The sequence below is a fragment of the Gobius niger genome (genome assembly GCF_951799975.1).
Source record: "Gobius niger genome assembly, chromosome: 6".
NCBI classification, from domain to species: Eukaryota; Metazoa; Chordata; class Actinopteri; order Gobiiformes; family Gobiidae; genus Gobius; species Gobius niger.
In genome coordinates this window covers 31,496,467-31,568,555 of record NC_136857.1, presented here as the reverse complement: position 1 = coordinate 31,568,555, position 72,089 = coordinate 31,496,467, and positions in this window count along the sequence as shown.

Sequence of the window (72,089 nt, the reverse complement as noted above, 5' to 3'; positions counted from 1 at the left end):
ACATATTTGTACTAACCACAAACAACAAAATATTTTCAGCCATTTATTCATTTCATAAAAAAATGAGATTTCTGAACTTTTCACATTTGAATTTTTTACAACATCCCTCTAAAACCAAACATGCATGGAACTTTCAAATGTGCTGAAGTTCTGTTTTAGTTGTAACTTTCCCAAGTTTGATTCTGATTTAGTGTTTTTGTTTTCTTTTGACACAATTTGCTGAAATGGATAATACATGTGTCTGAATTGAATCGAAGTATTGAAACAATATTGCATATCTGTATCGCATATCGAAAGCTTTTTCAATATAGAGGGGCAACAAAAAGGTTGACGCCCTTTTTGGTGTTACTATTAAGATGAATGGGGAAACAGCGACTGAGATCTTCTCATTTATGTCTGAAAAGAACATTTTATGTTTTATATATTTGTCTAATTTAAAAAAGTAGGCAAATGAAGATATTTTATGCTGTAGAAGATTCACAGTTAATGATTTTAAAGTGGGCTAAAGTCAGCAGGAAGTGAGCATGTTCAAACTTTATAATATAAAGTGTTTAGCCGTTCATATAAAAAAACAAAAAACAAGCAATATTGAAATATAAGAAGCTGCAAAATCACTCACTGATATGGGCATTTGAATTTGATCCAATTTGATTAAATTAAGTGATTATGACGGCCTAAACACTTTATATTGAAGTCTGAACATGCTAACTTCCTGCTAACTTTAGCCCACCTTTTGCTTCTTTTTTATATTAGACCAAAAAATAAATGTATAAAATGCTATTTTTCAGACCTAAATGTGAAGATCTGTCAATGTTTCCACATTAATCTCAATGGATGCAGCCTCTGGTTTACCTCAAAAGGGGACATTGACCTTTTCATTGTTCCCCTCTATCGTGCACCCTGGTTAAAAGACATTTTTTACATATAAATCTTACAAATGAACTGGCAACAGTATAAGGAAATAAAACATTAAAATTAACAACCTTTTGATGACATATTCCATCATATGCAGTTAATGGTAACCTTGTGTTCCTACGTTGAAGTCGTACTTGAACAGTAATTAAACATTTCTTAATGTTATGTACAAAACACCATCAATGTTATAAATGTCACGAGGCTGAAAGTCCATTATGTGTCCTGGATATATTACAGTCCAATCTCAGTCCTGTTGAACTGCTTAGGCATGTAGGTGTGCATCATAAGACTTCTGAACAAGCAGTTTGCCACACAATAGCCATTGCGTATCAAGGACCTTCTCACCAACCTCAGAAATGTTCAGTACCAGGTGCTGAAGAAACGTCAGTGTGTTCTTCAGGTAAGGAGGGTATTCCAAATTAAAAACATAGTACGCACAAAAGACTGCAATCATTCCTTCTTCAACTCCTGATGCCTGGCACAGAACTGTTCCATCCACCATGACTGACACGGGGATCCTCCTTGTGAAGACCGTCTTCCAGTCCATGTCAGTCAGCTGTACAGTTGGGTAGGGGGTTGAACTGAAGGCACCAGACTGTAAAAGAAAAATAACACAGCAATCATGAGCGCAAAAAGGTTTTAGTGCTAGGGTACACTCATATTGAAATGTTAAACTTTAAAAATATGAGTTTTCTACCATTTTACTATGTTCCTCCATTTTAACCTTTTTGTTGCTCCCCTCTATATTGAAAAAATGTATGCGATGTACGGACATGCAATGTTGCAATATTATTACTTGGATAAACCGTTCCATTCAGACACATGTAATATCTTATTTTGTTTTTTCTGGGGTTGTTTTGATGTGATATACAAATTGGCTTGATGAAAACAGAAACATTTAACTGTAGTAAATACAGATATATACCAATTCAGGAAGGGGCAAATACTTTTCACTGCACTGTATATTAGTAAAAAAAAAAAAAAAACACAAACACAAAATTGCATTTCTCATGGTGAAATATTAGTTTTAGTAGTGTCATCACTAGAGCCTGTAGCAAACGTTTTAACACATTCCTGTTGGTTGAAAAGTTAAATAAAATAGGCAAAAACATTACCTGGCACAGTATGACGACTCGTTCAATTTTCTCTTTGAAGAGGTAGGGTAGCAGAATGAGTGCTGCTCTGAAGTCAACATCTGTGAGAAAAAATAATTAGATTTTAGTTCATAGTATTTTGGTAAATGCTGCCCTCTAGTGTTCCTTAAAATCATGTTCATAGGCGTGTGCACACACTTCACACAGGTGAACTAATGGTGAGATGAGCGCATATCCTTTCGGCAATATCAGGCATTTCAGCTTACAATATTGTGGAAGGACAGCATTATGTATGAAACCTGCCAACAGTAGTTTAAATATTTAGAATTCTATTTGTTATTTCATAATTATCTTATGATGTATGAAATACATCATTCTTAAAAAACAGCGGTTTATGCTGTATTTCATTCAAAAAGTGATATTAGAGAAAATATTTCAAAGTAAACGCCCTCCGCCTGCTCTCCTGATTGGGCCACAACGTCTCTCCTCTGTCCCAGTAACAGGAAGGCTTGTCTCAAAATTGATGCACAGATGGTCAATCGTACACATGACATGCTATTAAATTTGCAATAAATTTAGACTTACAGACTATCACTTTAATGCTCCTTGACTTGTAAAAAAAAAAATGTAGTGGATTAAATATTGTTTAGACAAAAAGAAATGTCCAAGCCATTTGCACTCACTTCGAACTGTACTGCGGCATGGATACCATGGCCGAAATTTTCGCACAGATTTGGGGACCAATCACAGAATGAGTAGGGGCGGCGAGAGGATGACGCACTATTCGATATAAGGAAGCTTGTAGTTTGTTTACGGATCCAACATGACAGCAGCCGACGCAACGGCATCTTTTGATCATTTTGATCAGCTTTAGACCGTGTTCTAAATAGTTTAGCTTGAATACATCATACGTCATCAGGTACAATTGATACAATTGGCTATGGCTTCGTGCAGACGCATATGATAATACATTAGCGCCCAATAAACAGAGCAATCGTAAACCACAGCTCTCCTACAAGAAAATGAATTGGTGGTTCCCACACAAAATATAACTTGTAATATTTAGTCTGGTGAAAGCCAGGCTAGAAAACCGTGATCATTTCGGTCACAATAACGGTGAGGTTAAATTTTCATACCGTGACACCCCTAGTACAAAATAGCTAAAATATTGAATATATAATACGACGTTAGAGCGTACCTCTCTGGGAGATCTCAGGAAGGGGTACTTCTTGAGGACATCGACCACTGTCATCCCATCCACAATTTCCTTCCTCCGCCAAGCAAATGTACGCCGCATGCGGTCTTCAACCACTGAAACATCCGGGTTGACCCTCTATACTGCACATGCAGGACTCGTACAGAGGAAGCATCTAGAGGAAGCAATAGAATTTGAAAAAAAAAGACAAAAAAAAAAAAAAAAAACATTTCATTTCACTGCCTCTTTACATTGTACAATAACTGCAATATCATTGGATAATGGCTATAGCTTTATCTTATAAATATACTATTAAGCACCTCCCCTTCGCCTGCGTCACATGTGTCACATCCAGCCAACTGTCTTGATCGCTTTTGTCCAAACTTCTCCTTACTCTTTTTCACTTCATCTTCATGGATCAAAGGTGCACGTTCCGATTAAAATCTGCGTTTGAGTGATTGATGCCAGGTATTCTAAAAGTCAAAGTTAAAATGAGCTGATTAGGAATTACAGTTCAAATTGAAATACAAATCAGAAATTGCAATCAAACACTATTTTACATCCAATACCATATACAAGTCCTTTTCATTGAGTATGACGTTTTTTCACAATAAAGTCTATTGGATATACTTACATGAGCATTTCCTCCAAGGTCTGCTAGGAAAGGTACTTTTGAAAGCTTTCAGCACTTGAACATATTCAGCATTAGTAGGATACCTGTAAAATATGACAATATTTTACTGATGAACTATCAATAGTACAAAGACCTTAAGAAGAAAGTTTAAACAGAAAAAAGAAAAAATAGACTAAGGAAGGGAGGGTACTGGTGGCACCTCTAGAAAAGAAATGATTTCAATTTGAACGAATTGTAAAATTTTAGCAATTATACACACCACAATAAAATACATTTCATTACTGTAGTGCAATTAATTCACTCACCACTCTGAATTTAAACGTGTAAGCTTGAGCAGCCATCTGTCCTCAATACAGGATACAGATGACTCCTCAAGTACCGCTTACTAGAGACAAAGAATGCTTCTTTATGCATGTTTATAAAAACAAACAAAAATCTATCTAAACAGTGTGTTATACAACTAACCTGGCTCAGACACCAGTACAAATATCTCAAGATCAGATCAAAACTACACATGTTATTTGTCTTACCTTTCTGCAGGACAAGTGGGTGAGCCACCATTGTACTCCAAAGTTTCACCGTCAACTTCATGGTCTATAAAGAGAAAGTCTCTCTCGTGCACACAAAGAGCGTGAGAGAGAAGGAAAATGTAAATACATTTTGAACATAAATAGGCAACACATGACATATATAACATTGACCTATTCATAAAGGCACTGCAAAGCTGGCCGTGACACAGATAAGACAAATTTGAATGTTTATAGCTAGCGCCGTTAGCTAACTAGTAGGCACCACGTCTGGGAGATAGCCGTGGTTAGCCTGGCAATCGGCGTGCCTTCCCGCGTACACCACGGTACCACCACGGTAGTTGTTTAACGCTAGTAGCAGTCCCAAACAGGCTAGGTAGCATAAGCTAGGTAGCATTAGCAAACCATTTTGACAAAGACAAGCAACCTTCGTGCTCACATCAGTCTATGGCTCACATCGTCAACATTGGATAAAAATTTACGGGTAAAATAAACTGTTACCTCTGAATGTTGTGCCTCTTCCTCCGTGATATTAATACCCGACTCCTTTAGCTGCAGAAGTAGTTCCTCCGGCTCCGTGGTGAATATCTTAAAAGTTTGAGAGCGGAATGTGCGCGCGAGGCAGAAAGGAAATGGCGGTGAAATTCAAATCTTTGTCGGGACCGCGCGCGCACATCGCACAACTGCACTTGTGTGGACTGCATTATTGGGTGTTGTGGGGCGTGGAAGGACCATTTTTTTTATTATTTTTTTTTCGTGGAAGGACAAATTTGAGAGTCAAACCAGACTAGCACTGACGTATTTATTTTATTATTTTAGCCCAAAAGCACACAATTGAATGGGTCATAAAATATTAAAACCTAGAATGTTTGGACATACAATATTACATTGTATGTAGCGCAAATGTGTGCAAAAAAATTGAGCCATATACTGTATACAGTACAGTAAAAAGTCGACCTTGTCAGATGAATAGGCAGGCTCACACATTTAACAGCTTCAGTATATACAATTGTAGAATAATATGCATTGTACCCCTATGTCAAAGAACAAGGGTACAAATTAGGGCCCTTTCATCAGTGGGAACATATTAGCACCATTTAAGCCCAAAAAGGGTACATATCAGTATCTAGGGGCTCAAATTTGACCCATCGAGGGTACATAACTAAAAATTGTATCTTAAAGAACATAAATGTACCCTTAGCGTACCCCTTTTTCTAACAGTGTAAGGGGCTTCTGAACCGCTCTTTGTCTGACCCGTCACCTAGGACCTGTTTGCTATGGGAGACCCTACCAGGGACACGAAGCCCCCGACAACAGAGCTCCCAGGATCATTCGGGTGCTCAAACCCCTCCACCACGTTAAGGTGGCGGTTCCAGGAGGGGTACGCAAGAGTCTACAACATAAAATATATAAAATAGGTCAACATATTTTCGCAGATCTTTCTCCGCCCCTTGAGGCCTGGGAAGTTGTCGGAGCTCTTTCCGATGCAAGTATCTATCACTTTTGGTTCCGATGGTCGATATTGAGAATACCCAAATATCGGCCGATATGTCGGTGAGGACCTGGTTTTTAGTTTGTAGTTTAACTTTGCATGTTTTTATTAACACTGCATCTTACTCCCAGCTCACATTAACTAGGTCCGGGTTCGATCCAGATCCAGTCCGGGTTTGCCCCACAGTCACTGCCTCACAGTGAGTCCAACTGACACTACACTGCGTTCCAAATTATTATGCAAATGACATTTTTCTAAGATTTTCTAAATTGTCAACTCAAATGAGAGTCAGCATAATTTTCAAGTCTTTAACTAGTAGAGGATCATTTAAATGTGGTGGAAAAAATTTCCTAGTGATAACAGTATTTTTTTCAAAAATAAATATAGTAAAAACCTCAAAATCCACTGTTCCAAGTTATTATGCAACTCATCGTTTCAATACATTTTAAAGCTTGTAATTAACTGAAAATGGTCATTTGTTGTATTTGTAGCATTAGGAGGTCATATTTACTGAAATCAAAAGCTATTTCAATCAAAAAAATATTAACAGGTCAAGTTATATTTTAACATAGGAGCCCTTGTGTGATAGCAGCTTTAAAATGCTTAAATCCATTAAAATTGTGAGTTTTTGGAGAGTTTCTGCTTGGATTTGTTTGCAGGATGTCAGAATAACCTCCCAGAGCTGCCGTTTGGATGAAAACTGCCTCCCACCCTCATAGAAGTTTTTTCTGTTGAGGCTCCAAAGGTTCTCAACAGGGTTGAGGTCAGGAAAGGAGGGGGTCCACATCATGAGTTTCTCTCCTTTTATGCTCATAGCAGCCAGTGATACAGAGGTATTCTTTACAGCAGGACATGGTGCGTTGTCATGCATGAAGAGGATTTTGTTCGGGAAAGCACGGCTCTTCATTTTGTAGCATAGAAGACAGTTGTCAGTCAGAAACTCCACATATTTTTCAAAGGTCATTTTCACACCTTCAGGAGCCTAAAAGGGCCTAATAGGGCCGACCAGCTCTCTCACCATGATTCTGGCCCAAAACATGACTCCGCCACCTCCTTACTGACGTCACAGCCTTGTTGGGACATTGTGGTCATTCACCAACCATCCACTACTCCATTGAGTTGACCATCCAGGGCTACACGGCGCTCATCAGTGAACAAGACTGTTTGAAAATGAGTACTCATGTATTTCTGAGCCACTGCAGCCGTTTCTGTTCATCAGCATTCAATTAACCGTTAAGGGGAGGCCCGGATAGAAGGTTTATGCAAAACTGCAGCCTCTGGAGGGTCCTACACCTTGATGTTTGGGAGACTCCAGAGGCACCAGCAGCTTCAAATACCTGTATGCTGCTTTGTGGCATCTGTTCTCTTAATCTGATGTGTTTGTCTGGCAGAAACCGTTCATATTGTGCCATTATCTGCACAAAACGGAGTGTGCTCTGAATCATCCACAAATCTCTTATCAGTACGATGATTACACTTAATCTTTCATGAAATATCAAAGGTTTTCATACCTAGACCAAGGTATTCAACTATTTCACGCTTTTCATCAGCAGAAAGTCCCTTTTTCTTTTCCATATTGCTTAAAAATGATGATCTGCATAATAAAGTGGAACACCCTTTTTCAGTAGTTTTTCCCTTAACTGGGCTTAACCCGACAACTAATCATCCCAGGTCTCTGAGATTAATGTCAGTGATTCATAGAGCCCCAAGACACGATACCATCCATGAGTTTCATTATTATTGTTTTTTTTTTTACCTTTTTGACACAAAAATCCAATTTGCATAATAATTTGGAACGCAGTGTATACGGCCCAAACGGCACTTGCGAGAACAGAAGTGCACATGGGTTCACATGCTTAGTGCAAGGTCACGTTATTGTAGCCCCGTATGTAGTTTTTGTAAAGAAACGTCGTATTTGCCAGTACAACGACTGGTATGGTGTGGTGTGTTTTTTTATTTAGACAAGGACAGAGCACAATTTAACTCAGGAAACATGCATTGTACCAGGTTATAGCAAAAATGCTAATTTACCACCTGTCGTCCCAGGGCAGGTTGATCTTACAGCAGAGACACTAATTTTAAATGTAGATGAATGTTCCGTGACCGTGGATTTATACATTTTAACATCATCATTAAAGGGACTATACGGAGTTTAAAAATGTTAAAATGATGTATTTTCCTCCCCCTACATGTTCCAGCCATGTCCTAATGTGTAGAATGAGCTCAGACCTGTTCACCACAACTGCCTCTAAAATCCTGCACTGACGGTCCGAATTGCCATCATGCACGAGCTTAACATAGAAGGTGCAGTTACACGTATGACCTGAGGTGGCAGTAGAGAGTTTTAAAATGGCAAACTTGCATCTAGCCCCTTTAACATACATTTAATTTCAAAACGTTAGAACATTAGAACATTTTCGACCAGTTCTTTTTCTAGGTGAACATGAACCCTCATGACGTCGTTACAGTTCAAGTGCAAGACACTAGTGCCCCTGTGTCACTGAGACTGGAGAAACGTCACCCTCATGTACAGGTGGTAAACGAGACCAGATAAGTTGTTAGCAGACCGATTTTATTTTGAAACACACCGGATCTTCTTTCCCCACGAGACCTGACTTTCTGTTTGGCTCGTGTTTTTCCGTCAGCTTGATCCGCGAGGCTCCGGGCTCTCATAATTGACTAAATAATCGACTGCACCTTACAGTTTAGGCAGCACTTTGAGTAGAAATGAAAGAGTCAAGGTGAACGTGAGACAAAAAAGGTTGTGAACCACTGTTTCAATTGAAGTATTGTAAGAGCAATCCTGCAGATCCAAAGGCCTTTTGATGTCTCGTACCCCTGTTCTGGCATACATGCATTGTGTTCATAGGTAACCTGGTGCATGTGGAGGAGAAAGGAAATGCTACGCATGTAATGGATCGTATAGGCTAGTGTCAGAAGGTATAGACTCGGCTCTAGAAGGGAGAGGCAGGAGACTGAAATTTAGTTGGCTTTTCTTTGGTACCATATATTTGCAAATAAAAATGACATACAGTTGCAGTGCACAATATTTATAGTGAATAAAAACCCAATTAATAAACATGGGCCCTTCAATAAGATCAATGAGCTCAATATGTTGACAAAAGTAATTGGAAGCTGTTTCACAAATACAGTCTGCGTTGTAACCGCCACACAACCAAATCAACCCCACCCGCCCAAAGTTCAATACAGAATCCCACGTCTGAGGTTCTGTGAGTATTGTCCAGGGAAATTGATTGAAAGTTCGGGGAGGGAAGGTGTGCGTGTGTGGTGGACAAGGGGAAAAAAAGAGTCCGTGGGGTGAGAGGGTTGCGGCTGCAGAGCGCCTCCTACCAGCCTGGCAGGAATGAGTGATGCTTCAGCACAATGTGCCAATCTTTAGGTTCAGTTCATTAGGCTAGGCCTCCTTCATAGCTCGCCATCCAATCTTGGGAACCTGGCCTGTAGAACAGTACCAAAGTCCCAGTAAATCAAAATGAACATTATTATCATCATCATCTTCAGTGTGCACAACTCATAATTAAGTAGCACTAATTGCACTACATTAGTTCCAACAATAAACATTAACTTCTTATCCTTTAAATTCACATCATACTAAATAATATGCGCTACATTATTTAGCAACCAACACATTGTTTACAACCCATGGTCAACGGCTCAAAGCGTATCGCACATTCACGTAGAACAACAAACAATCAATAGGCAATAAGCTTCCTTACAAACATGGGGAATCGACTTTGACTTGATAGATTCCCTTTAACAGTCACCACTTTGGTAGAAACAGGCATTTTGTTGACAAACCGATTAGGCTAACAGGTGAGCTATGAATGAAGTGCGGCTAACACAACAAGCTTACCAGTTCCTCGCTTCCTATCTACCCAACGCGCTTTCCTCACGGTCCCCCAAGGCACGGCGGAAGGCTCCTGAGAGTTTACAAATAACCGGGTAAGAAACAAGCGGGTTTAGATTAGAACAATAGCAACAACAAACAAAACAGACCTGCAGCTCTCTCTCGTGTGGCTTCCCCACGGCTCCTACTCGCACTGGCTACAGCGGCATATTAGAACATACGCGACTGGTCGCGCTGACCCACGAAACCGCGTGACGTCAAACGCACAGCGAACCGTGATTGGCTTAGACAATACAATACAGAGATGGGAGGTTTTCCCACCTGGGTTACACACACCACAATGATGACCAAACCTTCTGTTGGTCTGTAAATGCAGTAAATTAGAATAACTGCCTTGTATAAAATTGCTCTCTCAAAATGGCTGTAGCGAATGTCTTGAAATAGGCCTCTGTCTCTTTAAGAACCTCTGACCCTTTCCGACACGCCCCCTCCACACGCTGTCTGTGGCATCAGTGGGGAGGGGGTTCTGCAGAGGAGCAGTGGTTGGTTACTCGGCTGGTGACGAAAGCTCGGAGGCGTCTCCAGGAAGTGGGGGCGTTCCTAGAAGGAATCAGGCGTTTTATCCCTAAAATGGCCGCCATCAGTGGTTTTACAGATTACTCAAAAATACGTGAATGTGCCAAGGCAACACTTCAGGCATGTTTTTAATGAGGGAATGACATAATAACATGATGGAAAGCTTGAAAAAGTCGATATTGCATAACACCCCCCTTTAATGAAAAACCACAATAGTTATGTTTGTCCACAAGAGGTCAGCGTTCAAACAAAATGAAGCACCTCTGAATGCACCCAACCTTTTACGAGACTTTTCGCTGGGAAGGCCTTGAAGTGTCACACGTATCCACCCGCCCAGCACTAGCAATGTGGTGCAGAACAACTCGAGCTAGCCCGTTTTGATACGAGCAGCGATGTCCGACAGTAACTCCATCCGCGGGACTATGGAGACATCTGTTTAAACGCGGAATACAAATTATACATCACATAATATAATGGACGCTGGGGTTTATACGCCCCATTTATGCAGGATGTGTTTAGAATAAGGATGTGTCCGGCGGCGCTCACACCAGTCAGTGTTAAATGTTCTTTTTCACATTGATCGGTGTCTCATCTCCTCCTTTTGACTGACTCTGGCTTTTGTTCCCGTGGCTGTCTCCTCGGCCACGGCCTCGCACACACCGCTCCGTCTGCCTCCAGAATACCAATGAGCCATTCTCCAAGCAAGTCGCCACACAACTCCCCAGTTATAGTCTCCGCGCAACGCCGGCGCCACCAGACAGAGCTGACAATGGCTGAGGGAATGACCATTGTCCTGTCCAGTCAATGTCTGATTTGTGGTTTAAAGTGAAGATTCAAGACTTTGAAATATAAACTGCTAAAGCTGATACAAGAATCCCATGCGTTTCAGGACATGTCTACAGAGCTCTGAACTAAGTGTGACTATTCAATATTTCACTAAATTGGCTCCACAATTGATCCTCAAGACAATAAACCTGGATGAGCTCCACTCAGAGTCTCACTCAATCTGCCTGGGGATCAACGCTATGATTCATTCCAACTTTTGAGCTGGGGAAGTCTTGTTGTATGTTTGGTTTGGGACCAGAAAGAGATTCCCTTCAGTACTTAGTCCACACAACTACTTTTAAAACCTTTGTTACTGTTAGATTTATACATTCATGGCTTGCACTTGTCTAGCGCTTTACAGGACTGAGATGACTTAAACTTAAAGTCATTATTCCTGTACTCCATACTACAACTGGATTGTTTCACAGTGTGGCTATGTTGGGAGAGTAGGTACTTCAAGTCCTATTAATTTCCTACATCATTAAACACTTGATGTAATGCTTCAGAGGTGGATAATGAAGTGTTTGTCTTAAAGTTTAGGACAACTATAGACAGGATGATTGTTTCTAGGGAAGATTTGTCCATATTTGCGGCACTATTTCAAGTAAGCAAGGGCTTTATTTGTCATTGTACAACTGTAGAACAAAAATTGCATTCAGGTGTTAAAGCAGTACTAAGTAACTTGTTTACCTTAATAAATCCTTTTCGTAGTCCCTGTGGGGGTAATACAAGTGTTTATGGGATGATTGGAGGGTATTTCATCTCCCCCTGGTGTCTCTGGCCAGAAAACCATGTTTGCAACTTAACTGCCACCGGTGCGGAGCAAGCAATACACACTAATGAAATCAAGAAGCTAATATGCTAACGGGCAAAGCTAACTGCGGGCTAACGTCACTTTAAACAGTATTTACAGCCAAGTTCTAGTGAAAAAAAATATTTCCATTGTATAATTGGATGCACAGTAACCCTCTCTCCCTTCGCCTTTCCTGTCTACTCTCCAAGACAATTAATAAGTTACTACACCTGCAGTTGCACTTATGGCCTCTAGGGGGAAGAGTTACTTAGTACTGCTTTAAAGAGGCGCTGTGCTGTAGGTGCGGGGGCTCTTCTTGGTGCCTCTTCAGGGTTTCAGAAGAAGACATATGTGGGTCTGAAATGTTTTCCATCATGGCCAGTACAGACTCTGCTGTGAAAAATCCACCAAACCTCAGATAAACATGGCAAAGATGTACAAAGGCATCCAGTAAAACATCACAAAACAATGTGGAACACAGAAACTGCAAATGCAGTTCGCAGAAGAAGGCAAATAACGTACCAAGGGAAGAGGCATTTTACATTGTTGTATTTGAAATTGTATCATTTATCAAATGAATATGCACATTTATTTTTGAAAAACATTTATTTTGAAAAAGGAAGTGTGATCCCCCTGCTCAAACTTTACTTTTCTGTTTTCTGATACTGACCTTTTGATTTATTAAAAGTGGTATTAGTCCCGCCTCCCGAACTGCGGACCAAATCACTCACTAGTTCTCAGTCTTTCGCATTCTGGTAATGCGAGACAGGCTGTAGACTGTCCGAGCAAAAACCTTTTGGGTCGTCTGGTGAGTTTTTTTTTTTTTTTTTTTAAATGATGTAAACAAATATTTACAGTTGTATTTTGGTTGATTTGGAATATTTGTTGTAGTAAGTGGAAGGAGCACGAGCTGGAGAGGCTGTGTTCCTCCCGATACCTAATTTTGATTCATGCCATGTGAGAATTCGGAAAACATGCTAGCGTGATGCTAATATTAGCATGATGCTAACGCTAACCGCCAGTGTTTTGTTTTTGTTTGAAAGCATTGTATAAGCTAGTTTTGGTAAAGATATGGTTTCTACCAAAGTCTATTTTAGTTCATAACAATACAGAGATTTTTTTATTTATTTTTTGGTTGAATGTAATGATTATTTTGAAGTTGTTTTCATGGTTCGTTTTATGAAAGTGCTAAACCCAGTAGCACAAAAAAGCTTTTACTGATCAGCATGTTGATTTTGAAGGAGAATATCGGAATTCATTATTCATATTATGGTGGAATAAGTTAGAAAACGATAAGAGAAATTCATTTGTTTGTTTTACATGGATTAAAAACTATTGCATGTATTACAAAGGATTTGAGTTAAAAACATGCATGTAAAATATTACTGTACATTTTATAATATGGTCATGTGAGAAAAGATTAAAAAATAAAAAGCTATAGCAACTGAAAAGAGATAAGATTTTATTTAGCTGTAAACAATAGTACCATTATTTTGTGCAGGCTAGATTTTCATGGTTCAGTAAACCCTGAATGGATTGCCTGGATTCCCTCCGGACGGAGAACCTGTGCCCAGAACTGGACTGAACTTTGAACTTTTTTTTTTCATATGCCTGCTATGCTATTGTTTACATTGTGAATTTCAAACTGCTTTATTTTCAAAATACTATTTTTTCTTTCTTACTTACTTACTCTCCAGCCATTTCATTATGCATTCACCTTAGTTCCTATTGTAATCCTATTGAACCTATTAACTGGTCTATACTTTTCATTTCACCTTACCTCCTGAACGTGAGTCAGGGGTTACACGTTACACTCTCAAACACAAAGAACAGTTGGCTCTGGATCCGCCCAGTTTGCACAGACAGGCAATAATGAAGATACAGTCGAAAGAAAGACTTTTCTATCAACGTGCTTGGCAGAAGGAGAAAGCTGGCAGCAAAAATGCAAAAACACATCAGCTTTGATTTTCCCGGGTGAGTTTGGGTTAAACGGAGAGAATAGTCGCCGTCGGAGCATGTGAAGAGTTCCTGGAGGGTTGGCGAGACTCCAAACCATCCAAGTCCTGGATCCGATCTTATCTCGTCTCATGAACTGTTGGAGCGGATCTTGTTCATGCAAAGCTGGATCTTTGTTTTTGTATGATGCGGATAAGTAGGTATCTGCGCAGAAACCAGAGGGGAGTAGAGTATGATAGAGGGGAGTAGAGAATAAATATTTTACATAATATATAAAAAATTCCAAGTCTTATTGGGTCAGCGGCTTGCCATCCTAGAATTAAAGTGGGTCCTGACAGAACCACTGATGGAATGGCAGATTATTTGTATAGTGCTTATCACATGACACAAGTCGCCCAATGTCCTGGACTTGGTTATTTTGTTCATCGTTCACTCCACACACGGTGTTCCCCTGGGGCAGACTGACAGAAGCGTGACTGCACACATCTGCGCCCCCACAGTTCCTCTGACCACCACCATTCATTCACACACAGTGATCTGAACGACTTACACAAAATCTCCTATAGGTGTCTTCCAGTCACGTGACTAGAAATGCAAGCGTGCAACATTTTCAAGGGAAACAAAAATGGCGAATGCAACAGAAAACGATGGCGATTCCACACAATTATGCAGTGTTTTTTTCACCTACATCTGTTACAACTCACTTACAAGGAAATGCGGCACTTCCATATGCAAACAAACTGTCATAGTTGGATATTACAGACCCACACACGCTTCCGGCCCAGTTATTTACTGACGTGAAGTTAACATACCTTCACTCGGGTTTGGCGATAATTACATAGTACATAGTTTCTTGATAGACTTTCCGTCTTCATACACAGGAAAATCATTAAAAGCATATAAAAGCCTTTCTGCATACAGATATTTTGAGTCAGGATGGGCATCGAATACATCTGTATGGCAACCAAAAAGAAAGGATATTCTCATTGTCATGAGTAAGGTTAGTTACTTGACACTTTGCTAAACCAGCAGGCTAACAATGCTGTAAAACACATTGAATTGGACACCCAGCTTGTTGTATAGAGAGCTATCTTAACAGTAAACAGTAATAGTAACAGTAAATGTCACATTGACAGTAAATCCTTCTATGCTACAGCAGTTTTCAATAGGCTAATAATTTGATGAGATATCCAATTGAAAAGTACAATGGGACCCCATTAAAAGAGTAATGGAGATAAATATTTATATTTATCGAGGTTCGAGAGCCGGACCACACCTCCTTATACGCCTCTTCCGCCCGCCGGCCTATTTAAGCCCCCCGACTACTAACCTCGTCCTCTCGTTTGGAGTTTCCGGCCCCAACCTCCCTCCCTTCTACTAATATTTTCCTGCTATTTCTACAGGTAGGGGACGAGAGCCTGTGAGCTTCCCTATCTGAAAGCCCCAAAACGACAACGCCAACGTTCTAAAATAAACATCTTTTCATACATCATACCTGAGGTTGTGGTTCTTGTGAGCGAAAAAACATGAGAAATTCTGACACCACTGATTTGCATCCAACTGTGCAACAAGTTTCAGGCATTTCAGCAGTTTTGAAATGCAGATTTTAAATGAAACGTTGGTGTGAGTTTATCTGGAGTTCATTAGCATGTATCCCGTCAAGTGACGTCATGCAGAAGGCACCTATAGTTTCACTTCCTGATTTATTGAGAGCTCCGTCTCTAAGCCCCTGCCCCCCCTTTGCTGCTTAGCTTGCAACAACCAGACGCCCGCCCCTAGCTGATTGGTTTACTCCACTTCCTGTTTGCTTGCGTATGTACCACTGTGGGAATTGATCCTGCCGTCAGCTGTGCCAGCGGTTGAGTCTGGTCTCAAGGCTATGCTTTTTTTTATTATTTTTTTAGGTACTAATTTTCCATGTACAAATTTCCAAATATGTACAAATTCCCGTAAAATGTACAACATTTCAATATATGTACAAGTTTTCCCGTTACAGGATGCTACTTTTACTGTGGGTTGCATAAATATCTGTATCCCCACTTTTTGACATTTTGCCATGCTATGGACCATAAACATAAATATATTGAATTATTTTTTTCTGTGAAAGAAAGTGACAATCATGAAGTGAAATGAAATTTATTCATGATTTAGAATTGTTTTTATGAATAAAAAACTGAAAAGTGTGATGTGCATAAGCATCCAACCTCTTTCCTTTTAGTGCAACCAATTGCTTTAGAAGTTTCCTGATGATTTCTGAATGATCACATGTTGACCCAATGACTAAATAGAGTCTACCTGTGTGTAATGTAATGTCAGTTCAAATACAGCTGCTCTGTGATGGTCTCAGAGGTCTGTGAAGAGACTATTGGGGAGCAGAAGCATCATGAAGTCCAAGAACACACCAGAAAATTATTGAGAAGTATAAAGCTGGGTTTTAAAAAGACTTCCAAAGCTTTGAACATCTCAAAGTACAGTTAAATACACCATCCAGGAATGGAAAGTGTCTGGCATCACTGCAAACCTACCAAGACCCAGCCGTCCTCCTAAACTTACTGACCGAACAAGGACAGCACTGACCACAGCTGTTACCAAGAAGCCTATGATGACCCTGGATGAACTGCAGAGAGCTACAGCTCAGGTGGGGGAAACTGTCCACAGAACAACTATTAGTCGTACACTGCACAAATCTGGCCTTTATGGAAGAGAGGCATTTTTAAATTAAAACCATAAGAAGTCCCGTTTGCTGTTATAAAGGCCAAGAAACTTAGTGATGGCAATGCCTAAGTAGGTTACTTTTTTTTTTACAGGGATATCGTGCAAAACAGTATCATTACAAGGTTTTGAAGACAGCAACTCGCATTTAAGCAAAGACCTGAAGCCTTGGAGAACTGTTTAATGGAGTAGATGGCTTTAGGGATTTGGTCCGAGCTTCACAGAAACAACGTGGTGTCATCCGCCACCTGGCTGATCAAAATCTCCCTGCCAGCTATTGGGATCCTGTACACATTGCCTTCAACAATATAGCAGGCCAGAAGCTGAGCAGCAAGTAAAAAAGATAACGGGCCGCTGCACAGCCTTGGCGGACACCGTGGGACACTGCAAAAGGTGGGGAGGCCGTTTTTGAGTGGAATGGAGGAGCTGCAGTTGATATATAATGTCTTTATGGCACTGGTGAAAAAGGTTCCCAACCTTAATAAATAAAGTTATGTTGTAGGGCAGTAAGTCAGACCTGTTCCCGGTGCGTGTTGGTCTCCGCCAGGGCTGCCCTTTGTCACCGGTTCTGTTCATTACTTTTATGGACAGAATTTCTAGGCGCAGCCAGGGGCCGGAGGGTGTCCGGTTTGGGAGCCTCAGAGTCTCATCTCTGCTGTTTGCGGACGATGTTGTTCTGTTGGCTTCAACGAACCAGGACCTTCAGCACGCACTGGGGCGGTTTGCAGCCGAGTGTGTAGCGGCCGGGATGAGGATCAGCACCTCCAAATCCGAGGCCATGGTTCTCCACCGGAAAAAGGTGGCTTCCCCTCTTCAGGTCGGTGGGGAGTCCTTGCCTCAAGTGGAGGAGTTCAAGTATCTCGGGGTCTTGTTCACGAGTGGGGGACGGATGGAGTGTGAGATCGATAGACGGATCGGTGCGGCGTCAGCAGTGATGCGGTCGCTGTATCGGTCTGTCGTGGTGAAGAGGGAGCTGAGTCGGGGCAAAGCTCTCGATTTACCGATCGATCTACGTTCCCACCCTCACCTATGGTCATGAGATTTGGGTCATGACCGAAAGGACAAGATCGCGAATACAAGCGGCCGAAATGAGTTTCCTTCGCAGGGTGGCTGGGCGCACCCTCCGAGATCGGGTGAGGAGCTCAGTTACCCGGGAGGAGCTCGGAGTAGAGTCGCTGCTCCTTCACGTCGAAAGGAGCCAGCTGAGGTGGCTCGGGCATCTGTTTCGGATGCCTCCTGGTCGCCTCCCGCGGGAGGTGTTCCAGGCATGTCCTAGTGGGACAAGGCCTGGTGGAAGGCCCAGGACACGGTGGTGGGACTATGTCTCCGAGCTGGCCTGGTGTCGCCTCGGGGTCCCCCCAGAACAGCTGGAGGAGGTGTGTGTGGATCGGGAAGTTTGGGCATCTCTGCTGAGACTGCTGCCCCCGCGACCCGGCCCCGGATAAAGCGGAAGAAAATGGATGGATGGATGCTGTAGGGTATCAAAGGCCTTATAAAAGTCTAGAAACAAGATAAAACAGTTTTTACAACAGCTCTCAAGAAACACTCGGCGGGTGCAAATAAAGAGGGAAACAAAGGGTGTTTCTCCTTCCTCTGTAGAGCACTTTGTTTCACTCTTCCGGAGTCGGCTCCTCCCAAGCAGAGCCAATAGACAAAGTTCAGGCCATAATAAGCCAAAACATGTGCAATAGGGGAATCCTCCAGCCAGGTGATTCTGACCACCGTCCTGCGGGTCGCCCCAGCACCATCGAAGGATGGGTTAAATGCAGAGGACAAACTTGCCTACGGGGACAATAAAGTATACAAACAAACAAACAAACAAACAATTGCACCGTATCACAGAGGGAACATCAACAACGACGGGCTACTGCGCTGTAGATGGGAGCGGGTATGGAAGAACTGTTCAGCCAATCAATAAAATAAGCGCTATGCTGCACACTCCAATTAGCCCATAACAAACCTTCCCCTCTATTGTCACACTGCACAACCACTCAGACACATCGCTTTATTTGGAAGATGTCCAACTTCTACGTTACACTGTAAATGAAAAAAAAAAACAGAGTAATGAACAAATTCCCCAGAACACTTACAAAATCTGTGTTGGAAGGCAGGCCTGCAGTGTTCCTCACACCAAGTTAATAATAAGGGCACCCAGTGTTTAAAGGAACAGGCCACCATTTTTCCATACTGAGATAATTCTTTAGGGGTTAAGATATTACTGCGCAGACGTCGAAGTGCTCCTAAGGTATTATTACGCCTTACAATATAGTACCCCTTTTGGCCGCTTACAAAATCGACATGTTTAATTTTGTGTAACTATAGTTGGATTGTGTAACCCGTATTTAAATAGGGAAAACGTGGAAGAGCTTGGTTGCTTCAAACTTCACCCCCGTTTGGGTCCATAGGAATAAGCTGGGTACTAACGACAACTGTGGTCTTGTTGTGTGACTAGGGGCACACACAAAGACCAGACAGGTACACTCAACTCGCCTAAGCTCAGGCAAGAACATATATCAGTATGGAAGAACGGTGGCCTGTTCCTTTAACCTGAGGACAGGGGCCATTGTTGTTTTTATTATTATTGTTTAGCCTTCATTTAACCAGGTTAGCCCCATTGAGATCTTAGATCTCTTTTGCAAGAGAGACCTGGCCAAGATGGGCAGCAACACAAAGTTACCAAAACATAAAAAAAAAACATATACAGCATCAGTTCAAACATTCACACAGATGATCTGGACTGGGCTGACCTCACAAGAGACTTTTAACATTTCAAAGAAATACTGTTTGTGATTTTTAAGTCCTGCAGTAAGTTCCATGTAAACGAAGCAGAGTCTTTCCAATATTCAGTCCACACTTTAGGAACAAAGTATCAGAAGTGCCAGGGGTTCCTATGGGTAGGTGGATAAGCCCCAGAGCTGATGGAGCTACATGCGTCATGCACACGTATCCCAGGCACCCAACAAAAATATCAATAAATACACACTGAGTCGTCTTGAGTACGAAATGCGCGGTATAAATAAACATGCCTTGCCTTTGACATCTCAACAACAACTTAGCAGTTCAGCATAGCATTAATGAGGAATGAGTTTCACTCACATAGCGATCCTCTCGTTTGTCAATTGTACTTGAAATCTTTTCAGGGACTGTGAAGGATGCAAATACATAAATAAAATGTCAGTGTGCTTATTTGGTTTGAAAGAGCCTATATCATTTATAACGCTGCATGACCTGCTTTATGCTATCAATCCTTTTCACACTCGTGCGGAGATCGTAGAGTTCAGAAACCTTCAGGAGGCAGCAGTGGCTTGTGGGATTGTTCTGAGCTCCTTATGGGCTGAAGAGGAACATCCCAAGGTTCCTCTCCTTTAACCCCCTCCTAACTGCACTGACACTTTTGGATGCTCCTTTTCATGGCTGACGATGACGCACATCCAGGTCAACGATGAAGGAGAAGGAGGTTCAGTCAGTGGAGATGCATAGTTTGATATGATAAACACTCGCCAGAAGTCCTGAAAGGCATGCCTGTACTTCATTTTCTATAGTGCTCTGGACAAAGACAGTTTGTGGTCAGCTGAAAGCCATTTGGGCCAATGGTAAACAAGCGCACTCTTGGGCCCGCTCCAAAACATTCTAAATCTGTCAGAATGAAGTTTCAGGGACACACCAGGACCAGGAGGCCACGAGCTGGTCCCTGTTAACCCTCGTGTCGCCTTCGCGGGTCTTTTTGACCCGCTGGTATGCTCCGGGCATTTGGATGCAAGGTGACACAAGGGGGCGCCCTTCCAACCTTCTCAGAGTAAATGTGAGTTGACTTTCTTCAGAGTTAGACTTTCGGTCAGACACCATGAGTGACAGTAACATGACGCTAAATACAGTGAGCTCTTTGTTTCCAGTAAAAAGGCTGAGGCCTCATTGCTCTTCAGTCACAGACTGAGAAGTGAAGAAGGAAGTCATGGAGCTTCTGCTTTAGACAGAACTTCAGAGTTCTGCTGCATGTAACGGTCATATTACATCATATCAAATGTTGTAATCTGTAAAGCACTTTGTGATACCTTTTGGTATGAAAAGCGCTTTATAAATAAAGTTTGATTGATTCATTGATCGATCATATTCTGAAACTCAAATCTGAAGTAAAAACATAAGTGGAAAATAATTACAATTACAAAAATGCTGTATCTAATCAAAAACATTTTTTTTTTTTAATTACTCTCATTCTAAAAAAGAAAACCCAAACAAACCCTTTTCTTTTGTATCTGCTGTAGAGTCATGCTTGTCCCAGTTCCTCTGAGTCGTGGTGCAGCAGGACTGATGTGGACAGATGTTACAGAAGAAGCTCGTGAGGTTCATTTCTTCAACAGTTACTATAGTAACTATTTTCTCCAAAGTTGAAGTAGATCTACCACAGTCCTGTCCACATCTGTCATGGTCCACCAGGACCCACCATGACTCAGAGGAACTGGGACAAACATGACTTTACAGCAGATACAAATGAAAAGGGTTTGTTCGGGTTTTCTTTTTTAGAATGAGAGTAAATTTAAATAAAATAAATAAAATATATATAATAAAATAAAAAATAAAAATATTTTTTTGATTAGATACAGGATTTTAAAATATTTTTCTTTTTCTAATTAAAAAATATTTTCCATATATTATGTTTCTACTACAGATTTGAGTTTCAGAATATGATCAAATCAATCAAAATCAAACTTTATTTATAAAGCGCTTTTTATACCGAAAGGTATCACAAGGTGCTTTACAGATTACAACATTTGATTTGATGTAATATGACCGTTACATGCAGCAGAAGTCTGAAGTTCTGTCTAAAGCAGAAGCTCCATGACTTCCTTCTTCACTTTTCAGTCTGTGACTGAAGAGCAATGAGGCCTCAGTCGTTTCACTGCAAACAAAGAGCTCACTGTATTTAGCCTCATGTTACTGTCACTCATGGTGTCTGACCTAAAGTCTACCTCTGAAGAAAGTCAACTCACATTTACACTGAGAAGGTTGGAAGAGCGCCCCCTTGTGTCACCTTGCATCCAAATGCCCGGAGCATACCAGCGGGTCAAAAAGACCCGCGAAGGCGACACGAGGGTTAAAAGATTGATTTTGGACTCATTTAACTCCTCGGCGGGAAAGATCGCATAAATCCCGAACATGAAACGCTTCCTTTGTAGTGGGGTTGCGTCAGAATGCCCATTGACGAGAGACTAAAAGAAAAAGCACAGAGAGAACCGGAGCGCGTGATGTAACGTGCGGAGTGCCATCTAGATTGCACTGCCTTGTGCCAGCGTTGCATGATGCTGCGCTCCCTGCCCTGCTGATCTACTGTTTACTTGTTAAAAATACCAACAACAAAAAAACAAGAAGCGAAACATGCTCCAGGTAAACTTTCAAACTGTTCTCTCGGTGAGCATTTGCAAGCTATAGGGCTGCAGACTTACCTCACGCAATACTCTATTCAATCCTTTCTTTCCACCCCCACCTGTGTGTATCAAATCATCATAAAGCTAGCCTCAGTAAACAAACACTGCAGGCTGGATTGCCGAGAGATTTGGACAAACTCACAAAAATCGATCTTTTCAGGCTCAGTGTTGGGTTAGTTGCTTTACAGTTTGGTAGGAGTTTACTTTGGAGCACAACAACAGCATAGTTTACAGTATATGGTAACTTCAAGTTTGTAGCGTTATTGGGGGGAAATGTGTTCAATAAGAAAACAACTTAAAAGTCCTTGCACTCACAGAATTTAGGCTGATTTTAGTATTTTGGACTGTCTTGAAATAAGACAACGGAACAAGCACATTTTCTCTTGCCTTTGACTATTTTGCCCCGTTTCAAGTTAATGCAATGCTTGTTCAATTGGCCATCTTGTTCCACGATCTCAAAATCGTAAATTATCTTAATTCAAGCACTTTCAAGGCCATTTCTGAAGACAGGGTGGTCGTTTTATAACAACTATTAGTAGAAACAGGACACACACCTGTCATAGAAAAGATATAGCTAGAAAACACATCAATCAGAATGGCTTATGCCTAGTTACCCTGCTATTTCCATTCTATTACAAAGTTATCCTACATTTAAGGCAGCTGGTAACTAGGATTTTTCCCACTTGAAAATCACGACTTATGAACTCAGAGTGTTCCAGCTCAATAAACTTGTGATGCAGAGGTATTCTTTACAGTATGACATGGTGCGCTGTCAAGAAAGTGGTCAGTCAGAAGCTCCACATATTTTTTAAGAGGTCATTTCACACTTTCAGGTAGCCTGAAGAGGCCGACCAGCTCTCTCCCCTTGATTCCAGGCCAAAACATGACTCCTCCCCCTCATTTATGATGTCATAGTCTTGTTGGGACATGGTGGCCAGTCATCAACCATCCACCACTCCATCCATCTGACCATCCAGGGTTACACAGCACTTGTAACACAAATCTCGTAACAGTACGATGATTATGCTTGATCTTTTGTGAAATATTAAATGTTTTCATACCTAGTCCAAGGCATTCAACTATTTCACACTTTTCATCAGCAGAGAGATCCTTTGTCTTTCCCAGATTGCTTGAAAATGTTGGCCTGCTTAATAAAGTGGAGCGTCCTTTTTCAGTTGTTTTTTTCCTTAACTGGGCTTAACCTGACAACCAATCATAACAGGTCTCTGAGATTGATGTCAGTGATTCAAAGAGCCCGAGACACAATACCATCCATGAGTTTCGTTGAACAACATTTTTTTTTTATCTTTATGACACTGAAATACAATTTACATAATAATTTGGAACGCAGTGTATCTCTGATTTCTACTCGCGGCGTTCCGCTGCATTTTCCCAGTGATCAAAAATGTTCCAGTTATCAGTCGCCTGGAACGCTGCATTGTTTCTCTGCCTTAATTCGAACTGACATATCGCAAGGAATCTCGACCGTCAACGCCGCACTTTGGAACAACAGCTTTCCATGGACTTAAATTCGGCAGGAACTGATCAATATCGCTCTCTAAAAGTGTGAAATTCCATAATTAAACAAAATTGCCTTTTTGTCCAGGGGCACTTCCACACACACACTAAAAGTTTCAAACATTTACACAGTCGCCAGAAGACTTTTATGTTGCATTATGCTAGACCTGTATAAGCTAGTCACTGTTGCTCATCACTCTTTAGCATGCAAGGGCAAAATACTTGTTCTAAAGCCATTTCTTTGCTTTAAGATGTCGCTGCATTTGGTGCTGCACCATGTGGTTGTAGTAAATCTGTTGCCTGTTGTGATAGAGGCAGGACAAATAAGCAGTTTGTAGCTTTATGATGTCTGGTTCAGTATGACATTTCTTTTCATTAGAAACCTTATCCAACATGTCGGCGGGTGGTGGTTTTGTCTTGTGACTCACAAAAGCTGAGGAAGTGGGACCTAAAAGCTTTCAAAACACCAACATGACTATTCACACGGGACTATAATGACCTGAGGACCTTGGAATTTGATGAAGTGGAAATGTTACTTTCCGAATCAAAAGCTGATTCACCTATGCATAGAGTTGGTACGTAATTGATCGGCGTCCTCCCTGAAACAACAGTGTGGACCTGGGTACACTAAAGCCCTATTCGCACGGGTTGAGCATTATCTGGGGACGCATGTAATAAATAAATGACTCCCCTATGTCTGCTCTTTATGTGGCACTTTCGCACAGGATAATTGAAGCCTGGGACTTTGCTGAAATTTACGGATATGAAGTCATTTGTGAAGCCTGTTTTAGTCTTTTACATTGAACAATTGTCAACAAAATGTGTTTAACTATTAGAAATGTATAAGTAGTAGTGATATTAAAGGAACCGGCCACCGTTTTTACATACTGAGATATGTTCTTACCTGAGCTTAGACGAGTTGATGCGCACCTGTCTGGTCTTTGTGTGTGCGCTCAGTCACGCAAAATGACCAAAGATGTTGTTAGTATTTGGCCTTTCCCAATGTGTTCCTATAGCTCCAAACGGGGTGAAGTTAAGCGACCAAGCTCTTCCACGGACACAAAGACCAGACAGGTACGTAACAACTCATCTAAGCTCAGGTAAGAACATATCTCAGTATGGAAGAACTGTGTGCCCTCAGCCACGCAAAAAAGACCAAAGATGTTGTTAGCATTTGGCCTCTCCCAATGTATTCCTATAGCTCCAAACGGGGTGAAGTTAAGCGACCAAGTTCTTCCACAGGCACAAAGACTAGACAGGTACGCATCAACTCGTCTAAGCTCAAGTAAGAACATATCTCAGTATGGAAAAACGCTGGCCTGTTCCTTTAACAGTGGCAGTAGTATAGGAGTAGCTAACAGCAGCAGTATGTGTTGGGTAGTAACTGAATACACGTATTTAGAATCTGTATTTAAAATACTCATTTTGAGTAACTGTATTCAGGTACAGGGACTGTTTCATGTGAGGGTACTTCGAATACAGTTACTTTCTTAAAATCAGGGGAATATATCAGAACTCAATCATTAAATGTCAGTTTCATATCATTAATAAGAAAGAAAAGATCAAAACAGCTTAGGAAAAGTTTAGTTCTGCCCTTCTGGGATGTGGACATTTGCAAAGTGCTTTTTTGCATTCCGAATGAGTGGTAAATAAGCTCGTAACAAGTCTTCTTAATCATACATCGCTCTTAGGCATTCATATTGTGCAAATCAACGTTAAAGTATTCTAACTACTCTGATTGTACAAAGTAAGGGAATATGTTACTAAACACCAATGGCCGCTGGCTGTTGTGCTTTGTGACAACGATACCGGGGGCCGCCATTGCTGTTGTACCTCCATATCGCCGCTAGTCGCCCTTTGGAATGCGTTGCGCTTTAAAGTCAGCACACACTACACTACTTTTCTAGTCGTAAACGATTTTATATAGAATGGGGGGTCCACACTACACGACTGGATTCAGTACGATTTTCGAACGTCTGGGGGTTCACACATAACGACTGAGAATCGTAAGAGCGAACACACTACACGATTCTGACAAACAGATGATGTTTTATAACACAGCGCGTCTGTCCTCTCTACGACTTCGAAAACTGACCCCAAATCCGCAAAGACAGGTCTGTGTTTGTGAGCGTGGGATAACGAGTGCGGGTCCTGATTGGTCAACGGTGTCAACAATGTCACAACACCGCAGCGCTAGGCTACTACAAAGCCTTCAACTTGGCTATAGTTCTGTCAAATAGAGATAAAAGTTGGCGACAGGAAGAAGTGGGACGTATTTCAGTGGATTTAATAAGAAAAGGAGAAGGGGCGTCAACCTCAGGATGGAGGAGATAGCGGAGGAGACGGCGGAGAAAGCGGGGAGGCTAGCCGGCGTTAGCGGCGAGGTGAAGCTAAACAGTTCGTCTCCAAACACAGTAAGTGCCGCTAAACTGTTCGTGGTTGAAATGTAGCTGGAAAAGGTGGTTGTCGTGGACTTTTGGTGATATAAAGTTGTGCTGTTTCGTGTGTGGGGCTGTGGCCATGAAATGAGTTGTTTGTGCCGCTGGTTTATCAGAGAAGTGAAAAAAGGAGGCGTGGCTGTGTTTTTCTGTCTTTATATCACTCTGTCATTCACATTTGTGTCGGTAAAATCACCCACGTTTCTCCTGTGTGTCCAAAATCGGGCTTAAAAATCAAAACATGTTTCCTACGACTGATGTCTAGTCACGTCTTTCTACCGCCCACACTACACGATTCGAACGTCAGTCCAGTCGTGGCCCCCCTCACACTACACGACCCGACTCTGTGTGACTGCCTTCGACTAGACGCGACTCAAGAAGACTCGGCACGACTGAGAATTAGAGCGAAATCGGGCATAAAAGTCGTGTAGTGTGTGCTGACCTTTAGACACGTTAAAAATAACTTCAAAGCCTGGTTTCTAATTTTCATAAACTTTCTACAGATAGATATTCCTCCTGTGATAACACTGGGTTAGTAACAATTAAAGAAACCAGGCTGTAAATCCGACATGATTTCCCCCTCAAGCGTAGTCATTGAGGCAAACGGGGAGGAGTGAGGAGGAGTCATCTATTATCTTTTACGGCCTATGCTAAATACATTTTAAGGTCAGTATTCTGTAACTGCAGTCTTCACACCCCTACACTTTCCCCACATTTTGTTATGTTACAGCATCATTCACTCAATCTACACAAAATACCCCATAATGACAAAGTGAAAAAAAGTGTTTTAGAATATTTTACAAATCTGTTAAGAAATATACTCTGAAAGTATTCACACCCTTTGCTCTGACACTCAACACTGAGCTTGGGGTGTTTTGCAAATGCATTAAAAGTAAAACTGCAATCGGTGCAGCCAGGAAGAGGCTCCACTAGCTCAAAACTTTTGGAACTGTCCTAACATAACCGCTTACTCGACTAAAAATGATAATTGTGGAATACAGTTACACACCCTGACCTGCTTGCACTTATTGGAGTAACCCCAGTAACGGCTAATCTTACTAACAAGCAGAAAACTGTTATCAAATTGATTTCAGTGCTACCGAGAAGACTGATATTACTAAAATGGAATAACAAAAACTTGGATCAATCAATTGGATAGGATCAAATCAAGAGGAAGCTCCTGCGCAGCTCCCTCCGCTCCCTAACAGTCTTTCACCATCTTCTGGGAAGAGTTTAGCAGTTAATCTATTCTATTCTCCAGTGAATGCCCATTAGCCAGAACAATAGAAGGCATGTGTGGCTTAACTGTGAGTCTCGCCCGGATACCTCCTCGTAGAGCTGCTCGATCATTGAATTGAATATTTTTGTCATAATTGAAATCACGATTATTTGTTGCCTTTAAAAAAAAAAAGTCTTTATTTTATTTATATATTTATTAATAAAAAAAACGATGCTGAATATTTTCTGTTTTCTGAACAGTCATAAAAGTACAAATGATTTCAAGCATGCCTCGATTGAGGAGAGGTCTCTGTTTCACACCTGCCCCCTGCTGGTCAGCCCTCACACCTGCGCAAGCAAACTGAGCAGTGCGGCCTGATGACATCATCACACAGCAATTGAAAAAATAAAAAATATTATGCTAATTTTGTAATCGTTTAGTGTAATAATCGAAATTGTAATCGAATTTCGATTAATTGCACAGCCCTACCTCCTCGTTGTGTGACTTAGCTGTGAGTCTCGCCCGGATACCTCCTTGTTTGTCCCTTCCTTGTTTCCTGTAGTGCCTCCACTGTGCTGCAGGTCTGGGGGCTCTTGGTGCTTTTCCAGTGTTTGAGAAGAAGATATGTGTCGGTCTCAAATGTCTTTAGTTCTTTAAAAAGCTGATTTCTTCAGGACCATTATGGACTCTGTACAGTAAAAAAAAAGTCCATTGATCCCCACAAAAACACGGCAAAGACGTACAAAAGAATCCAGTAAAACAATGTGGACCACAGAAACCACAAATGCAGTTTGCAGAAAAAGGTAAAAAATGCAGCTGTACCAAGAGAGAAGGAGGCTGCATCACTGGACTTTGGAGCAAAGCAAAATATATTACAAATCTCTGACACGGAATTAACATTACATTGCACGTGGTTGCTAGGTCCCCGCCGAAAAGGGCCTCTAAATGTTGATTAATCTCAGCATTTTCCAAACAGCAGTTTACCGATGGCACGTCGACAGCGGCTGGAAGCCACAGCAGCTGCCGCGGCTCAAAAGGTTAATCAAAAGGTTAATGATCACTCGCTGTCACGTTTGTGTTTCAATTCAGCGGAGCAAACTTTTTGGGGGAAACGTGTTGGGAAAGAACTCAAAGTCAAGTTTGTCACGGGCCTTTTCTGTATCTACTGGGACAGCGGCACGATCGGGTGGAGCGTGAGAGTCAAGCGTGAAGGGGACGCATGGACACGGAGGACGTGGAGGACACACACACACCGCAGAGACCAGTCCAAATAACTCCAAAGAAGACGGGCTCCTCTTCATGCCAAGAGACTCACATTTGGAGGCAGAGCAGCCGGAGGGAGGCGTCCTCGTGGGCATAAACAACTACTCCACTAATGACCGCTGGAACACTGTCTGAGTGTGAAGGGCCAGAGATTAAACTGAGGCTTGAAAACATTATGTGTGGACCACAGACTGGATATTTTAGATTTTATCATTTAAAATCATGTCTGTTTAAAGAGGGGGTATTATGCTTTTTTCAATCACATAGCACCAGTCTATAGCACACTACAATGATGACGAAACCTTCTGTTGGTCTGTAAATGCAGTAAATTAGAATAACTGCCTTGTATAAAATTGCTCTCTCAAAATGGCTGTAGTGAATGTCTTGAAATAGGCCTCTGTCTCTTTAAGAACCTCTGAGCCTTTCCGACACGCCCCCTCCACACGCTGTCTGTGGCATCAGTGGGGAGGGGGTTCTGCTGAGGAGCAGTGGTTGGTTACTCGGCTGGTGACGAGAGCTCGGAGGCGTCTCCAGGAGGTGGGGGCGTTCGTAGGAGGACTCAGGCAAACCCATCCCTAAAATGGCTGCCATCAGAGCTTTTACAGATTACTCAAAAGTGCGTGAATGTGCCAAGGCAACACTTCAGGCATGAAGGAATGACATAATAACATGATGTAAAGCTTGAAAAAGTTGATTTTGCATAATACAGCCCCCTTTAAGGAAAGGGTGGTAGTAAGAAGTAAGAAGCTGGTATAAGGATGACCATGTATGAGTCGGAAGAGTTTTCAAGAGGGATAAAGCAGGACATTTTAGCCTGTTTTAATCGCACAGACTATTTAAATAACATTCTATAATGAATTGCTTTGTACATTAATCCAATTGAGGTATAGAAGCTTTAAAGCATTCTCTCTGTAACAAACTCAGAATTGCAACTGATCAATAAACTGTTTCGAGCGCCCACATCAAGCTTCTTGGTACTGTTAAACTGACACAAACTTAAAAGAAATGGTCTTTTATGGAATAAATGAACATTATTGTTCTGTTGTTCTAGAAGGTGACAAATATTTAAAGGGGCTAGATGCATTTTATACTCACTACTGCCACCTCAGGTTTTATGTGTAACTGCAGCTTCTATATGAAGCTTGTGCATGACGGCACTTCTGACCCGAAGTAACACCTTTCTGAGTGACAGAGCAGGATTTTAGAGGCAGTTGTGGTGAACAGGTCTGAGCTCATTCTACACATTAGGACATGGCTGGAACATGTTAGCCTGGCATCCAGACTAATCTCCGATGTTTATTAATTAATAAACAGCAGACTAGTCTGGCGACCCTGTCGTAGAAAAGCTACGGCTTGAGGCGGGACTAATGTGGGACAACCGAAGCGCATAGCAGCCAATGAGAACATAGCGGATGTGACGACAGAAACAGCCACAAGAAAGTTGTATCATTCGGACATTAAAGGGGCTGGAAGCAAGTTCGCCATTTTATACTCACTACTGCCACCTCAGGCCACATGTGTAACTGCACCTTCTATATTAAACTCGTGCATGACGGCAATTCGGGCCGAAGTGACGCATTTTTGAGTGACCGTACAGGATTTTAGAGGCAGTTGTGGTGAACAGGTCTGAGCTCATTCTACACATTAGGACATGGCTGGAACATGTAGGGGGAGGAAAATACTTAATTTGAACATTTCTAAACTCCTTATAGTCCCTTTAACAATGGCGCTCCTGCCACACGGAGTTCAGTAAATGACTTCTGTCGTTCATGTCAGAAAAACTTAAGAATACAAGCATACCGGAGCATTACGTGAAGTGGTTGCTTGTGTTGAAAAAGTACAAAACAAAGGCGCAACAACGTGACGCCCGTTCAGGGAGCTGCTCTGATTGGTCGGTAGGCTCCATATCGCTGCGTCACTTCCTTTGAAAGCGCGCAATGGAGTGTTGCCAGACCCTCTTCTGTAAAGAAGCGGAGTCTGGTTGGCGAGACTAGGAACATGTAGGGGGAGGAAAATACATCATTTTAATATTTTTAAACTCCGTATAGTGCCTTGAAGCATAGGCATCAAAAATGTATTGTTCAGTATCACATTGAAAGAAATGGAACACGTCAAAACGTAGCGGCGATTGGCTGTCAGCATGGCCACCGCTCCATTTTGTAAATAAGAGACAGGAACGGAATTGGAGTTTACATTACACAACTTTAATGTGAAAAAAAAAGTTGATATTAGTGCGTATTTGACCTTCTTGTAACCCGGTGGCTGTATGGGTGGTCAGCATGGCGCCTTTACTTTTCATCACAGTGGTCTCTAGGACGCTCCAGGATCAATTGTTTGTAAAAATGTTCACAGCTGACTGAAACCCTCACGAGAAAACCTACAAAAGAATTAAAATGTGTTGTAGAGACCACTGTGATCGCCATGCTGACCACTTTTTTACTGAAACTGACTAAAATTATCATTTAGATATGACTAAAATCTGACTCAAACTATAAAGCTTTTTTGACCAAAAGACTAAGACAGACACTGCTGTTCTCAATGGTGCCAGGCCATTGGTCCGACAACCCATTAGTCATTATTCCGAAAATGTACCTTTGAGCAGAGGAGCCATTAGTCCAACATCTCTTTAGTCAGAATAAAACAGTCCCATTGGTCTGAACTCCCGTTGGTCCCGTTGGGAGATGTGCTCAGAGTTTACCACGCACACGCTCCGTGTCCGCGAAGAGAATAGCTATTTCACATGACATTTATTTACTTTTTTACCGTTAAAATAATATACCGTGGTCAGTGAGAATTCCAAGGCTAACAAGCGTGCGTAATTTTCATATAACCGCGCACCTAGTCCGGTAGTTAAATCACTGGGATATGGTATGGTATGGTATGTTTTTTATTTAAACAGGGACAGTGCACAATTTAACATTGACCAAAAGGAAAGATGCATTGTGCCAGGTTATAGCAAAGATGCTAATTTCCACCTGTAGTCCCTGGGCAGGTTGATGTTGCAGTACAAAAACTGATTTTAAATGTAGATGAATACTTGACCATGGATTTATACATTTTAAGTTTTGAACACGTTTAGCCATTTCACTTAACCAGGAGCAACTAAGCTTTACATGTTTGCTTGTTTTTTTTCCTTGGCATTGTTCTCGTGGTTAAAGAGTATGAATAACAGTCCGAAGAATAAGTGATATGGACCTGATGATCCCACCACACTGCAGTTTCTCTTGAATACAAACACTAAACTCTGATGTGGCAGACTCTGACACTCCAGCCTCACGTGGCAGTGTTGACTAATTGGTGTAATTTCACTGAGTGCCTCTTCATTGTGAAAGTCTCACCTGTCAAAGCAGATAGAAGCGCGGCGGCGCATCGAGACGCACGCGTAATTACAGCAGCCGGCTCCAGACGTCAGCACTGATAACAAGATGTGCGTCGTGATTCACCAAACATCAGGTTTATTTGTGGAGCACAATTCGCACTCCAGGGACTTCAAAGTGCCTCACTCACGTTAAGTATGGAGACAGATCAAATATCAGACAGAGAAACCTGTTGACATTGTATAATATCTTTAGCATAAATACAACCAGTCATTACATTAAGAGCTTTCTATTACATTTCAATTACAATTACATGTAGTGACTGAGAGTTGAGTTGAGGCCTGTCTTACACCTTCAAGAAGGCTTTCCAGGTTTTAGCTGTGTAAAACTGAAACACAGACACCAGTGTTTAGTCCTGAGGAGATTCTGGCAATAAAAGATTCCATAAAGCTGATATAATTATCAAAACAACTCAGTAACAGACGTTGTAACAGACTGCTGTGTCTATACTTCTTGATAAATATTGAAAGATCTGTTCCCCGGGAAAGGCTCACAACCCTCTAATAATTGCCTCTGCGACCCACTTCAGGGTCTAATGCATGGACTAGTTTTTAAGTCTGGTTTAAATACTAAACCTTTGATTTTGTTCATGTTTTCAGATGGTAAAGTTAAATTCCGGTCTAAGAGTCACTTATTACCCCACGGTTTCTAACCTGGTTTAGCCTACGGGGGTGATGTCTGCTCCTAAGTAGTCATTTATTATTCTATCAGGAGCTTTATTTCACAAAGTCGTTGCCTTGCGTACGCTCTCTTGGAGCTCCTTGAAGATCTAAAGCTCAGATCAGCAGCCAGGCGTACTTAAAGCAGTACTAAGCAACTTGTGCCCCGAGAGGCCATAAGGGCAGCTGCAGGTGTCATAGCAAGTTGCTATTTTTTAAACTGATTAATTGTCCATGAGAGTAAATACTACGCTGACAGAAAAGACAAAGTGAGAGAGGGATATATTACATCCAATTACACAATGGAATTAACTTTTTTCACTCAAACTTGGCTGTAAATACTGTTTAAAGTGATGTTAGCCCGCAGTTAGTTCTGCCCGTTAGCCTGTTCTTCTTCGTGATTCCATTAGTGTGTATTGGTGACTCCGGTCCGGTGGCAGTCAAGTTGCAAGTGTGGTTTTCTGTCCAGAGACACCAGGGGGAGATGAAAGACCCCCCCAATCATACCATTAACACTTGTATCACTCCCAGAGGGACTACGGAGAGGATTTTTTAAAGTAAATAAGTTACTTAGTATTGCTGTAACCCCTATGTCATCCTCACTTTTTCAGCATTCGCAACCCTCAAATATAAAAGTGTACACACCTAAAAACAACTACAAAAATTATGATATATCTTTTTTTTTCTTGATTTTAAGAATATGCAGTAATTCAGAGGCCGTCTGTCTCTGCAGTGGAGCAGAACTGAACAAACACACATACAGTGGCATCAGGGGTTTATAACCCCACACCAACCTAAAACATGCACAGTGGAGGTTAACTCTGGTTTGTGTGTGTACTTCTGACCATGAACCTCCTGATCAGAGGAGGTCCCCAGGTGCTGCACTGCCGACCTACAGTGCAGATAATGTGCTTATTATCTCCACGGGGACGTTATTGTATGTATTAACCTTAACGTGTGGTTCGTCCTTTTTCAAGTCCATTATGAAAGGCTCTTCTACGCTCTTCCCTTCACTCGACGCTCCTCTGTTCTCTCCCGATCTGTCCTGCGGGGCAGATTCACTTTGTGATACAAGCGCCGCATTTGGCAGGAGTCTTTTCTGGGTCCTACTCTTCCAGAAACACCACTGAGCTGCCAACAGGAGATAAGATGTATTAACTATTGTGTGTTGTGTTTTTAAAGATAGACTCAGTAATACTATTTAATTGCTATTCTCGTCAGGCAAAAATGTCAATCCAAAACTACCGTAAATTCTCTAATAAAGGGACGGATCTTTATTTACTCAAGTTTACTAGGTTGTCTCCCCAGGACTAAACCCAATGGCCGCTGGCTGCTCTGCTTTTTGACAACAACACTAGGGGCCACCATTGCTCCGCCATTGCTGTAGTACCTCCATATGGCCGCTAGTCCCCATTGGAAAGCATTGGACTTTGACACGTTAAAAACAACTTTAAAGCCTGGTCCTAATTTTTTGGGAACTATCTAGAGCTAGAGATTCCTCCTGTGATAACGCTGGGTTAGTTGCAATTAAAGAGACCAGGCTGGTTTTTGTAATAAAACATTTCTAAATCTCGTACTTGATGAGGGCCTGACTGTTAGCATTGGAGCAGCGCAAACTACACGTCACGTAAGGGCCGAGTCTACAGTGAAAATCCCGGCCTGATGCCCTTTTTAGGAGCACGCCTCGTCAGAGCCATGATTTCCCCCTCGAGCATGGTCATTGTGTTAAACGGGGAGGAGTGAGGGGGAGACGTCCATTATATTTACAGTCTATGACTAAACCAGGACTAAATAAGACACTAGACTCTTAAAGGAGCAGGCCACCGTTTTTACATACTGAGATATGTGCTTACCTTAGCTTTGACAAGTTCTTTAGTACCTGTCTGGTCTTCACGCCTTTCTTCTATCACATAAACACAGCGCAGACGGGGTTAGCATTTAGCCTCTCCCCCTATCCTCTATAGCTCCAAACGAGGTCAAGATAGAAGCTACCAAGCTCTTCCACGTTTTCCCTCTTTAAATATAGTTACGTGAAGTGTTACACTACAAAAGTATAATTACACAAAATTAAACAATGTGGATTTTCTAAGCGGATAAAAGGGGGAACTATATTGCAAGGCGTAATAATACCAGGAGTAGTTCGAAATTTGCGCAGTAATATCTTCACTTTACTGTGCGGACGCCGCTGTGCTGTGTTTACGTGATAGAAGGCAGTGCTTTAAGTGGGCCGGTACGGGTAGGTACTCAGCACCGCCACTTCCAAAAATAGCTCCTGAGCGTACCGCAACCTCTCCGTGCGCCAAGAGCGTACCGGTACGCTCATTTGCACATCTGTTTTAATCCTTTGGCTGCTCCGCCGCTTTTCAGAGCGCCCTTCACAATGCACGCTTCCTACTTCGTCCCACCGTGAGCAGAGACTACATTACCCATACACCCTTGAGTTGTATGAGTGAAAAGCGCGGTGCGTCGCTGTAGCCTCTGTAAACATCGCTGCTCGGTTAAAATACAATGAACACTCATGCTCTCCTGGCTTCAGAGTAATAAAAGAACAAGGTCAGTATCAAAGACGTGTTGGCTGACCCCGGCTGTGCCGCAGTCATTGAGGTTCTCACAAGAGGCGACGAGCACGAGAGCCATGTGCCCCGTCTGGCCTCGTAGATGTGATCAAAACAAATAAAAGCGGTAAATATGGATTGAAACAAACTTCTGGTGTCTTGGCAAAAACAGAGTACCGGCACTTTTTTTTGTCCACAAAGCACTGATATAAGGCACACGTGAAGATCAGACAGGTACAAAAGAACTCATCTAAGCTAAGGTAAGAACATGTCTCAGCATGTAAAACGGTTTTCCTGTTCCTTTAAGAGCAAAACACGGCAGTGACAACAAGAAAGACTTAAGCTATTTTCCTTTAGCGACAAACCCGGAGGCTGAGCTTACGTGCTGTTGTTTACTAAACTCCATGCTGCATCGGAGGAAGAAATCAAAGATTTGTTGTGGTAAGTGACAGCTCACTCTGTATAAGACATTTCTGGCACAGTTTTGGATAACGATTAGTGACTGAGTGAGAGCTCTAAAGATCTTTGACGTGTGAAGTGCTTTCACTTTGACACTGTGCAACTCATATGTTAAGAAAAGTTTAGCTGAAAGAAAACTGTGTCATGATGTGGATCTGGTCTGTCCCTGCAGCTCGGGAGGTAATACTATCCTCACTGCTTCAGTGGGAATTGTGCTGTAACTTCGCTGTCACAGAAGTCTCACGTGCTGGAGTCAAGACGTGACCTGATCAGGCCACGTTAGCACACATTACCTCACCGTGTTGCTCGCATGTTACTATCACAAGCATTTTTTTTTTTTTTATTCATCTAGACTTTTAAAAATGTTGGTTACTAATGATTGCCCGGTCTGTATTAGAGACCGGCTTTTATTTGCCTGCGCCAGAAGGTGGCCCGACCACTGTTAGAGTCCCGACCACTAATGGAATACAGGCCAGTTTTAGCGAATTTACGGTAATAACAAAACCCCAAAAGGAAAACAACTCAGCCATTGGCGCTCAAGGACCCTCCTAAAGCTTTGTGCACCAGGTTAATTTGCTCTTTACAAAATGATTAAATAGATATAACCTGTACATCACAGAAGCGTTTTCTTTACTTTCACTGCAAGTATTTCCAACTTATTTCTGAATAAACAAGGCATCTGTAATTTATTATAATTATACAAGATTTAATATGAACAATATGACTCAGAATGTTGGGTTCCAGAACTGGAGACTTGTTTGTTCCTCCTGACTTGTCAAAACCCTTCTTAAGAAGACGCTGATAACACATTTCTGCTTAAGAACGTGTCGTGAATGAGGCCCATTATCCTTTGAACAAAGCAGGTCACAAAAAGAGGTTTGTGCTTCTGCTTCAACTCCTCGGGGAAGGCTGTCCACAAGCTTTTACACATTTATAGGACACTTTGACCACTCTTCCAGAAGCGCATTTGTGAGGTCACACTCTGAGGTCGGACGAGGCCAGTCTCTGCTCCACTACCTACATCCCAAAGGTGTTCGACTGAGGTCAGGGCTCTGTGCAGACAGCTCAAGTTCATCCCCAGCAAACTGTCTCATCTGTCTTTATGGACCTGACATTGTACATTGGTGCAGTCATATTGGACCAGGAAGTGGCCCATTCAAACAAACCTGTGTCCACAAAGTCATGCGTGTGGTGTCACAAGAGAAACAGCATTCAATCCTAATGTGTGCGGACAAGTCGGCGAGACTGGGAAACCTTTCAGCATCCGTTAGCATTAGCTCAGTGTATTTCTCTTATAGCCGTTAGCATTAGCCATCAAACATAGCAAATTATGAACGATCCAGATGTTTTCAGCTGTTGTGAACCCACCGACCACATTTAGGTCAAACCATGGAAATATTTAATGAATGTACAGACCTGCTTAGCTTCAGAGATCTGACGGGATCGGGCAGAGCAAACGCCACATTCAGCCAGGCTTCCTTATTTATTTATGGGTTAAGTACACCCTTAAAGAGATCTTTCAGGATTTTTGACATAGGGCCTCATTTCCTAGTTATCCAGAGTGTTGCTGATTTCTGGAGATATTTTTTTGGTAATTCATGCAGTTCTTATGTTTGAAGAGTTACGTGGCGCTAGGCTAGTGCATTTCTATGGCATCAGCAACACTGCATTAAAAACAGTCTGACCCGCTCCACAGAGCACCTGAGGCAAATCACTTATAACACCAGACTAACCATATAAATGTCTGTGTCCATAGAGTAATTTTTGGAATATAACTGACCTTGCATCACATGAATGATCACATTTTGAGGGACTATTTTCTAGCAGATCACTCCGCCGCCGCGAAGCTTATACAACCACAAAGCTGATGCTGCTCAAATATAAGTTGTTTTAAATGCAAAATGGTTAAAATTATTCTATGGACACAGACATGTATATGGTTAGTCTGGTGTTATAAGTGATTTGCCTCAGGTGCTCTGTGGAACGGGTCAGACTGTTTTTAATGCAGGCTAGCTGACATCTTAGAAATACGCTAGCCTTGCATTAGCCTAGCGCCACAAAACTTCCAAATATAAGAACTGGAAACGAGGCCCTATGTCAAAAATCCTGAAATATCCCTTCAAAGGATCAGGCCACCGTTTTTTTTCCCATACTGAGATATGTTCTTACCTTAGCTTCCAACTTCACCCCGTTTGGAGCCATAGGAATATGCTGGGAGAGGCCAAATGCTAACTACATCTTTGGTCTTTGTGTGTGACTGAGCGCACGCACAAAGACCAGGCAGGTACGTATCAACTCGTCTAAGCTCATGTAAGAACATATCAAAGTATGGAAAAACGGTGGCCTGTTCCTTTCATTTAAAATGGGTCTGAGAGACATTGTCAAACAGAATGTGCGCATTCGTAGGAGACAGTTAAACGTTCTGTGGCGGGACATCACCAGCTCATAATCGTGGAGATGTGGTTCAAATACATTCGTAGGTCCTATCCCAAAAAGGTTCGATTAGCTTTTTTTGCTTGTGTGACGTGGCAAAATACAACCTGACATGTTCCGCAGTGTGTCTGTCTAAGTTTTAAGTTTGTGTAAATTTCTTCTGCCTGTTTTTAGCTGAAAGTCCCCGGCTTGAGAGACAAGGTTTTTTTTCCCCCCCCTGTTTACCCTGGGCAGATAAAGCAGGATAAATGATCTTTTATTGAGACGGACAGTGTTGGATGGACGCGCTAAACCTGAGCGCGGCTCTGGAAGCGTGGCGCGGCGCTGACGGTGATGAGAGCTGACAGGATAAAGCCCGCCTGAGCCCACTGCACGGGTCTCTGAGGAGCTGAGGCTGTACCTGGGCTAAGTAACGGGGGCTCGCTCACTGCCTCGCGCTCCGGTCGAGGGAGAGCCTGCACGAGAGGGAAAGAAATGCATGGCAAGTTTTCCTTCTTTCATTGTTTTTCAGATTTAAAATAAGGGGGATTTTGGGGGAGGGAGGGGATTTTTGATTTGGTTTAGTTTTTGAATAAGCAAGTGATGTTGCCTTGTTTTTACGGAGATATACGGAGATATGTTCTTACCTGAGCTTAGACGAGTTGATACGTACCTGTCTGGTCTTTGTGCCCGTGGAGGAGCGTGTTAGCTTCCGTTTGGAGCTATAGGAATTTGCTGGGAGAGGCCAAATGCCAACAACATCTTTGGTCTTTTTGCGTGACTGAGGGCACACACAAAGACCAGACAGGTACGCATCAACTCGTCTGAGCTCAGGTAAGAGCATATTTCAGTATGGAAAAAACGGTGGCCTGTTCTTTTAAAGTGCATATGACATAATTGTGGCTTAGTTAGAAGGATAGCATGTGTTGTAAGTACTAATCAGTTTATTTAAAGGTGTATTATGCCATTTCTAACACAACAAAAACTAAGTTTCAGTGACCCAGTGGCTGTTTGGGTGGTAAACATGGCCGGCCCCTCTACTTTCCGTCACAGTGGCCTCTGGGATGCCCCATGACCAATTGATTTGAGGGTTTCTGGTAGGTTTTCTCTGCATCTGTCTCCGTAGTTACATATACATTCCATCCTGAAAACCTACCAGAACCTCTAAAAAACATGACATACAATTGGTCCTGTAGTGTTTTAGAGGCCACCGGGATGGAAAGTAAAAAGCGGCATGTTAACCACCTGTATAGCCACTGGGTCACTGAAAGGTCAAATATGCATAAATATTCCTTTATTTTAATTTTTTGCATTAAAAGCTGCATAATTGTGACGTCACCTATCTTGGGCGTGTGGTTGGCCAGGGGCAGGTACGTCCTTTTGATGCTAATTTTCAAGCTATTCTACAATATCCGCCTCCAATTACTCGACTATTGAAAAAGAAACGCTTGCTTTTATTCTGGCCCTTCAACATTTTGAAATGTATGTGTCCTGTGGTAGTGGTCCTGTGGTCATTTATACTGACCATAACCCGCTAACCCTTTTGAATACTTTGAAAAATCACAACCAGCGTCTTGTCCGAGGGGCTTTGTTTCTGCAGGCCTTCAGTCTGGACATCTGACATATTAAAGGCCGAGATAACGTGTTAGCGGTTGCTCTTTCCAGTGTAAATAGTACATCTTAATTCTTTCATGTATCTATCAAATTCTGCTCCTCCTACAGGTCCTGTTTTTTTTTTGTTAAATGGTGGTGTTTGCACTTTGTTTGGGGTTAGATTTGGTAGCCCATGGTGGGACACCCCTTTTAAGAGGAGGAGTGTGACGTTCCCCTGGTCGTCTGTGTGGGCGGGCCTGCTAATCAGTGGCATCTGGGCCTGGTGACCCAAGACTAAGGCCCCTTCCGAAACCAGTAAATTGGTAAGAGGTCTTACGCCAAACCGGATGTGCCTTCCGAATTGGGCTGTCGGTTAGGAAGGAGTTAGGGAAAGAAGCCTCAATGCTAACTATCATAGCCACTTTAGCATAGGGACCTGTGCAAATGTTATTCTTGCTCTAGCATTGATGTTGGGCATTTCTCTTTCAAATATGTTACTCTGAAGGACGACAGTACGCAGTAAACTCAAGAAAGTAGCCGAGTTAAAGTAGAAAAGCTCACATAAAAGATAAAAGAATAAATCAGCTGATTTCCGCAGTGTGGATCCCAGTTGTTTCCCACATGAGCGCAGCAATAGATAGAGGGGGCGCACTTATTCTCACTGACATAACACGGGCAACAGTTGGTCTACCTCTACCTATGTCACTTCCTGTCAGTGTCCAATAAGGAAGTGCAATAATAAAAATCACAAAACATGTCAAACTAAGAAAAAGTGGGAAAATGTAATGTTAACTATGTTTTAACAAAAATTGCGTCTAATGTGTCATATGTATTTTTATAAATGAGGCGGGAATCAGATATTAAAAATAGTATAGTAAAGTTTTGTCTCTTTTGTGTGCTGTATTATCTCCATTACAGAACAAATATTAACTTTATTTGGTTTTACCATGTTCTTCAAAAATCGTTGTAATAAAAGGTCTCATTCTTTAGCTATTTTTTTTGTTTTTTCTGCTGAAATGTTTAGTCAAATCTTAAATATACTAAGCAATACAATCTAAAATATAAACCCTTTACGGTAACACTTTATTTTACACTACCTTGATACATTGTATCAAACTAAATGTAGTACAATGTAATCTGTTTTGTAAAAATGTGTAATAACTTGTACCTATGTAGTACATACACGGTGGAATAATGTGTATTTGTACTTTGCAGGTACATCATGTATTAAGACATTTGACCTTTATGGTTAGGGTTAGAGTTTGTGTCTTATGTCTTATTACGTTATATACCTCCAAACTACATATTATTCCATTGTGTATGTAGCACATAGGTACATGTTATTACACATTGCTACATAACACATTACATTGTACTAAATGTGGCAGGTACAAAGTATCAAGGGTAGTGTAAAACAAAGTGTTGCCCTATTTACAGATTGGATTTGGCCCATAACCATCATGCAGAGCAGTGCATTCATTTAAAGCACCATGAAATGGTGCCTGGCCTGCCAAACTACATGCTTTTGCATAGATATTTCAAAGACATATAGTCTGGGAGCAAACATGATCTCAATGATTTCCTGGTGGGTGTGATTGACAGACGACATCAACCAATCAGAGCAACGCTAGATACGTCAAATCAACAAGTGTCAGGAAGCCTTTCCAAAAACGTCCTTATTTACAGGAACGCTTCAACGCTGTTTCTGGCTCCGGTTTTAGGGCTAAACTTTTTTAATAACCAACTTGCATCTTGTTTTAGCGACATCTGCCAATTCTACAGTCTTTATCAAAACGCCTGCTCCTTTCAACAGGCCCTGGCAGTAGTAATCAGATCCTACATATGGACAAAGGATATGCATTTCAGCACCATTCAAAAGTATCGACACCTGCTCAAATGAATAGTACTTTTAGTATTGATTTGATTCCCAAAACTGTCCACTGCATGAAAAATGCATGCTTCCTTCTGCCGTGTCTTACCTTGATCTTCCCAGTGTTTTTTTTTCAAGATGATTAAGATGATGCCGAGGAAGGTAAGCGGCCGGGTGGGGGTTGGAGGAGGGAGAGCTTCAGTGACGGCTGGGAGCTGATGGGAGAAGAGTCGCGGACAGTTTGAGGAGGGGGGGGGGGGGGTGAGTTCACAAACGGTTCAGAGAAGGTTCAGGCCCTGGGAGTAACTTCTGAGGCGCATCACACGCTGAAACCGACGGGGCAGAAGAGTGCGGGGCAGCGGGCTTATGCAACAGTGACAGGAGCGACAGGCCACGCTCCGATGTGATCTGACTTTGAAATAAACACAGTGAAATGGGAGATACAGGCCTCACTGCCCCAAAGACTGCGCTTCAGTACGGAGAGTAGTTCATGTCACTACTGCACTACCTTTGTGTGTGTGTGTGTGTGCGTGTGAGTGTGAGTGTGCGTGTTAGAAAATAGGCCTAAATATGTGGCGTGACAGAAATGGACCTTCGAGATGATCGGTTTCAACATAGAGGTGAAGGCTAATCCCACTTTTTGGACCAAAAGACATGCATATCCACAAAAGATACTCATAAAATGTCTGCTTTTTATTATAATCCCAATAATGAGTAAACATCATTTGCTTGAACTAATACCACCCAAACAATTACATTTTATCTTTTGTTTTTTTCAATACCATGTAAACATTCACAGGACAGTGAGGTAAAAGTAAGTACACCCTGAGATTCAATCATTGGTTGACCCTCCTTTGGCAGCACTAACTTCACCCAGACGTTCCCTGTAGTTGCAGATTAGACGCTCACAGCGATCAGGATGAATCTTGGACCATTCCTCTTCACAAAACTGTTGCAGTTTCAGCTACAGCCATTGGACAGATGGTTTGAAGCGTTTCTGTAAAATATCTTGATGAACTTGTGAATTCATGTTTCCATTGATGAAAGCATGTTGTCCAGGCCCTGAGGCAACCAAACACAAACTGTGTGGAGTTTGCATGTTCTCCCCGTGTCTGCGTAGGTTTCCTCCGGGTACTCCGGTTTCCCCTACCACTAAAAACATGCATAACAGGTGAATCTTCCAGCCAGGTGATTCGGACCATCAGCCTGGCTCCACATCTGGAGATGGGCTTCCCCGGGCGTGGCACTGCCATCGCCCACTGCTCCTTACAGGTTGCCTCAGTAGCATCGAAGAGTGCTACAGGGACAGTAAAGTATACAAACAAACAAACAGCGGAAATGCTGTGCCAGTGATTTCTGTATGTCTTTAGCTGACACAGTAGGGTTTTATTTTTTTTATCTCATTGAGTATTCTGCATTCTGCTCTTGGAGTCATCTTTACAGGGCGACCACTCATTATAAGTAACAATGGTGCCAAACTGTCTCCATTTTTCAAGACATCAAGACTTTTATACATAGTTTTGTAGCCACAAAATCACAATCCTTGAAACAGCTCTTTTGAACGAGGCATGGTGCACATTAGACAATGCTTCTCATCAAGAGACCAATCTAAAAAAGAAGTAACTTGTTTACCTTAATAAATCCTTTCCATAGTCCCACTGGGGGTAAATACAAGTGTTAATGGGATGATTGTCTCTGGCCAGAAAGCCACCCTTGTCATTCCTTGCCTCCAGGGTCGGGGCACCAATACATACTAATGGAGTCACGAAGAAGAAGCTAACAGGCTAACGAGCAAAGCTAACTGCGGGCTTGCACCACTTTAGCAGTATTTGCAGCCAAGTTTGAGTGAAAAATAATTATCTCCATTGTGTCATTGAGTTGTGGCACAATGTACAATACATGGGGTGTTGTACACTCTCTCCTAGACAATTAATGTAATAAAATTGCTGCGACACCTGCAGTGGCGTTTATGGCCTCTAGGGGCAAGAGTTACTTAGTTCTGCATTAACTAGTGTGTGTTTTTCAGTGGGCAGGGCAGCTTTAAGCCTCAGTGATGGGACTTGAGGTTGGCTCCCTACTGCCTCTAAGTGTCTGAATAAACTTGTCTATTTAGAGCTTGGGGGACCCTTAGCCAGGAGGTTCATTTACTTATTCCTCCCTGTCCTGTGAATGTTTAAATGTTATTATTATGTTAATGTTTTCATGTTATGGACAATAAAAATATGCTAAAATGTAATTGTTTGAGTGGTATTAGCTTAAGCAGGCACTGTTTACTCATTCGTGTGATTTTAGTAGATATTAGACCGCATTTTATGACCAATTTATGCAGAAATGTAAGAAATTCCAAAGGGTTCACATACTTTTTTCTCCCACTGTAGCTCCCAGGAAAAAAATATGGCTTGGCACCTAGTGAAACGTTTGTGCCTCAAACACATTCTTTCCTAGAAGCTACCTGGCTATGCAGACCTTGTCTTTTAGGCCATTCAATCCTCTTTGGCATAAATGTTGCCTCAGACCTTCCCACCAACTTCGTTCCATTTGGTCCCAGGTCCCTAAAAACCTCTTCTTTGGGATCTGCTTCATGCAAAGAACCGTGTTGTTTGTTCCCACGCCACATGAAAAATGTAATCTCTCGCACACTGTAAATCTAGCAAAAAACAGTGAGATTTAATTACAACGTTCAGGCAAATGTTCCCATGCTATTAAACAGTTGGAGTTCATCTCCTTTATAAAGCTGATCAGGTTGTGTATATGGACAGGCAAGGATCTCTGCACAATTCCTGGAAGCTGAAAGCAGCCCAGTTCTTGCATGGCCAGCATAGACACTGGACTTGTCGCTCATCGAGCATGTATGTAGTGTGTCGTTTCTTTGGTTTTAAACAGGCTTTTCAGAAATAAACCCAGAGAGCAGCCTTGCCAAATTTGGCACTTTCACCATCACATAGTGAAGAGTTTATTTTCCTCATTACACATACCTGATCCAAACTCCATGACCTCATTGTACTAATCCAAGAGCATCTGGTGTGTGGGTAATGTGACTATGAACTGTACATGACACTGTCATCTTAACAAACTCTCAGCATCTGCATCAGGTTGATCACAGTGTCTCAGCTGACAGCTTTTGTTCTTGGCTGGAACTTCACGATGGGGTTGTGAAGTTGTCGCTGCTCACGGAGATGTGCTGATAATGTGTAACTTAGACAATTGCAGATGCGCTAAGTGCGTCACAAACACCTTCTCTCTGACTCACTACTTAACAATACATGAGCTCACCACCTCAGCGCCCAGGTGAACCCATCCACAGCTCAGCTGCTGGTGGAGAAGCAGAAACAAGTAGACTGATTGTCTCCCAAAAAACCTCCACCAATTTGGACACATTCATACATAACCAACGAGGGTGAAGTATCAGGCCCAAGGACACAAAGTTTTCAAAGGTTGGACCTTGGACAACTTTTGGGTTTGTGGGCAAATTGCGTGCTGTTTTACAATTGCCTGTGGTGTATTTTCTCATTACTGTGCGAGGCCCAGTGTGTTTGACCAGAGTGGGCAGTGTGGGGGAGAAGAGAGGGCACCATGGTGACTGGAGTCAGCACTGTGTGGGTGACCGAAGTGGGGAGTGTCAGTGTGGGTAATTTAAGTTATCAATTAAAGTGGCAGTGTGGACGTTTGTTTTGCCCAGGAACAAAATACATTAGAATACAGTATGTAATTTTAGTGAGATTGAAGTTTTGATTTTTGAAATACTGCATACCAAATAAAAGTTAACCCCTGAATAGCTGTACATTTTACAGAAGAAGAAGATCTTTAATTATATAGCGCCTTTCACAGACATGGTCACAAAGCGCTTTACATGAGACAATTCACATTCACTCCATACTCTTGTTAAACTATCTTTTGTAGCTTCAGTTTCCCCTGAGGGAGACTGTCAGAAGCGCTGTCGCAACTACACACGTCTGCGCCAACGGTCCCTCTGGGACACACACACATCATTCATTCCGGCCTATTATACATGTTTTTAGTGGTAGGGGAAACTGGAGAACCTGGAGGAAACCTACGCAGGCATGGGGAGAACATGCAAACTCCACACAGAAAGGCCCCGTCCAGGTGGGAATCGAACTCGGGACCTTCTTGCTGTTAAGCACAAGTGCTGATCGCTGCGCTGATTTTAAAGGTCATTTTAAAGATCCTTTAAAACAAAATGTTCAGGCTTTATATGCACTACTTTATAGCAGATAATACTTCAATAAGAGTGCTGGTGTGGGTGAGTGGAGTGACCAGTGTGGGTCAGTGGGGTGGTAAGTGTGGGGGAGTGGAGTGACCAGTGTGGGGGAGTTGAGTGGGCAGTGTGGATGACTGGAGCGACCAGTGTTGGTGAGTGGTGACCAGTGTGGATGAGTGGTGTTCAGTGTGGGTGCGTGGAGTGGTCAGTATGGGTGAATGGAGTGACCAGTGTGGGTGTGTGGGGTGACCAGTGTTGGTGAGTGGCGTGATCAGTGTGGGTGAGTGGAGTGATAAATGTGGGAGAGTGGAATGACCAGTGTGGTGAGTGGAGTGACCACTGTGGGTGAGTGGTGTCCAGTGTGGGCAAGTTATTATTATTATCATATATCATATATTGGGCAAAATCAGAGTGGGTGACTAAGGTTACGAGTGTGGGTAAACTGTCCAGGAACTGATTACAGTAAAATACATTATGCAATTATGGAAAGATTTTAACTAGCTGCTCTCTGGTCAGAAAGTGAATGTGTACCAACAAAATCTGATCAAACTGAGTTAACAACAGTTGTAATTCTAAAAATCCTATAAAATATCATATTTTATCAGGCTTTTATATGCAATACTTTTGAGTCACATTATGTACTGTAAGTTTGTAAAGAAATTGTGGGTTGTCTAATCCAACGCTCGCGAGCCTTTCCCAGAAAACATATTTAAACGGTTTAGAAAATATATACGGATTGTGTCACTCTCACATTGTGGATTCTATTTACTGTCGTCTTCTGTTGCGTTGAAGCTGTGACCCAACATGAGCCGCTGTCAGCAGCCGCCTCCGGGGCATCTGACCTTCCTTTTGACAAAACAGGCCAATATCGCTGTGTTCTGCAATAATACTCGGCAATAAAGTGCGCGCATGGCAGTATGACTTATTAATGAAATAAAAGCGAGCCCGGTGTGGCCCCGCCGCGCTGTAGCGAGCCCCCAACAACAGGCTAAATGAGAAAGAAACGGAGAGAGAGATATTGTCGCTTCTCCAGCCCGCGGCTCTGTTCTAGAAGTGGATGTGGTTGCCAGGGAAACAGAGCAGCCGGCATGGCACAAATGCTTGAATACATTTTTTATGAGCTTGTGTGAAAGGGGAGAACAAAGGTGAGCGAGGAGCTGTTGTGCCGTTTGTTGCGCTCAATAGGCCGGGCCTGCGCGGGGTCCATAGGCTCGCTGTGTGCTGCTGTTTGTCTGCCAGTGTTTGTGTACGTGTGCACGTCGTCACGGTGCGATCCCCGCTCAGCGTCTCGGCTGACATCCAGCGAGCTACCCGGGCTTTTAAAGGCCACGTTTTCTGCTAAATTGACTTTGTTTCACGTTCAAGCCATGTATTAATGGAGCCGTGTGTTTTGGTTCCGTGAAAGGAGAAGTCATTTTCAAATAGTGGCTGTATAGCAGAAAACTCACCTTGTGCTTCAGTTAAAGGTGCACTGTGCAACTTTATGTAAAAAAATAAGTTGAGATTAACCCCGTACCTCCCACCTGAACCGAGCACATTTTCCCCGATTTGGCTTCACCCCAGTCCAAAAGCTTCTGGAAAAACGTTGTGAAAATAGCAACAAAACTGAGACGAAAACAATGATGGAAATGTGACAAAAAAGTGAGGAAAACATTGACAAAAAAGTGACGAAAAATTGATGAAAAAGTGGCAAAAATGTCACAAGGAATTGACAAAAAAATTGAAGAAAAAATGGGGGGAAAATGTGACAAAAAAAGGACAAAAAATGACAAAAATGTGACAAAATGTGAGAAAAAAATGACACAAATTTGATTTTTAAAAAAGACGAAAAAAATGACAAAAATGTGACAAAAAAATGACAAAAATGTGACAAAACATTATAAAAATGTGATAAAAAAAATTACAAACATGTGATAAAAATTTGACGAAAAAAGGACAAAAAAATGACAAAAAATTTGACAAAAAAAATGACAAAAATGTGACAAAATGTGACAAAAATGTGACAAAAATGTGACAAACAATGACAAAAATGTGACCAAAAAATTACACAAATTTGATTTTTTTGAAAATGACAAAAATGTGACAAAAATGACAAAAAAATGACAAAAAAGTTACAAAAATTAGTTGAACACCCAACAAAAAAATGATGGAAAAAAAATCTGATGACGTGAGGAAAAAGAGCCTCTTGGTTCAGGCGGGAGTTAAGAGGTTATTGCATATTTGACCTTTCAGTGACCCAGTGGATGCTTTGGTGGTTAGTCACTATCGCCTGTAGGACGCTCAAGCCGAGGAGACAACCAGAAAATGAAATATCATTGATCCTGACGCATCGAGGAGCCACTGGGATGGAAAGTAAAGGTGCTAAACTAACCACCCATACAGCCACTAGGTCACTGTAAGGTCAAATACGCACTAATATCTGTTTTTCAAAATATTTTTTCCATACAAAGTTCCTTATATATTGTATCTGTATCGTGATCGCAACAAATACTACATTTTTTTCTGAAGTACCTCTCAGTGCTGAGTGAGACGAGCATTCCTGAGGCTGGTCAGGTCCAATCAGGAGAGAAGGGGGAGGAGCTTGATTTTTGACTTTTGTAATTTGCTTCTCGCTCTCCTCCTTTGGCAAACTAGGAGTGCATTTCTGGTCCATTCAGGAGGACGGGGAATTTGATCGTTTACTTTCAAATTTCACTCTCTCGCTCCTCCTTTTGCAATCTTACAGACCATTGGTGCGTTCCAGGTAACTGGTATTATTGTTCCAGGTGAATAACCTTGTGTGTTAACAGAACGGCTAATGCTACAACAGCTAGCTAATAAGATGCTAACGCTACATTCTACGTTTCTCCAAACCAGATATAATTAAAGACATGCGACATAAGGTTATGTTGAAAGCTGTGACCAAAAGTGGAAAAAAACGTTGACGTCACTGATGCAGAGGTTTTTGTTACAGTTTTATCATTATCTTCTCCTCCACTGGGGGGCGCCGTTACTGTCTTCATCTTGCATACGAACTTGTAGCTGTCTTGAGGTTTCCGAGTTTACAAGTTGTAATTACAACTTCGAACAGCGTTCCAAGGCACTTTTCCAAGTGGGAGGTGGTAAATTTGCCAGTTATTAGTTGCCTGAAAGCACCGTGTCTCTATTAGTATTCCAAGCAGGAAGTACATAAGAGCTCAACTATAAGATATACCAGAGTTAGCTAAAAGGCTACAGTTTTCAACTGTAGTCCAGATGTACAGTAGGCACCCTGGAAAAAGGTAGAACAAGTTGTCAGTCTGTGGCATTGACATTACAGCTACACAGCGCCACCTACTGTTCATAGAGTGTGTATTATTAGGCTTTTTAGATGAACCAAACACATGGATAAAGGGCTTTTTACTTCAAAGCCTTTATCGAAATGGAGTGGAGTAAAAGTATGAAGTTCTCAACACAAATGCTACTCAAGTTAAGTACAGATTTGACTTAGGTACAGTACGTAAGTATGTTTACCAAAGGCCAAAGGCTTTCTACATTTGGTAAGTCGTGTTTCCTTTTGGCTCAGAACATGTTATACATAATCTGCATTTAAGCATTTAAGTTCACGCTGTCAAAAGGAATCTAGAAATAATAAGCACATTTGTCCTTGATTTGGGTCACTGATTTCAATCACTTTTTTCTTGGGACCAATTAGGACCAATTTCAAGTTGTTTTCTAATTATGTTGCACAGTTACATAAGTTTTAGTTCCGTAAAAGTAGCTCATCATGTGAAGGTTGGAGCCCTTCTGGTCTGGACCCATCCCGGGAGATCCCGGCTAACCAAGACTGCACTCCTTTCTTATTCCACTACTTATTTTCTTGCCTCATCGACTCGAGATTGACCCCCACCTCGCTGCCTCCTGCGGCGCTCCTCCTGTGATCTCCCCATACCTCGCCTCGAGCCCCCGGGCCGCCCCAAACCGAGAGCTCGCAGCCGGCCGCCCGTCAAATAGCCCGCATCAGCGCTTGTGATGGTCTGGTAATAAGTCTAGTACAGGGCGTGTCAAAAGAGGAAACGGCGGTGACATTTCCACATCAGAGGAAGAGGCAGCGCCGGCCGAGAGCGCGGGGAGATCAGAGAGCACGGAGAGCACAGAGAGCACAGAGCACACAGAGCACAGAGTGCACAGAGAGCACAGAGCGCACAGAGAGCACAGAGAGCACAGAGAGCATAGAGAGCACAGAGCACAGAGAGCACAGAGAGATCAGAGAGCACAGAGAGAGCACAGAGAGAGCACAGAGAGCACAGAGAGCACAGAGCGCACAGAGAGCACAGAGAGCACAGAGAGCAAAGAGAGCACAGAGCACAGAGAGCACAGAGAGATCAGAGAGCACAGAGAGAGCACAGAGAGAGCACAGAGAGCACAGAGAGCACAGAGAGCACAGAGAGAGCACAGAGAGAGCACAGAGAGCACAGAGAGCACAGAGAGCACAGAGAGAGCACAGAGAGATCAGAGAGCACAGAGAGAGCACAGAGAGAGCACAGAGAGCACAGAGAGCACAGAGAGCACAGAGAGAGCACAGAGAGAGCACAGAGAGCACAGAGCGCACAGAGTGCACAGAGAGAGCACAGAGAGCACAGAGCGCACAGAGTGCACAGAGAGAGCACAGAGAGCACAGAGAGCACAGAGTGCACAGAGAGAGCACAGAGAGCACAGAGAGCACAGAGAGCACAGAGAGCACAGAGTGCACAGAGAGCACAGAGCGCACAGAGCGCACAGAGCGCACAGAGAGCACAGAGAGCACAGAGAGCACAGAGTGCACAGAGAGCACGGAGCGCACGGAGAGCACGGAGAGCACGGAGAGCACGGAGAGCACAGAGAGCACAGAGAGCACAGAGAGCACAGAGAGCACTGAGAGCACAGAGCGCACAGAGAGCAAAGAGAGCACGGAGAGCACAGAGAGCACAGAGAGCACAGAGCGCACAGAGAGCAAAGAGAGCACGGAGAGCACAGAGAGCACAGAGAGCACAGAGTGCACAGAGAGCACAGAGCGCACAGAGCGCACAGAGAGCACAGAGAGCACAGAGAGCACAGAGCGCACAGAGAGCACAGAGAGCACAGAGAGAGCACAGAGAGCACAGAGAGCACAGAGAGCACAGAGAGCACGGAGAGCACGGAGAGCACAGAGAGCACAGAGAGCACTGAGAGCACAGAGCGCACAGAGAGCAAAGAGAGCACGGAGAGCACAGAGAGCACAGAGAGCACAGAGCGCACAGAGAGCAAAGAGAGCACGGAGAGCACAGAGAGCACAGAGAGCAAGGAGAGCACGGAGAGCACAGAGAGCACAGAGAGCACAGAGAACACAGAGAGCACAGAGAGCACAGAGAGCACAGAGAACACAGAGAGCACAGAGAGCACAGAGAGCACAGAGAGCACAGAGCGCACAGAGAGAGCACGGAGAGCACAGAGAGCACAGAGAGAGCACGGAGAGAGCACAGAGAACACAGAGAGCACAGAGAGCACAGAGAACACAGAGAACACAGAGAACACAGAGAACACAGAGAGCACAGAGAGCACAGAGAGCACAGAGAGCACAGAGAGAGCACGGAGAGAGCACAGAGAGCACAGAGAGAGCACGGAGAGAGCACAGAGAACACAGAGAGCACAGAGAGCACAGAGAACACAGAGAACACAGAGAACACAGAGAGCACAGAGAGCACAGAGAGCACGGAGAGCACAGAGAGCACAGAGAGAGCACGGAGAGAGCACAGAGAACACAGAGAGCACAGAGAACACAGAGAACACAGAGAACACAGAGAGCACAGAGAGCACAGAGAGCACAGAGCGCCTGTCCCACAGAGCGCCGGTTGCCCTGTGCAGAGACACGCTTTTTACATCTGTGCTGCAGCTGTAGAGCTCAGGACGCTCACCAAACATGTCTCCTCCTCTTCACTCTCCTCTGCTCTTCTGCTCCTTTTCACTCTCCTCTGCTCTTCTTCACTCTTCTCTGCTCTTCTGCTCCTCTTCACTCTCCTCTGCTCTTCTTCACTCTTCTCTGCTCTTCTGCTCCTCTTCACTCTCCTCTGCTCCTCTTCACTCTCCTCTGCTACTCTTCACTCTCCTCTGCTCCTCTTCACTCTCCTCTGCTCTTCTGCACCTCTTCACTCTCCTCTGCTCCTCTTCACTCTCCTCTGCTCCTCTTCACTCTCCTCTGCTCTTCTGCTCCTCTTCACTCTCCTCTGCTCCTCTTCACTCTCCTCTGCTCCTCTTTACTCTCCTCTGCTCCTCTTCACTCTCCTCTGCTCCTCTTCACTCTCCTCTGCTCTTCTGCTCTTCTTCACTCTCCTCTGCTCCTCTTCAGAGCGTCTTCAGTCACAGCCACTCTCGCGCCGACAGGAGCCATATGGCGTCCCGCCGGGGCCCGCGCCTCACCGGCGGCAGCGCTCTCGGCCGTCCCGCGGGGCCCCTCCAGCTCGGAGCAGAAACAGGGGGCCCTCAATTACACCTGAGCCGAGCCGCCTCCAGGTTTTTTCACAGGCCGCGGCTGAGGAAGAGGAAGAGTGCGAGGTTTCAGGGACGTCCTTAAAGGCGCAAGCACGTGAGATCCGTCCCGAACATGACCCATTTCAGGCACTGGTTTTGATTTACTTTTCAACATTTGTCGTTTTGTTTCTCACTTTGTAGTTTCATTAAAGGTCTCGAACCCACCACGCCGTATGTGCTCCGGCCCCTAACCGCTAAACCACCCGCCACACTGCAACATGTCCGTGTAAAGGCAGGTTCTGGGAGACGTGTAATGTTTTTAAGCAGCTCTTACACAATCTGATGATGTAGCTGCGGGTTATGAAGGTTAAAATTAGTCAGAATTATGTTAATGTCTCCCGTTCCCTTTTAGGCGCTGCATAAATATGAATCCTGAGCATATCTGAAAATAATCTCACCCCAGAGAGACTTAAACAGGCAGAGACAAACGACTGCGGGGCGGCGGAGGGTTTCTGGAAATGACGAACCGCGGTGCTGGGAGAGGATGATCGGTTTGGAGAAAGGAGATGGAGCGGGTGAGGAGGCTGATGGCTCTGCTGCAGCATTAAAGAAACATACTTTGAGTTGGGTTCGGAGCTTGTTTGAGTGATTTGGAATGTTCCGCAGGCCCTGGAGCGCTGTGGAGGCTCGTAGCCGGGTCCACTTGCATATTGCATCTTGTTTTGAGGGGTTTTCACTCATTCAGACGTTTTTCCTGATCTGACCAAGATTATTTCGCTAGTTTGAGGACATTTCAGACCGGTTCTACAGTAAATATCACTTGAAATACGAAAGTAAAACTGCCAATGGGACAAGACCATTTTTCTTACCCCATTGGCAGAGAAACGTGCTTGAAATAACGGCAAAATATATTGAAATAATAAATTAATCTAATAATCTAGATCAAATGCCCAACTAAATCTTAACTCGTCAAAATAACTAAAATTTGGATTATTATGCTCAAATTGAGACATCCAAACTAATCTAGTAAATTACTTTTTGCAGTGATAAAGCAGTGCTGAAAAATAAAACAGACATGACGGGAGGGAGAGTGGGGTCAACAGTTTCAAGCAAACTGAGATGACGAGGCTTGGTATATACAGTGGGAGGAAAAAGTGTGTGAAGGCTTTGAAATTTCTCACATTTCTGCCTAATTTCTCATTAAAAATGTGGTCTGATCTTCATCAGAATCATAGGAATGATTAAACAGTGTCTCCTCAAACTAATACCACCCAAACAACTACATTTGATCATATTTTTATTGGTCATAACATGTAAACATTCACAGGACAGGGAAGAAAAAGTAAGTGAACCCAGGAATTTCGCTGAACTACAGCAGTTTTGCAAAAATGGTCCAAGATTCATCCTGATCGTTATGAGCGTCTAATCTGCAACAACAGTAAAGCGGTTGTTGCTGCAAAAGAAGAGTCAGACAGATATATTTAATAAAAGGGTTCACTTACTTATTCCATGGTTAATATCAATAAATATTAACTCCATTTAACTCCTTAAAGAGTAAAGTGTGCCATGTTAATTTCACAGGCCACATGGGCTGATTACTATGAATGGGCTGAATGGCTGCACCGTTTACCCATTTATCTCATGTATTAGTATAATACAATAATTGCATTGGTTTAATATAGCACTTTACATTGCATTATTCATTCACTCCATACTTCTTCTTTTGTAAGGTGTATTGAGTTGCCGTGTGTGTAAAATGCCTATAAACATTCCTGTTGTTTTGTTGGTGGAAAATTTCTACTGTAGCCACAGCTGCCCCTGGGTAGACTGACAGAAGCAAGGTTGTCAATCTGCGCCATCGGCCCATCTGACCACCACTCACTCACTCACTCACTCCAGTCACCCAGGCTTCCTGGTGTTTCCCAAACGGTCACTGTCCAAGTACCAGCCTGGCCCGACCTACTTATCTTCTGAGACCTGACAGGATCAGGCATTAGCTCTACAGCATGTCATAACCAGCAAAATGTACAGTCAAGGTGTATTAAAACGAGTACCAAATACTTGAAAAGCATAAACTCAAGTATGGCCACCTCGATAAACACCTGGATGGAGCTCATACTGACATCTGAACAGCTTGTGCACATATTTGTACGGTTTTCTTGCAAACTAACAACCACTGTTCAACTGAAGGTCATCACAACACGCCCCTCCTCTGAAGTCAAGCTTCTCACTTACCCCCAGATTCCACATTCTCGTCTTCGACCCGTTCCACTCCGCCCCGACCTCCGCAAAATACGGATCAACTCTATTTTCAGGTCCGTCTGCGCCCCGTCAGCTCCGGCCAGAACAAGCTCCACAGTTCAGACCGCACCAAACGGGAAAAAGAATGACAACAACATCCGGATCTTCAAAGTAAACATCCTCTGAGCGGACTTTATTTTGACGAAAATGTCACTATTTCACACAAAGTGACCTCGATAATTCCCTCTGGGGAGTTTGTTATCACAAAAACAATCACACGACCCGATTAAGCTTCTGTTGCTTTCATTCACCTGACTTTTTTTCTGCCTCCCTCTCCCTCGCGCATGAGAGGGGGCACAGGCTTCACGCTTACTTATCTTTATTATTTATTCCTCAAAGTCGTTACTTTGAGCACGTGCTCCTCGTGGAGCTGGAGCACTGAGAGGACTGAAGTGGAGACAGTGGGCGTTGATGTCGCAGCCGTTCAGAGGCAGGGGGGAGCGGAGTGGAGCGCAGCGAACAGGCGGAAGATGAGGAATCCTGGGTTTAGCCAATCAGAGCCCGCATTTTCCCAACAGAGCCTCACTGAGCTTCAATGGGATTCCCTATAGAGCTTCCAGTCATTTCTTAAAGGAACAGGCCACCGTTTTTTACAAAATCAGACATGTTCTTACCTGAGCTTAGACGAGTTGATGTGTACCTGTCTGGTCTTTGTGTGTGCGCTCAGTCACGCTAAAAGACCAAAGATGTTGTTAACTTTCTTTTTTCAGCTTCCATTGAACTGTACGGTTCATAAATCAGGCCCTAAATGTAAAGGTAAATGTAGCGCAGTATATCCATGGTGGTCAGCTCCATTCATTTTTTTTTGTTTAATGAATCTGATTTGCCTGCAGTGCTTCCCTTTAAGGCTGCTGCTTGATCATGTAAATGTCTTGTTTCAATAAAGTTACAAAATGATCAGGCGACAAATCAAAGCCATCTTCCGGACCGATGTCCCCAGAGTTTGCGTTCTTTCTTGTTCGGACGTTGTTGACCATACATTTTCAAACCGCGCCATGTGTTTACCCACTCTCCCTTCTTTGATCCCACCTCAGCGCCGGATTCTCGGACGCTTTTGAACTCCTCAGCCTGTTTCCCCAGTCCGCACTTTTCAAACAGACTGATGCATGAGCTTTACAGAAAGGCAGAAAGACGCGAGTTGTTGGCACCAGCGCGAGCTGCCGTATGGAGCCGCGTGTGAAACATTCTGCAGAGATTTCCTCAGTGTTTGGCGGATTAATAGTTTGTCTTGTTTAATCTGCACATATGGGGGTTTTGGAAACGAGATTTGTTTTCTGCACAGAAATGTTGCGCTGCAACACAAGTTTCCATTCGACTATTTCAAGCCATATGCATTAAAAAGTAACTACTTATTAGTATTTTGTGGAGCGCTTTGTGACCACTCATGTCTTTGAAAGGTGGCATATAAATAAACGTGGTCTGCTTGTTTACAATAAATACACTATGTCCAAAACACAAAGAACTGATAACATCAAGCTAAAAGTAAAAATCGCACTGAAAATCGAAATATTTAGAGTTTAAAGGAATAGACCACTGTTTTTTTTCCATACTGAGATTTGTTCTTAGCTGAGCTTAGACGAGTTGATGTGTATCTCTCTGGTCTTTACGCGTGTGTTCAGTCACATAAAAACACAGAGCATGTTAGCATGTAGCCTCTCCTCCTCTCCTCTATGGGGCCAGAGAGGGGTTAAGTTAGAAGTGACCAAGCTATTCCACGTTTCCCCTATTTAAATATGGTTACGTGAGTAGTTACACGATCCAAGTATAGTTAGTTTCAGTTTAGTTTAGTTTAGTTTATTTAAGTAAAAACAAGTTAAAATTTACAAAACGTTCAAACAACAATAGACGGGCAAAGTCCTTATAATAACTGTATATACGTCCAGAAATGTATCAGTCCAGATTAGCACAATTTTCATGGATCTCACTCTGGATGTCCAGACCACATGGACAAGTTCTTCCTTATTTGTGTGACAGCTTTCTTGTCTTGCTCATTGATCGGGCTGGTCAACTTCAAAGACAGGACAGGACTCAGGGACAAGTCTGGATTGATCTGAGTATACATTTTTCATCTGGTTGAGGCGGAGAGTTTGACTTTGTCTTGTAGGTCTTTGAAAGATGTTTGTTGAGGGCTATTTTTTTTATTATTCGTCCCATTGGAGTCTTTTGTCTTATGGCTTCATCCATGGCGCGACTGATGGTTTTAGCATCCAGGTATCCTGTTTCTGCATATAAAAGATCATTACAGGTTTGTAATCTGACTCCCAGTAGTTGTTTGAGAGTTGTAGTGTAGCAGGACTTTGTTGTTAACCATGTTTCTGAGGAGTACATGATTGCTGCATTCAGAGCGCTCGACCAGACGCAATGCTCTACAGCGTAAGGCTGTTCTTTGACAGGAATTCTATACATTTTGTCACATGAGCTTTCTTACTGGCATGTGTGTTCATCTGCTCAGACATGTTATCCTCGGTAAGTATATTTTTTGTGTAATTATTAATGGTGATGTTGTCAATTTGAAAGGGGGTTGTGTCTTCTCGATTTGTTTTCAAGAACTGACATTTACTTGAAGCTTCATCTCAAGGACATCGGCTTGAGTCTTGAGGAGTCTCAGTTTGTCCTGCATACTCTCACGTGAAGCTGCGAATATCACTGTATCGTCCATGAAAAGTAGAAGATGCAGCTGGCCTAACCAACTGTCTGTGCCATAAGAATTAACTGCTGTTGTTGTTGAATCTATGTAGGCTGTAAAAAGCTGACAGCTGGTGCTGGCATCTTGTTTTACACCTGACGAAGTGGCAAAAGTCTCTGATCCAATTACTCCAGCATCTGCATTGATCTCGACGAGCTCACAGAAATCTACTACCACAGCCCATGTTTTCCAGTTGCCTCAAAAGCTTTGTCCTATTTACATTATCGTACGCCTTTTGGTCATCTATGAACATGGCATACAGATGTTGGTAGGTTTTTGGGGGCTATATCGATGAGGAGTCTCAAAGTGAAAATTTGTTAAAACTTCGTAACGTTCATTGTGTCTACTTGTATTCTAGTATCGCTTTTTTGGGATTGGCAGATGCAATAGACCGGGAGGAGGAGGAGAAACACATAGAACACGCACTCACACAATGCCAGTACCCTAAATGGGCTATAAACAAAGGAAAACAGCAAGTCCACAACAAAGAACACACAAAATCAGGAGCAACATCAAAACAAAAGAAAAAAGAAGCCGGGGAATACAAAAGCATAGTCACTTTGCCATATGTCAGTGGAATAACAGAACCCATCCAGAGAGCAATGAAAAAACACAACATAAACACAGTTATAAAACCACACACAAAACTGAGGCAGCTTCTGGTACATCCCAAAGATAAAATAACACAGGGGGAAAAATGCAACGCAATTTACGAAATACCATGCAAATCATGCAAAAAATCATACATAGGAGAAACAGGACGACCTTTCCACATAAGAAAAAAGGAACATCAAACAGAATGCGAAAAAGAAACAAGGGGACGACTCACACGAACAAAAAAAGAAAAGGCAGAACAGGAGAATTTAAAATCGGCTATTTCGGACCACTGCAAAAGAAACAACCACATCATGGACTGGGACGAGGCTCGGGTCATTGGTTCGGAAACCAATAAATTCAAACGCTGGATAAAAGAAGCCATAGAAATCAGGGAACGGAGCACCGACACCATCAACCGTGACGAAGGAGCGTTTCTCCTGTCCCACACCTGGGACACCCTCCTCCAATGATTACGCCCCCTGTCGCCCTGAATCCACCGGGCGGCAGGGGGCGTGACCAGTCTGTCGGACCTGTTGGGACCGTCAGACTGGTCACGCCTCGGAAGTAAGAACAGCTGATAAGTGACACGTCAGGGCACGCCGGTGATACTTCTGATGACGGCCTGCAGATGGCGGCTGAAACATGTAAAGGTAAAAGATCTTTAACATCCCTAACCTTAGTGTCTGACAAAACGAACAAAAAAAGCGATACGTGAAAATTTGTTCTTCACAACCCCGACCCTTTTGTGCTCTGGCTTGTTCTTCTTTGGGTTGGTACCACATCTCAAACTGATTTTTTAGGACAGTGTCATATACTTAAGCCAGGGCTGGAACAATGCTTATGCCTCCATCATTTCTTGGGTCTTTCCTTTCACCCTTCTTAAAGATTGTGAAGACTCGATTTAATGTCCATGCTATTGGATAATCGGTAATGAATATCCCATTAAATAGTTGTGTGATGAACAGAGTCCAGGCCGGGTGAAATTCCATCAACTCCTGCTGCTTTGCTTGACTTAAGTGCAACAAGAGCTCATTTACTTCTCTGAAGCTGATGGCTTGGAATGTACAACATATTCTGTGGATGGAAGGTAGAATCTTCTTCGGGTCTTGTGGATGCATGTGAATAAAAGGGGTACTATATTGTAAGGCGTAATAACACCTTAGGAGCACCTCGACTACTGCATGGACGTCGAAGTACATGTTTAATTTTGTGTTACTATCGTGTAAATGCTCACGTAGCCGTATTTAACTTCACCCCCATGCTAACAACATCTTTAGTCTTTATGCATGACTGAGCAGTGAGCACACGCGTAAAGACCAGACAGCTACGCATCAACTCGTCTAAGCTCGGGTAAGAACATATCTATACATGTGGCGGACTGATGGGCAGGTCCATTGGATTGGAGGACGATCCTGTACGGTAGCCAACCAACCAACAAATCCCACAGCTGGCAGAGCAGGAGTGGACCAACGGCGCAGTGGGCCTCGCCGAGCAGGTGTGCAAAACAAACAGAGCACACAGAGGTTGCAAAAACAAGAAGAAAGGGAGTATAGGCGGGGCCGAAGTCAGTCATATTGCTTGTTTTGTTGTTAACATCTACAGTTTGGTCTATAATGTATTCAGTTGCTTGGCCCAGGACTATTAGGCCTTATAACCAATGAATTTGTAAATTATCAATCACTTTATTGCAACTGGAGAGTACAGAAAGAAAAAAAAACATTCAGTGGAAAAAATAGCTGAAAATATAGATTTGAAGTGAAACCAGAATACAGGTAAACCTCTGTGAACTGAACCTGTTTCTTGCCGTGTCCCCGGAAAAGGGCTTAGGGTTATGGTTAGGGTTAGGAACGGCAAATGTGAGGTAAGTTGGGTTTCACTCACACTGACCTTACACATAGTTTTAGAAGCTAGAAGGTCTGAGCTTTTAAAAGAGGTATTAGATTGGGCCAGTGTAAGGGCTCAAGTCAATATGCTTTGAGATTTGGATATGCAGAATGGCTAGCCCTAAAATGGCAGGTAACAGGTTAAACTAAATTTCTCCTAAGGGTCAAACTGCTCCGGGACTTTGTGTGTTTGCTCAGACACATGGAAAATTAGGGTAAACATTGGCCCTAATACCGTACCAGCTGAGAACCACTGATCTACAGATATATACCTTAAGTATGGCCACCCCAGTGGAAAATATCTGGCTCCGCCTCTGTTTGTATTGCTTTGTTAGGCCAAAATCACAGTTCATTGGCGATGGGTCTATTGTGACTAGTGAACTATCGCTCCCGTGGTGTTTCTCTGCACTTTTTCTCCACTCCACTCCAGCATTGGTAGAAACGTTCGAGCCCTGTTCAGATTGTACTTGTGCTGCCTTCATGTGCTCCGGGAAAGATGATCCTTTCCACTTGTAAAATGGAAAAAGAGATGACATTAAAATTGCGGAGCTAAAGGAACACTGTAGGCTTCATAACAACCAACTTAAAGGCTGTTCTCTTGTGGTGTGGAAAGGTCAATGGTTATCTCATCTCGGGAACTCGAGAATTATTACACCATTTCCCAGTGAGGAGACGGTCATGTGCAATTTTCGACCCGACAAGTGGTATTCCCATAATTACGAGACCACATGCAGGCAGCGTTTGTACCAACACTTGTACAAATGGCCCCTTGATGGCTCTGCTTCTTCCCGGAGCACCAAGGACATGCCTACAGAGCACTGATACTCACTGTGGCTGTGTTAATCCTGCTTCAGTACTGCGCTGCTCTGCCAGAGCGGAGGCCTCATCCCGCCGAGACTTCATTACCCGCTAACCACTGCGCTTTACGAGAGAAGCGCCGCTCACGCCGCCGTCACTTCTTTTGAGCCACGTTAACCGCTGTAGCGTACATCATACAAGTGAGGTCAATAGATATATTTGTAGCAGAGGAAATGTTGAATTGAATAGATGTAATTTAGTGCAATTTGGTGCATTTTAGGCGACCGTAATTCAGTGTGTTTTTTTTTACATTCTTGATTTTGAGCCATATAAACAAAAGTATAGGCTGTACAATAGGCAAAAAATAAAAATGTGTGGGCTTCCTCAGGGTACTTCGGTTTCCCCTACCACTGAAAACATGTACAATAGGTGAATCCTCCGGCCAGGTGTTTCTGACCATGAGCCTGGCTCCACATGTGGAGATGGATCCCCGACCTCCTACAGGAACCAGCGGCTTTGAGGATGGGTCAGATACAGAGAAGGAATTTCCCTCCGGCGATTAATAAAGCATAACTTCACTTATATGTACATGAAATGCAACAACTGCATTACATTAAACCAATATATACATACTACACTAACAAGTGTATATATAATGTTTCCCTTCCTATAGCCTTTACATATTGCTATCTCAGTGTTATCTCATTATAAGATCATTATTATCACATATCCATATCAGTTAGTATTCATATATTATTCATAAATGTTTGATTTACATATAATATCCATTCAGCCATCCATCCATTTTCTTCCACTTGTCCGTTGCCGGGTCGTGGGGGCAGCTGTTGGAGCTGCCCAAATCACATTGCACCAGCCCCTATGGCTCCTCCTGCAGGTGGTGGGTCCACAGAAGGACGGCCTCATGGTTCTAACAGGGCCTGTTGGTCTCTCATAAGGGGCTTCTGAACCTCTCTTTGTCTGACCCGTCACCTATAGGACCTGTTTGCCCTGGGACACCCTACCAGGGGCACGAAGCCCCCGACAACAGAGCTCCCAGGATCATTCGGGTGCTCAAACCCCTCCACCACGTTAAGGTGGCGGTTCCTGGAGGGGACATATAATATCATGTATATTAATTCAAGAGAGCTTTACATACTAATAACAGATTGATTGACTAATTTATTACCTTTTTTTCTCATTTCCAGTTCATAAATAAACAGATTGTTTGCTTTTGATTTGCCAACTCAAATTAAAGGAACAGGCCACCATTTTTATAGACTGTGATATGTTCTTCCCTGAGCTTAGACGAGTTGATGCGTACCTGTCTGGTCTGTGTGTGTGCCCTCAGTCACGCAAAACGACCAAAGATGTTGTTAGCGTTTGGCCTCTCCCGATGTATTCCTATAGCTCCAAACGGGGTGACGTTAGAAGCCACCAAGCTCTTCCACGGACACACGAAGACCAGACAGGTACGTATCAACTCGTCTAAGCTAAGAACATATCTCAGTATGGAAAAACGGTGGCCTGTTCCTATAAGAGCTAATTTCGTTATTGTCTTCTCTAAGTCTGTGGCGTGTGTGAGCTGCTCCGGAGGCTCCAGGAAAACACTAAAGCTAAAACCTTTGTCAGGATCACTTAGGCCTACTCTTTTTGTTGCTCTCATTACGTTCCGGAGAGGACGACCCACATCATGGCTTGTGAAGTGATAAAAATCGTTGAACCTGCTTCTTTCTTCACTTTGCATTGTTTGGCATTAAGAGCCTTGGTAAATGAATGAAGACTATGTTTGAGCTGCTTCATATATCACACCTAGTCTCAGTCGTTGATCAAAGTGTGTGTGTCCTTCTTTGCTCTCGGCTGTTTTGTGCAGAAAAGTAATAAAAAATACCATGGTCTGGACCGCCGGGACCCCAATGGTGGCTCTGGCCATGGTCATAATACGTACTACTCCTCCAGCCAAAATGTCTTCAAAAAGCTACTCAAGTAAATGTGTTGAAGTCAAACGAGAGGCGTGATAAATGAACCTGGCACAGTCGGACGCCGCGCTGTGTCTAATAGTAATTATCAGTTCTATTTCACACGTGTCAATTTCATTTTCCATCATGCATGCGACTGGGGCCAAAGCCGACGCCCCACAAACTCTGGGTTAATGAAGCCACGAGGTTCCAGAACATTACTGTACGAACAAAGAGGAAGCACTAACCTGCGGAATTAAAGCAGCTGGGGAAATAAAACATTATCGGTAAGACTCTTACATTTGCTTACTTTTCACCATGCACCTCAATAAATAATATATCATAAATATACTGTGGGCGATTTCACAGGAAATATTACAACTCTAAATTTACATAAGATCTGACTCCATGAGATCAATTTAAACACAGTTAAACAGTTAAGTTTAAAGTATTAAAGTATCAAAAAGGTCTCGGCAAGCGTGTTCGTTGATCCCAAGGTCCGAGGAGAAACCACCAGAATTCAGTAGCTTTAGTCAAAGAAGATTTATTCCCTATAACAATTACAATTTCTAAACACAGCTTATCTGAATGCTAAAGTCCCTAACAATATACACACGGTGCTCGAAGGGGGCCGTCCCAGGAAACGGCACCGTCTAACTGCGCTCTTACAAATATATATCAGAAAAAATGTGACGTTCACGAAGAGATAGGAGATGAGTGGAGCTTGGGCCAAGGTCATCAAGCCTTTCTCTCAGTAGTAGAAGTGTCTTCCTGATGCCTTATTTGGAGATATTTTTCACAACACTGGTGAGGGCACCTGGACGTCTCCACAGGTTTGAGCAAAAGAATGCAAGAGCAAGAAATGGGGTATTGTTACAGCAATGTGCGTGTGAAAAGATAGATTGGTTTCAACTGAAACTTAAAGCACATAGATTAAACTCATAAACACATTCAATAGCATTATAAAATATAACATTAGCTAAAAATCATCAATTTCCCACAATATCAATCAGCTTAAAGGAATAGGCCACCGTTTTTACATACTGAGATATGCTCTTACCTCACTTTAGCCGGGTTAATATATCCCCGTCTGGTCTTTGTCCGTGCGCTCTGTCACGCAAACGGAGCACATACGCAGCCTCTCCCACATGTCACATAGCTCCAAAAAAGCTCACGATAGAAGCTACCAAGCTCTTCCACGTGTTCCCTATTTAGATAAAGTTACGTGAAGTGTTTTCATGCGAAGTATATTTACACAGAAATGTAACATGTCGATTTTATAAGCAAATAAAAAGGGGGACTATATTGTGAGGCGTAATGATACGAGGAGTAAAACGTCCGCGCAGTAACTCCTAAAGGTTATTGACGGAAGTGAGCGGGGAAGTCTTTAGGAGTTACTGCGCGGACGTTTTACTCCTCGTATCATTACGTCTCACAATATAGTCCCCCTTTTTATCTGCTTATAAAATCGACATGCTACATTTCTGTGTAAATATACTTCGCATGAAAACACTTCACGTAACTTTATTTAAATAGGGAACACGTGGAAGAGCTTGGTAGCTTCTATCGTGAGCTTTTTTGGAGCTATGTGATATGTGGGAGAGGCTGCGTATGTGCTCCGTTTGCCTGGCAGAGCGCACGGACAAAGACCAGACGGGGATATATTAACCCGGCTAAAGTGAGGTAAGAGCATATCTCAGTATGTAAAAACGGTGGCCTATTCCTTTAACCCTGACCCTGCCCTAGCCACTAACCTTAAGGATAGAGGGCTGGTGCCTAATCTTAATCAATAGTAGTAGGGGAACATAGGTACCGGGGAACATAGGGCTGACCCCCAGCAAAATAATCGTATGTACACTATATACAGAGACATACAGTACTAAGGCGACCTGAGCCTCTCACCTACAACAAAACTGAAAGTTATGGTGATCTTTGATGGGTCTGTAGCCGATAATAACAGTACTAAGAGACTCATGCCCCTAGAGGCCATAAGCACAACTGCAGGTGTCGTAGCATGTTGCATTTTTTTTAACTTATAATTGTCCGTGAGAGTAAATACTACACTGACAGAAAAGACACAGGGAGAGAGGGATGTTGTTCATCCAATTACACAATGGAAATATTTTTTTTCACTCAAACTTGGCTGTAAATACTGTTTAAGTGGGGCTAGCCCGCAGTTAGCTTTGCCCGTTAGCTTGTTAGCTTCTTCTTCGTGATTCCATTGGTGTGTATTGGGGCCTCCGACCCAGGGCAGGCAAAGGTGTAAGTGCGGTTTTCTGGCCAGAGACACTGGGGGGAGATGAACCCCCCCCCCCCAATCATCCCATTAACACTTTGTATTTCCCCTTGTGGGACTACGAGAAGGATTTATTAAGGTAAATATGTTGCTTGGTGTTGCTTTAATGCCCTGACAAGATGAAAATTGTTCACATTTGTAATAAATTCAGCCGTTAGCACTCATGCTTCACAGCTAGAAGGTCCCGGGTTCGAGTCCCACCTGGACGGGGCCTTCCTGTGGAGTTTGCATGTTCTCCACTAAAAAAAAACACTAAAAACATGTACAATGGGCCAGGATGAATGAGAGTGTGAGTGAGTGGTTGGTGGTGGTCGAAGGGGCAGACTGGTCGCCTCGCTATCATTACTATCATCATCCTATTGTCACTGTGCCAAACTGTGCTTTAGGCCAGTGGTTCTCAACTGGTGGGTCGGGCCCCTGTACAGAAATGGGTCTATTGAGTTTATACAAAAGTTATGTACAGAAAGTGAACTGAAGGACTTTAATCTTTATGTTAACAGTCTCAATGCCAACCTTAAACTAAATTTGGAATGTGACAGTAAGAGCGTTCATTTTCTTGATCTAAATATTACTAAAGATGACCAAGGTAACCTGCATACGTCAATATTTCGGAAACCAACAGATCGCAATACAATCTTGCATGCAGAGAGTTTCCATCCTCCTTGGTTAATTGAAAACATCGGTCAGATACAAAGACTTAGACGCATTTGTGACTCTGACCAAGATTTCGTCAGTCAGTCTATGGACAAGCACGCTTTACCCAAAGGGAATATTCTCAGGAGCTGCTGTCTCAAGCTCATACTAGAGCCTTGTCATTGAAGAGGACTGAACTGCTCACTCCTAAACCTAGACAGGAGCAAACCCAGAAGCCCTTTTTTGTCACTAGTTACAGTGAAGAGGCAACCCAGGTTAAACGGGTGATACAAAGAAACTGGGACATCATTGTGAGCGATCCTCTCTTAAGAGAGGTTTTCCCTGAGCCTCCAGGAGTCAGCTTCAGAAGAGCCCCCACCATTAAAGACAAGCTTGTGAGGAGCTATCTTCCATCCACTAAGCCCACTACATGGCTTTCACGTCCAAAAGGGAACTTTTCCTGTGGCCATTGCAGATATTGTGAGAATATGGTGAAGACTGACACTTTATGGACCTGGCTACTAAAAGGATGTATTCTGTAAATGGTTTTATCAATTGCAACACCACCCATGTAGTGTATCGCCTTGAATGCCCCTGTGGGTGCTTCTATGTGGGCCTCACTAAAAGAAGGCTATGGGATAGAGTGGCTGAACACAGATGTGCCATTCGCTCTCAAAACCTAAATTCTCCTATGGCCAGACATTATATGGATGTCCATTACAGCCATGACTACACCCTAAAGGGGTCAGGAATTGAGGTTATCACCTTAAATGCCCAGGGTGGCGATAAAGTCTTAAGCCTAAGGCAAAGAGAATCATATTGGATCCATGCTCTTAATGCTACGGAATACCCTGGCCTGAATGAGGATCTGGACCTCTCTTGTTTTTTGTAATGTTGTTCTTCATGTTTTGTCTTGTTGCCACTATATTGTGAAGATGAAATGTCTACCCCTTGTGCCCAAAAGGACTATGACAGCATGTGTCTCATTGTCCTGGCTACACACCTGTAATCAGACACTACAAATTGGTTGACTCTCTGTCTCCACACACACCCTGACGAAGGCGCAAGTCGACACGCGTTGGTGTGCTTTTTAATGTCTCTGGCCCATTAATAAAGCCTTTTCTACTTTTGCAAAATATGAGTGCCTGGACCTGATCTTTCTCTCCACATCCCATTGCCTCCTTCCATGAGCACCATTTTTTGCTGGATACCAGAAGCTCCCTGTCCTTATTTCTGTTATGTCTTTGCGTTCGCCCTATGAAAGATGAGAGCAAAAACAAAAGTGTAGCGTTTCAAATTGATAATACATATGTCCATATCTGGCAGCAGAGGGAGAGTCTGGTGGAGGAAGTGGTCCTTTAGTGAGCTGAACCTGACACTGAACAAGATGTCCACGTCCACACTGGCACCATTAGTGTACAGCAAGAGACTTCTGAAGCATTTGGCCCAGGTGAAAGCTAAAAGTCTGCGACGTGAAAGCCTCATCTGATCAATCCCTCCCAAAGTGCCGCGCGCAGCCCGTGCTAATCTATTTATCTTCAAACAAAGACAGAGTTCTTTTTGGGTTAACGCGAGGCCTGGAAAACGCCTGTGAAGTGGTGCTATATTGAACCAGTTTGGCCTAATAGATTTTGGCAGCTGCTGTGTGGCGCCCGAGGGGAACGCAACATCAGACAAATGATGTATCAGGCCGAGCGGAGATAAGTGCACAAAGTTTGCCTCAAACTTGTGCCGCTCTGATTCGCCGCTCCCACGCTGGTCCTGTACCACTTTCCAAAACAGCCGTCTTCAAAAGGCCCCAGTTATTTATTAGCTAGCCTTTTTTTTTAAACATTATAGCCCGGGTGTTTGAAGCAGGCAGGGAGAGTGGGGTAAATGTGCTTTGGCGGAACATGATAACACCAATAAAACATGTCACCACTGCTTATACTTAAAGGGGGGGGTATTATGCAAAATCTTCTTTTTCAAGCTTTACATCATGTTTTTATGTCATTCCCTCATTAAAAACATGCCTGAAGTGTTGCCTTGGCACATTCACGTATTTTTGAGTTATCTGTAAAAACTCTGATGGCGGCCATTTTAGGGATAGGTTTGCCTGAGTCCTCCTAGGAACGCCCCCACCTCCTGGAGACGCCCCGAGCTTTCGTCACCAGCCGAGTAACCAACCACTGCTCCTCAGCAGAACCCCCTCCCCACTGATGCCACAGACAGCGTGTGGAGGGGGCGTGTCGGAAAGGGTCAGAGGTTCTTAAAGAGACAGAGGCCTATTTCAAGACATTCACTACAGCCATTTTGAGAGAGCGATTTTATACAAGGCAGTTTTTCTAATTTACTGCATTTACAGACCAACAGACGGTTTCGTCATCATTGTAGTGTGATATAGACTGGTGCTACGTGATTGAAAAAAGCAGAATACCCCCTCTTTAAAGATTGTTTACATCTCTAGATATAATACTTCCACCACCGCCTGTATGTGTATGTGAGTGCAATGCAAATAAGCAACGGTGACGAACTAAAAACTGCTTTAAGACTAAAACATGACGAGACGTTTCTGAGTTTACGTAGACGAGACCGTGGTTTGTTACACAATTTGTTCTGTGGCAAAATTGAAATTACCATCAGCCGCAAAGATCGCAAAGCAGACTTTTAAGAAATCGCAGTGACAATAGAGTACGGGCTGTCTCACCAGTATCTCATCAGTCTCTCAGCAAGTTCTCATCCGTCACTCACCAGTCTCTCACCATCTGCGGGACTGAGACGATTTATCTTTCACCATTCTCGCGCCCATGACAGCCTGCTGTGGCTTTATTCAGTCGCAATCGACCGCCACTGAATTTTGTGCATGTATGACATTCAGCTGCATTCACACCTTTTCATGCGGTCAACAGCGGTCGCTCGTGCAGATGCCCGTGCGCCAAAAGAGAGTGTTCCCACAACCTTTCATTTCATTTCATTTCATTTATTAATTTATTTGAATGGGACAGTGCATATTAATGAACAGACAACTAGTGCTGTAAATATGCCGGATTTAGCTCAAGGCTAATTTCCATCCGCAGGTAAAAAACAAGACAAGAACATACAAAATATAAAACATATAAGCCACAACACACAGCAGTACATTACAGACAAAACAGGCAAGGACAACAACAACACAATACATAAAGTGCATCGCTTTCATACGCCACTCCCCTCGTCCTTCCCACTCACACACCTGTACCTGCAAATATTTAAAACCTTCATGTTTTGAGGCCGCAAACGATGGCATCGTTGCCATCGAACTTGCCAATACACGCTTGTAAAGCGCAATGCAATTAGCCCTTATTGTTATTCTCTGACCAATGTCAAGACCAATGTCCCTGTGAAAAACGGGTCAATGATGAGTGTGATGTGTGTTAGCTTCAAAGCCATCTCAGGAGTGTCCAGCTCGTCTGCTCTCAAATACTTAATGTATCATTAGGAGCTTTTCTCATAAGCCTTTTGCCTCGGGATTTGCCGTTTTTTTATTATTATTTTATTATTATTATTGAGCTAAAACCTGGTATAATCATCTCTCCCCTTGAGGTTAATGTTTATTGTACACTGTCCCTGTTTTTCTAAATAAATAAACTAAACTAAACTTTGTTGGTCGACTTGAGTTTCAACTGTATTTACTTCAAAGTTAGCTAGTTTACAGGCACTTGCGTTTGGAGCGAGCGCCATCAGCCACGTAACAACGATCAGCTTTTCAACAAACGTATTCCCATGACAACGGGCATCAACCTGTCGATACGCCGACACGCACGGCTGCACCTCCCTGATGTTATGTGGTCATTTCTCCAGTGGTTAAATACACAGAAATGCACTTAATCAGCACATGAAGCAGAAAGCTTCACAGCACAGCAGGAAGGGAACGGGGGCCATACTTTAACCATATAAAGTTGATCCATCATGCCTCGTCAGAGCAGTAATCCAAACGTCCTGTCACGCAGCGCGTCTTCATTAAAAATATGTTTTAGCTCTAAAAAGTGGAATGAAGTGAGTGGTTCGGCCCGAGGCTCCTCTCCTGAATTACTATGCACAATTGGAGACGTTTAAACTAGTCTCGATATTGATTTTTTTTTGGGAGTGTGAGCAAACGTGCATCTAATGATCCAAAATTACAATTAAACAGACATTTAATCCTGTCTTCAAAAACAAATAACAAACGAATGATACACAGCTGGATGAGACTCATTCACAAGCCTGTTACTGAGATGATCAGGCTGTAATGATTCAAAACAAACACATAAGTAATTAGCACAAAATGATCTCAAATCAGTCTGTAATGAATTTGATCCGTGACAAGGTAAAAAGCTCCAAACAGCAGCACAGTCAGAGCGGTTGAGTCTCAGTCACAGAGCGCCGCGGGCCTTTGTTTCACACGTTGATTCGGTCGATATGTTTTTTTTTTTTCGGGTGGCGACGGCGCTCTCAGACGCTGCTGTCCTGTGCGCTCGCTCCCCCGCTGACTGTCGACTCTGGACCGCTCGGCTTTCATGGACGACTCTGAGGTTGGGAACAGAGAGTTGTTGTTTTTTTTTACTTAGAAATAACGATCCAGACAAGATCAATACATGCTACACTATGTAGGATGTGGGAAAGTAAGTAGTCGCTGAATGCGCTGTGTATCACTGGACTAGAAACAAGAAATCACCTTCACAATAACATGATTCATTATTTCACTGATTTAAAGTTTCTCCACAGATTTAAATGGGCAATTGTCATTTCAAGGCCATTTTTATGCCAGTCTACAGTAAAGGTTTCTAATTGATATCTCTACATTTAAAAGGTTTCAGCGTTTTGGATCAGCTGAAATCATGTTCTGGTCTGGTCTAATCCATAGTTTTAGGATTCATTTTTTTTACCTCCAAGATCTCTGTGCAGAGCCTTGTCCAGCACATCCCAAAGATTCTCAATGGGGCTAAGATGTGGGCTCTGTGTTCACGCTCCTTGAAGCAATCTTTCACAACGTGAGCCCCATGAATCCTGGCATGGGCATCTTGGAATATGCCTGTGCCATCAGGGAACTGAACTAAAAAGGGGGTTTGAATCCTCCTGCCTAATTCCTGCTCCGTATCTCCAGCACATCTTACCAGAGGGTAGGCAGTCACACTCCTTTGGCTGCGAGTCAAAGGGCCTTCTCCACAGACGGGGACCTGCAGGCCTGTGACGGGCGACAGATGTTATCACAATCAGCATTATTTGGGGAAAATGCTCACAGCGCCGCCCTCTGGTCTCCACACTCCACTCGCCCGTGCGAAGGATGGGGAGAGGGGTCTTTTAATCTAACTTGTAAAAGGCACCCTGGAGTTCGTCTGTCACTGTGGAGCCAGTCTGGCATGGATTTAATGAAGAAGGCTCAGAGTGTGGAAAGTGAACTAATCATTTCATCCATGAGAGACAGACAGACATGATCGAAGTGGTTTGTTTTAAAATCAATCTCTATGTTTGTATTGAGGTCAGTGTCATGACAATTATTAGGTCCAGAGTTCAGTCAGTTTGGCTAGGAATAGGATGTTGGAATTGAAACGATTAAAGTCAGCAGTGTGGGTTCACTTAGGATATCTAAAAGATGAGCTGGTGTTGTTGTGGTGATGGACATCGCTCATGCAAAGCCTGTCGGAAAGTTACAATACATCAAACATGAAACAACATCGTAGAGATAATCCTTCAGTGATATGTCCAAGTCAGGGAAACAAACTGCATAATTCACAATAAAGTTTGTCCAAATGTTCAGAAATACTGTAGCCTCCACAACCGGCTCAGGATGAAAACAAAAAGCAAATGCTTTAATTCTTCTATTCTGCTTCATTTTAATAAACAGAGAAAAATGAAAGTAAAACTGTGCGTCCACGTGAAGTCAGCTGAGTCCCGTCAGTGCACTGTAGAAACACATCTGACAAAAAGTAAAGCAGGGCAGAATAATAAACCTAGATCTTAAACTAGATTGTGGTTTAATAATAATATATCAGCTGTTCTGGGGGGACCCTGAGACGACACCAGGCCAGCTCGGAGACATAGTCCCACCAGCGTGTCCTGGGTCTTCCACGAAGCCTTGTCCCAATAGGACATGCCTGGAACACCTCCCGCGGGAGGCGACCAGGAGGGATCCGGAACAGATGCCCGAGCCACCTGAAAACCTCACATGTGTTGCTTCATTCGGTCAATAATCGCGAATAATCGTAAAAAATCGCAATATTTTCTCTCATAATAATCATAATTGAAAAATTTGAAATGATGACATCCCTACGTTCGTACATGATTCAGCGATTCTAGTGAATAATCTCCTGCTTCGTCGTTTTAAACTCTCCACACACAGATGTTTGATGGTACATGTCCTTCTGCACACCTGTGGTGTACAAGTACCGCCCTCTGCTGGCCTTTAGGATAACTGCATTTTATAATATCATAAGGATATTATAAACAGAGACATATGGCTAATACTAAGAGGTCTTAACTTGGAAAAAAAGACAGTGTGCGGTTTTTTCAAGTTAAGTAACCTATTCTTCTACGCACCTGTCGCCATCTCTGCTGTGCAGAGCTTTTACTCAATAATACTAAGAGGTCTAAAAGGACCTCGATGTTGAAGTTGGTTTAGTTCTGTTCTATAGCCATTTATTGCATCAGAAAAAAAGGGCTGTTTACCTTGAATGCATTCTCAACCTTTTACAGACTCTGCATTTAAAATCCGCCCCGGTCTTGTCCTCCTGCAGCAGGAAGGTTCAGAAGTCAAAGGTCAGCTGCCGCTCTCATGTTCCTCTGTAATGAAACAAGGAGCAGCGGAATCAATTTGCTGCGGAGACAGGACGGAGAACAACAGACAATCAAGATGGCCACTCCAGATTCTACACCTGCAGGCAAAGTGAAAAATAAAACAAGTGACCCA